This window comes from Tenebrio molitor, chromosome 6 (assembly GCF_963966145.1).
Source record: "Tenebrio molitor chromosome 6, icTenMoli1.1, whole genome shotgun sequence".
NCBI classification, from domain to species: domain Eukaryota; kingdom Metazoa; phylum Arthropoda; class Insecta; order Coleoptera; family Tenebrionidae; genus Tenebrio; species Tenebrio molitor.
This window is the reverse complement of record NC_091051.1, coordinates 9,261,271-9,333,359: the sequence shown is the minus strand read 5'-3', so window position 1 is coordinate 9,333,359 and position 72,089 is coordinate 9,261,271. Positions and strand designations below refer to the sequence as shown.

General features: G+C 45.7%; 3 protein-coding genes and 1 long non-coding RNA gene across 4 annotated transcripts; 1 reads left to right on the top strand and 3 right to left on the bottom strand.

The window, feature by feature from the left end:
- Positions 1–50,527: 50,527 nt before the first annotated feature.
- On the bottom strand, positions 50,528–51,706 carry LOC138133553 (uncharacterized). The gene is made up of 2 exons (XR_011160405.1): positions 51,041–51,706; positions 50,528–50,982 (listed from the first exon to the last, which is right to left on the bottom strand). It is a non-coding gene; the product is annotated as an uncharacterized lncRNA (long non-coding RNA).
- A 2,225-nt stretch (positions 51,707–53,931) lies between these two features.
- LOC138132512 (post-GPI attachment to proteins factor 2-like) lies at positions 53,932–66,956 on the top strand. The gene is made up of 3 exons (XM_069050026.1): positions 53,932–54,484; positions 56,246–56,446; positions 56,498–66,956. The coding sequence occupies exons 1-3, from the start codon at positions 54,058–54,060 to the stop codon at positions 56,629–56,631; spliced, it is 762 nt and encodes a 253-aa protein (XP_068906127.1). The 5' UTR covers positions 53,932–54,057; the 3' UTR covers positions 56,632–66,956.
- LOC138132511 (L-2-hydroxyglutarate dehydrogenase, mitochondrial-like) lies at positions 66,826–68,883 on the bottom strand. Its single transcript, XM_069050025.1, has 3 exons — positions 68,704–68,883; positions 67,801–68,658; positions 66,826–67,750 (listed from the first exon to the last, which is right to left on the bottom strand). Exons 1-3 carry the CDS (start codon positions 68,778–68,780, stop codon positions 67,375–67,377), a joined length of 1,311 nt encoding a protein of 436 aa, XP_068906126.1. The 5' UTR covers positions 68,781–68,883; the 3' UTR covers positions 66,826–67,374.
- An 87-nt stretch (positions 68,884–68,970) lies between these two features.
- On the bottom strand, positions 68,971–71,717 carry LOC138132510 (L-2-hydroxyglutarate dehydrogenase, mitochondrial-like). Its single transcript, XM_069050024.1, has 4 exons — positions 71,289–71,717; positions 69,900–70,419; positions 69,513–69,850; positions 68,971–69,463 (listed from the first exon to the last, which is right to left on the bottom strand). Exons 1-4 carry the CDS (start codon positions 71,405–71,407, stop codon positions 69,055–69,057), a joined length of 1,386 nt encoding a protein of 461 aa, XP_068906125.1. The 5' UTR covers positions 71,408–71,717; the 3' UTR covers positions 68,971–69,054.
- Between the last annotated feature and the right edge of the window lie 372 nt (positions 71,718–72,089).

The window sequence follows — 72,089 nt, the reverse complement described above, 5'->3', positions numbered from 1 at the left end:
TACCACTCCCACTGGCACAGTTACGAGCTCAACCACAACAACTACGCCTTTGAGTGAAAGCACGAGCGCCGAAACTTCGAGCTCCACTGAATCTACCACTACCACTGGCACAGTTACGAGCTCAACCACAACAACTACGCCTTTGAGTGAAAGCACGAGCGTCGAAACTTCGAGCTCCACTGAATCTGCCACTCCGACTGGCACAGTTACGAGCTCAAGCACAACCACCATGCCTTCCAGTGAAAGCACAAGCACCGAAACTTCGAGCACGACTGAAGCTACCACTCCCACTGGCACAGTTACGAGCTCAACCACAACAACTACGCCTTTGACTGAAAGCACGAGCGCCGAAACTTCGAGCTCCACTGAATCTACCACTCCGACTGGCACAGTTACGAGCTCAACCACAACAACTACGCCTTTGAGTGAAAGCACGAGCGCCGAAACTTCGAGCTCCACTGAATCTACCACTACCACTGGCACAGTTACGAGCTCAACCACAACAACTACGCCTTTGAGTGAAAGCACGAGCGTCGAAACTTCGAGCTCCACTGAATCTGCCACTCCGACTGGCACAGTTACGAGCTCAAGCACAACCACCATGCCTTCCAGTGAAAGCACAAGCACCGAAACTTCGAGCACGACTGAAGCTACCACTCCCACTGGCACAGTTACGAGCTCAACCACAACAACTACGCCTTTGACTGAAAGCACGAGCGCCGAAACTTCGAGCTCCACTGAATCTACCACTCCGACTGGCACAGTTACGAGCTCAACCACAACAACTACGCCTTTGAGTGAAAGCACGAGCGCCGAAACTTCGAGCTCCACTGAATCTACCACTACCACTGGCATAGTTACGAGCTCAACCACAACAACTACGCCTTTGAGTGAAAGCACGAGCGTCGAAACTTCGAGCTCCACTGAATCTACCACTCCGACTGGCACAGTTACGAGCTCAAGCACAACCACCATGCCTTCCAGTGAAAGCACAAGCACCGAAACTTCGAGCACGACTGAAGCTACCACTCCCACTGGCACAGTTACGAACTCAATCACAACAACTACGCCTTTAAGTGAAAGCACGAGCGCCGAAACTTCGAGCTCCACTGAATCTACCACTCCCACTGGCACAGTTACGAGCTCAACCACAACAACTACGCCTTTCAGTGAAAGCACGAGCACCGAAACTTCGAGCTCCACTGAATCTACCACTCCGACTGGAACAGTAACGAGCTCAACCACAACCACCATGCCTTCCAGTGAAAGCACAAGCACCGAAACTTCGAGCACGACTGAAGCTACCACTCCCACTGGCACAGTAACGAGCTCAACCACAACAACTACGCCTTTCAGTGAAAGCACGAGCGCCGAAACTTCGAGCTCCACTGAATCTACCACTCCCACTGGCACAGTTACGAGCTCAACCACAACAACTACGCCTTTCAGTGAAAGCACGAGCACCGAAACTTCGAGCTCCACTGAATCTACCACTCCGACTGGCACAGTTACGAGCTCAACCACAACAACTACGCCTTTGAGTGAAAGCACGAGCACCGAAACTTCGAGCTCCACTGAATCTACCACTCCGACTGGAACAGTAACGAGCTCAACCACAACCACCATGCCTTCCAGTGAAAGCACAAGCACCGAAACTTCGAGCACGACTGAAGCTACCACTCCCACTGGCACAGTAACGAGCTCAACCACAACAACTACGCCTTTCAGTGAAAGCACGAGCGCCGAAACTTCGAGCTCCACTGAATCTACCACTCCCACTGGCACAGTTACGAGCTCAACCACAACAACTACGCCTTTCAGTGAAAGCACGAGCACCGAAACTTCGAGCTCCACTGAATCTACCACTCCGACTGGCACAGTTACGAGCTCAACCACAACAACTACGCCTTTGAGTGAAAGCACGAGCACCGAAACTTCGAGCTCCACTGAATCTACCACTACCACTGGCACAGTTACGAGCTCAACCACAACAACTACGCCTTTCAGTGAAAGCACGAGCACCGAAACTTCGAGCTCAACTGAATCTACCACTCCGACTGGAACAGTTACGAGCTCAACCACAACAACTACGCCTTTCAGTGAAAGCACGAGCACCGAAACTTCGAGCTCAACTGAATCTACCACTCCGACTGGCACAGTTACCAGCTCAACCACAACCACCATGCCTTCCAGTGAAAGCACAAGTACCGAAACTTCGAGCACGACTGAAGCTACCACTCCCACTGGCACAGTTACGAGCTCAACCACAACAACTACGCCTTTCAGTGAAAGCACGAGCACCGAAACTTCGAGCTCCACTGAATCTACCACTCCGACTGGAACAGTTACGAGCTCAACCACAACCACCGTTCCTTCCAGTGAAAGCACAAGCACCGAAACTCCGAGCACGACTGAAGCTACCACTCCCACTGGCACAGTTACGAGCTCAACCACAACAACTACGCTTTTCAGTGAAAGCACGAGCACCGAAACTTCGAGTTCAAACGAATCTACCACTCCGACTGGAACAGTTACGAGCTCAACCACAACAACTACGCCTTTCAGTGAAAGCACGAGCAGCGAAACTTCGAGCTCCACTGAATCTACCACTCCGACTGGCACAGTTAGGAGCTCAACCACAACCACCATGCCTTCCAGTGAAAGCACAAGCACCGAAACTTCGAGCACGACTGAAGCTACCACTCCCACTGGCACAGTTACGAGCTCAACCACAACAACTACGCCTTTGACTGAAAGCACGAGCGCCGAAACTTCGAGCTCCACTGAATCTACCACTCCGACTGGAACAGTTACGGGCCCAACCACAACAACCACGCCTTTCAGTGAAAGCACGAGCACCGAAACTTCGAGCTCCACAGAATCTACCACTCCGACTGGCACAGTTACGAGCTCAACCACAACCACCATGCCTTCCAGTGAAAGCACAAGCACCGAAACTTCGAGCACGACTGAAGCTACCACTCCCACTGGCACAGTTACGAGCTCAACCACAACAACTACGCCTTTGAGAGAAAGCACGAGCGCCGAAACTTCGAGCTCCACTGAATCTACCACTACCACTGGCACAGTTACGAGCTCAACCACAACAACTACGCCTTTGAGTGAAAGCACGAGCGTCGAAACTTCGAGCTCCACTGAATCTACCACTCCGACTGGCACAGTTACGAGCTCAAGCACAACCACCATGCCTTCCAGTGAAAGCACAAGCACCGAAACTTCGAGCACGACTGAAGCTACCACTCCCACTGGCACAGTTACGAACTCAACCACAACAACTACGCCTTTGACTGAAAGTACGAGCGCCGAAACTTCGAGCTCCACTGAATCTACCACTCCGACTGGAACAGTTACGGGCTCAACCACAACAACCACGCCTTTCAGTGAAAGCACGAGCACCGAAACTTCGAGCTCCACAGAATCTACCACTCCGACTGGCACAGTTACGAGCTCAACCACAACCACCATGCCTTCCAATGAAAGCACAAGCACCGAAACTTCGAGCACGACTGAAGCTACCACTCCCACTGGCACAGTTACGAGCTCAACCACAACAACTACGCCTTTGACTGAAAGCACAAGCGCCGAAACTTCGAGCTCCACTGAATCTACCACTCCGACTGGAACAGTTACGGGATCAACCACAACAACCACGCCTTTCAGTGAAAGAACGAGCACCGAAACTTCGAGCTCCACTGAATCTACCACTCCGACTGGCACAGTTACGAGCTCAACCACAACAACTACGCCTTTGAGTGAAAGCACGAGCGTCGAAACTTCGAGCTCCACTGAATCTACCACTCCGACTGGAACAGTTACGAGCTCAACCACAACCACCATGCCTTCCAGTGAAAGCACAAGCACCGAAACTTCGAGCACGACTGAAGCTACCACTCCCACTGGCACAGTTACGAGCTCAACCACAACAACTACGCCTTTGAGAGAAAGCACGAGCGCCGAAACTTCGAGCTCCACTGAATCTACCACTACCACTGGCACAGTTACGAGCTCAACCACAACAACTACGCCTTTCAGTGAAAGCACGAGCAGCGAAACTTCGAGCTCCACTGAATCTACCACTCCCACTGGCACAGTTACGAGCTCAACCACAACTACGCCTTTGACTGAAAGCACGAGCGCCGAAACTTCGAGCTCCACTGAATCTACCACTCCGACTGGAACAGTTACGGGCTCAACCACAACAACCACGCCTTTCAGTGAAAGAACGAGCACCGAAACTTCGAGCTCCACAGAATCTACCACTCCGACTGGTACAGTTTCGAGCTCAACCACAACAACTACGCCTTTGAGTGAAAGCACGAGCGCTGAAACTTCGAGCTCCACTGAATCTACCACTCCGACTGGCACAGTTACGAGCTCAACCACAACCACCATGCCTTCCAGTGAAAGCACAAGCACCGAAACTTCGAGCACGACTGAAGCTACCACTCCCACTGGCACAGTTACGAGCTCAACCACAACAACTACGCCTTTGACTGAAAGCACGAGCGCCGAAACTTCGAGCTCCACTGAATCTACCACTCCGACTGGAACAGTTACGGGCTCAACCACAACAACCACGCCTTTCAGTGAAAGAACGAGCACCGAAACTTCGAGCTCCACAGAATCTACCACTCCGACTGGCACAGTTACGAGCTCAACCACAACAACTACGCCTTTGAGTGAAAGCACGAGCGCTGAAACTTCGAACTCCACTGAATCTACCACTCCCACTGGCACAGTTACGAGCTCAACCACAACAACTACGCCTTCCAGTGAAAGCACAAGCACCGAAACTTCGAGCACGACTGAAGCTACCACTCCCACTGGCACAGTTACGAGCTCAACCACAACAACTACGCCTTTGACTGAAAGCACGAGCGCCGAAACTTCGAGCTCCACTGAATCTACCACTCCGACTGGAACAGTTACGGGCTCAACCACAACAACCACGCCTTTCAGTGAAAGCACAAGCACCGAAACTTCGAGCTCCACTGAATCTACCACTCCGACTGGAACAGTTACGGGCTCAAACACAACAACCACGCCTTTCAGTGAAAGAACGAGCACCGAAACTTCGAGCTCCACTGAATCTACCACTCCCACTGGCACAGTTACGAGTTCAACCACAACAACCACGCCTTTCAGTGAAAGAACGAGCACCGAAACTTCGAGCTCCACTGAATCTACCACTCCGACTGGCACAGTTACGAGCTCAACCACAACAACTACGCCTTTGAGTGAAAGCACGAGCGCCGAAACTTCGAGCTCCACTGAATCTACCACTCCGACTGGCACAGTTACGAGCTCAACCACAACAACTGCGCCTTTGAGTGAAAGCACGAGCGCCGAAACTTCGAGCTCCACTGAATCTACCACTCCCACTGGCACAGTTACGAGCTCAACCACAACAACTACGCCTTTCACTGAAAGCACGAGCACCGAAACTTCGAGCTCCACAGAATCTACCACTCCGACTGGCACAGTTACGAGCTCAACCACAACCACCATGCCTTCCAGTGAAAGCACAAGTACCGAAACTTCGAGCACGACTGAAGCTACCACTCCCACTGGCACAGTTACGAGCTCAACCACAACAACTACGCCTTTGAGAGAAAGCACGAGCGCCGAAACTTCGAGCTCCACTGAATCTACCACTCCCACTGGCACAGTTACGAGCTCAACCACAACAACTACGCCTTTGAGTGAAAGCACGAGCACCGAAACTTCGAGCTCCACTGAATCTACCACTCCGACTGGAACAGTTACGAGCTCAACCACAACCACCATGCCTTCCAGTGAAAGCACAAGCACCGAAACTTCGAGCACGACTGAAGCTACCACTCCCACTGGCACAGTTACGAGCTCAACCACAACAACTACGCCTTTGAGTGAAAGCACGAGCGCCGAAACTTCGAGCTCCACTGAATCTACCACTACCACTGGCACAGTTACGAGCTCAACCACAACAACTACGCTTTTGAGTGAAAGCACGAGCGTCGAAACTTCGAGCTCCACTGAATCTACCACTCCGACTGGCACAGTTACGAGCTCAAGCACAACAACTACGCCTTTGAGTGAAAGCACGAGCACCGAAACTTCGAGCTCCACTGAATCTACCACTCCGACTGGAACAGTTACGAGCTCAACCACAACCACCATGCCTTCCAGTGAAAGCACAAGCACCGAAACTTCGAGCACGACTGAAGCTACCACTCCCACTGGCACAGTTACGAGCTCAACCACAACAACTACGCCTTTGAGTGAAAGCACGAGCGCCGAAACTTCGAGCTCCACTGAATCTACCACTACCACTGGCACAGTTACGAGCTCAACCACAACAACTACGCTTTTGAGTGAAAGCACGAGCGTCGAAACTTCGAGCTCCACTGAATCTACCACTCCGACTGGCACAGTTACGAGCTCAAGCACAACAACTACGCCTTTCAGTGAAAGCACGAGCAGCGAAACTTCGAGCTCCACAGAATCTACCACTCCGACTGGCACAGTTACGAGCTCAACCACAACAACTACGCCTTTGAGTGAAAGCACGAGCGCCGAAACTTCGAGCTCCACTGAATCTACCACTCCGACTGGAACAGTTACGGGCTCAGCCACAACAACCACGCCTTTCAGTGAAAGCACGAGCACCGAAACTTCGAGCTCCACAGAATCTACCACTCCGACTGGCACAGTTACGAGCTCAACCACAACCACCATGCCTTCCAGTGAAAGCACAAGCACCGAAGCTTCGAGCACGACTGAAGCTACCACTCCCACTGGCACAGTTACGAGCTCAACCACAACAACTACGCCTTTGAGTGAAAGCACGAGCGCCGAAACTTCGAGCTCCACTGAATCTACCACTACCACTGGCACAGTTACGAGCTCAACCACAACAACTACGCCTTTGAGTGAAAGCACGAGCGTCGAAACTTCGAGCTCCACAGAATCTACCACTCCCACTGGCACAGTTACGAGCTCAACCACAACAACTACGCCTTTCAGTGAAAGCACGAGCAGCGAAACTTCGAGCTCGACAGAATCTACCACTCCGACTGGCACAGTTACGAGCTCAACCACAACAACTACGCCTTTGAGTGAAAGCACGAGCGCCGAAACTTCGAGCTCCACTGAATCTACCACTCCGACTGGAACAGTTACGGGCTCAGCCACAACAACCACGCCTTTCAGTGAAAACACGAGCACCGAAACTTCGAGCTCCACAGAATCTACCACTCCGACTGGCACAGTTACGAGCTCAACCACAACCACCATGCCTTCCAGTGAAAGCACAAGCACCGAAGCTTCGAGCACGACTGAAGCTACCACTCCCACTGGCACAGTTACGAGCTCAACCACAACAACTACGCCTTTGACTGAAAGCACGAGCGCCGAAACTTCGAGCTCCACAGAATCTACCACTCCGACTGACACAGTTACGAGCTCAACCACAACCACCATGCCTTCCAGTGAAAGCACAAGCACCGAAACTTCGAGCACGACTGAAGCTACCACTCCCACTGGCACAGTTACGAGCTCAACCACAACAACTACGCCTTTGACTGAAAGCACGAGCGCCGAAACTTCGAGCTCCACTGAATCTACCACTCCGACTGGAACAGTTACGGGCTCACCCACAACAACCACGCCTTTCAGTGAAAGCACGAGCACCGAAACTTCGAGCTCCACAGAATCTACCACTCCGACTGGCACAGTTACGAGCTCAACCACAACCACCATGCCTTCCAGTGAAAGCACAAGCACCGAAACTTCGAGCACGACTGAAGCTACCACTCCCACTGGCACAGTTATGAGCTCAACCACAACAACTACGCCTTTGACTGAAAGCACGAGCGCCGAAACTTCGAGCTCCACAGAATCTACCACTCCGACTGGCACAGTTACGAGCTCAACCACAACCACCATGCCTTCCAGTGAAAGCACAAGCACCGAAACTTCGAGCACGACTGAAGCTACCACTCCCACTGGCACAGTTACGAGCTCAACCACAACAACTACGCCTTTGACTGAAAGCACGAGCGCCGAAACTTCGAGCTCCACAGAATCTACCACTCCGACTGGCACAGTTACGAGCTCAACCACAACCACCATGCCTTCCAGTGAAAGCACAAGCACCGAAACTTCGAGCACGACTGAAGCTACCACTCCCACTGGCACAGTTACGAGCTCAACCACAACAACTACGCCTTTGACTGAAAGCACGAGCGCCGAAACTTCGAGCTCCACTGAATCTACCACTCCGACTGGAACAGTTACGGGCTCAACCACAACAACCACGCCTTTCAGTGAAAGCACGAGCACCGAAACTTCGAGCTCCACAGAATCTACCACTCCGACTGGCACAGTTACGAGCTCAACCACAACCACCATGCCTTCCAGTGAAAGCACAAGCACCGAAACTTCGAGCACGACTGAAGCTACCACTCCCACTGGCACAGTTATGAGCTCAACCACAACAACTACGCCTTTGACTGAAAGCACGAGCGCCGAAACTTCGAGCTCCACTGAATCTACCACTCCGACTGGCACAGTTACGAGCTCAACCACAACAACTACGCCTTTGAGTGAAAGCACGAGCACCGAAACTTCGAGCTCCACTGAATCTACCACTCCGACTGGAACAGTTACGAGCTCAACCACAACCACCATGCCTTCCAGTGAAAGCACAAGCACCGAAACTTCGAGCACGACTGAAGCTACCACTCCCACTGGCACAGTTACGAGCTCAACCACAACAACTACGCCTTTGAGTGAAAGCACGAGCGCCGAAACTTCGAGCTCCACTGAATCTACCACTACCACTGGCACAGTTACGAGCTCAACCACAACAACTACGCCTTTGAGTGAAAGCACGAGCGTCGAAACTTCGAGCTCCACTGAATCTACCACTCCGACTGGCACAGTTACGAGCTCAAGCACAACCACCATGCCTTCCAGTGAAAGCACAAGCACCGAAACTTCGAGCACGACTGAAGCTACCACTCCCACTGGCACAGTTACGAACTCAACCACAACAACTACGCCTTTGAGTGAAAGCACGAGCGCCGAAACTTCGAGCTCCACTGAATCTACCACTACCACTGGCACAGTTACGAGCTCAACCACAACAACTACGCCTTTCAGTGAAAGCACGAGCACCGAAACTTCGAGCTCCACTGAATCTACCACTCCGACTGGAACAGTTACGAGCTCAACCACAACCACCATGCCTTCCAGTGAAAGCACAAGCACCGAAACTTCGAGCTCCACAGAATCTACCCCTCCGACTGGCACAGTTACGAGCTCAACCACAACAACTACGCCTTTGAGTGAAAGCACGAGCGTCGAAACTTCGAGCTCCATTGAATCTACCACTCCCACTGGCACAGTTACGAGCTCAACCACAACAACTACGCCTTTCAGTGAAAGCACGAGCAGCGAAACTTCGAGCTCCACTCAATCTACCACTCCGACTGGCACAGTTACGAGCTCAACCACAACAACCACGCCTTTCAGTGAAAGAACGAGCACCGAAACTTCGAGCTCCACAGAATCTACCACTCCGACTGGCACAGTTACGAGCTCAACCACAACAACTACGCCTTTGAGTGAAAGCACGAGCGCTGAAACTTCGAGCTCCACTGAATCTACCACTCCCACTGGCATCGTTACGAGCTCAACCACAACAACCACGCCTTTCAGTGAAAGAACGAGCACCGAAACTTCGAGCTCCACTGAATCTACCACTCCGACTGGAACAGTTACGAGCTCAACCACAACCACCATGCCTTCCAGTGAAAGCACGAGCAGCGAAACTTCGAGCTCCACTGAATCTACCACTCCGACTGGCACAGTTACGAGCTCAACCACAACCACCATGCCTTCCAGTGAAAGCACAAGCACCGAAACTTCGAGCACGACTGAAGCTACCACTCCCACTGGCACAGTTACGAGCTCAACCACAACAACTACGCCTTTGAGTGAAAGCACGAGCGCCGAAACTTCGAGCTCCACTGAATCTACCACTCCCACTGGCACAGTTACGAGCTCAACCACAACAACTACGCCTTTCACTGAAAGCACGAGCACCGAAACTTCGAGCTCCACAGAATCTACCACTCCGACTGGCACAGTTACGAGCTCAACCACAACCACCATGCCTTCCAATGAAAGCACAAGTACCGAAACTTCGAGCACGACTGAAGCTACCACTCCCACTGGCACAGTTACGAGCTCAACCACAACAACTACGCCTTTGAGTGAAAGCACGAGCGCCGAAACTTCGAGCTCCACTGAATCTACCACTCCCACTGGCACAGTTACGAGCTCAACCACAACAACTACGCCTTTGAGTGAAAGCACGAGCACCGAGACTTCGAGCTCCACTGAATCTACCACTCCGACTGGAACAGTTACGAGCTCAACCACAACCACCATGCCTTCCAGTGAAAGCACAAGCACCGAAACTTCGAGCACGACTGAAGCTACCACTCCCACTGGCACAGCTACGAGCTCAACCACAACAACTACGCCTTTGAGTGAAAGCACGAGCGCTGAAACTTCGAGCTCCACTGAATCTACCACTCCCACTGGCACAGTTACGAGCTCAACCACAACAACTACGCCTTTCAGTGAAAGCACGAGCAGCGAAACTTCGAGCTCCACTGAATCTACCACTCCGACTGGCACAGTTACGAGCTCAACCACAACCACCATGCCTTCCAGTGAAAGCACAAGCACCGAAACTTCGAGCACGACTGAAGCTACCACTCCCACTGGCCAAGTTACGAGCTCAACCACAACAACTACGCCTTTGACTGAAAGCACGAGCGCCGAAACTTCGAGCTCCACTGAATCTACCACTCCGACTGGCACAGTTACGAGCTCAACCACAACAACCACGCCTTTTAGTGAAAGAACGAGCACCGAAACTTCGAGCTCCACAGAATCTACCACTCCGACTGGCACAGTTACGAGCTCAACCACAACAACTACGCCTTTGAGTGAAAGCACGAGCGCTGAAACTTCGAGCTCCACTGAATCTACCACTACCACTGGCACAGTTACGAGCTCAACCACAACAACTACGCCTTTGAGTGAAAGCACGAGCGTCGAAACTTCGAGCTCCACTGAATCTACCACTCCCACTGGCACAGTTACGAGCTCAACCACAACAACTACGCCTTTCAGTGAAAGCACGAGCACCGAAACTTCGAGCTCCACTGAATCTACCACTCCGACTGGAACAGTTACGAGCTCAACCACAACCACCATGCCTTCCAGTGAAAGCACAAGCACCGAAACTTCGAGCTCCACAGAATCTACCCCTCCGACTGGCACAGTTACGAGCTCAACCACAACAACTACGCCTTTGAGTGAAAGCACGAGCGTCGAAACTTCGAGCTCCATTGAATCTACCACTCCCACTGGCACAGTTACGAGCTCAACCACAACAACTACGCCTTTCAGTGAAAGCACGAGCAGCGAAACTTCGAGCTCCACTGAATCTACCACTCCGACTGGCACAGTTACGAGCTCAACCACAACAACCACGCCTTTCAGTGAAAGAACGAGCACCGAAACTTCGAGCTCCACAGAATCTACCACTCCGACTGGCACAGTTACGAGCTCAACCACAACAACTACGCCTTTGAGTGAAAGCACGAGCGCTGAAACTTCGAGCTCCACTGAATCTACCACTCCCACTGGCACCGTTACGAGCTCAACCACAACAACCACGCCTTTCAGTGAAAGAACGAGCACCGAAACTTCGAGCTCCACTGAATCTACCACTCCGACTGGAACAGTTACGAGCTCAACCACAACCACCATGCCTTCCAGTGAAAGCACGAGCAGCGAAACTTCGAGCTCCACTGAATCTACCACTCCGACTGGCACAGTTACGAGCTCAACCACAACCACCATGCCTTCCAGTGAAAGCACAAGCACCGAAACTTCGAGCACGACTGAAGCTACCACTCCCACTGGCACAGTTACGAGCTCAACCACAACAACTACGCCTTTGAGTGAAAGCACGAGCGCTGAAACTTCGAGCTCCACTGAATCTACCACTCCCACTGGCACAGTTACGAGCTCAACCACAACAACTACGCCTTTCAGTGAAAGCACGAGCAGCGAAACTTCGAGCTCCACTGAATCTACCACTCCGACTGGCACAGTTACGAGCTCAACCACAACCACCATGCCTTCCAGTGAAAGCACAAGCACCGAAACTTCGAGCACGACTGAAGCTACCACTCCCACTGGCACAGTTACGAGCTCAACCACAACAACTACGCCTTTGACTGAAAGCACGAGCGCCGAAACTTCGAGCTCCACTGAATCTACCACTCCGACTGGAACAGTTACGGGCTCAACCACAACAACCACGCCTTTCAGTGAAAGCACGAGCACCGAAACTTCGAGCTCCACAGAATCTACCACTCCGACTGGCACAGTTACGAGCTCAACCACAACCACCATGCCTTTCAGTGAAAGCACAAGCACCGAAACTTCGAGCACGACTGAAGCTACCACTCCCACTGGCACAGTTACGAGCTCAACCACAACAACTACGCCTTTGAGTGAAAGCACGAGCGCTGAAACTTCGAGCTCCACTGAATCTACCACTCCCACTGGCACAGTTACGAGCTCAACCACAACAACTACGCCTTTCAGTGAAAGCACGAGCAGCGAATATTCGAGCTCCACTGAATCTACCACTCCGACTGGCACAGTTACGAGCTCAACCACAACCACCATGCCTTCCAGTGAAAGCACAAGCACCGAAACTTCGAGCACGACTGAAGCTACCACTCCCACTGGCACAGTTACGAGCTCAACCACAACAACTACGCCTTTGACTGAAAGCACGAGCGCCGAAACTTCGAGCTCCACTGAATCTACCACTCCGACTGGAACAGTTACGGGCTCAACCACAACAACCACGCCTTTCAGTGAAAGCACGAGCACCGAAACTTCGAGCTCCACAGAATCTACCACTCCGACTGGCACAGTTACGAGCTCAACCACAACCACCATGCCTTCCAATGAAAGCACAAGTACCGAAACTTCGAGCACGACTGAAGCTACCACTCCCACTGGCACAGTTACGAGCTCAACCACAACAACTACGCCTTTGAGTGAAAGCACGAGCGCCGAAACTTCGAGCTCCACTGAATCTACCACTCCCACTGGCACAGTTACGAGCTCAACCACAACAACTACGCCTTTGAGTGAAAGCACGAGCGCCGAAACTTCGAGCTCCACTGAATCTACCACTCCCACTGGCACAGTTACGAGCTCAACCACAACAACTACGCCTTTCACTGAAAGCACGAGCACCGAAACTTCGAGCTCCACAGAATCTACCACTCCGACTGGCACAGTTACGAGCTCAACCACAACCACCATGCCTTCCAATGAAAGCACAAGTACCGAAACTTCGAGCACGACTGAAGCTACCACTCCCACTGGCACAGTTACGAGCTCAACCACAACAACTACGCCTTTGAGTGAAAGCACGAGCGCCGAAACTTCGAGCTCCACTGAATCTACCACTCCGACTGGCACAGTTACGAGCTCAACCACAACCACCATGCCTTCCAGTGAAAGCACAAGCACCGAAACTTCGAGCACGACTGAAGCTACCACTCCCACTGGCCAAGTTACGAGCTCAACCACAACAACTACGCCTTTGACTGAAAGCACGAGCGCCGAAACTTCGAGCTCCACTGAATCTACCACTCCGACTGGCACAGTTACGAGCTCAACCACAACAACCACGCCTTTCAGTGAAAGAACGAGCACCGAAACTTCGAGCTCCACAGAATCTACCACTCCGACTGGCACAGTTACGAGCTCAACCACAACAACTACGCCTTTGAGTGAAAGCACGAGCGCTGAAACTTCGAGCTCCACTGAATCTACCACTCCGACTGGCACAGTTACGAGCTCAAGCACAACCACCATGCCTTCCAGTGAAAGCACAAGCACCGAAACTTCGAGCACGACTGAAGCTACCACTCCCACTGGCACAGTTACGAACTCAACCACAACAACTACGCCTTTGAGTGAAAGCACGAGCGCCGAAACTTCGAGCTCCACTGAATCTACCACTACCACTGGCACAGTTACGAGCTCAACCACAACAACTACGCCTTTGAGTGAAAGCACGAGCGTCGAAACTTCGAGCTCCACTGAATCTACCACTCCCACTGGCACAGTTACGAGCTCAACCACAACAACTACGCCTTTCAGTGAAAGCACGAGCACCGAAACTTCGAGCTCCACTGAATCTACCACTCCGACTGGAACAGTTACGAGCTCAACCACAACCACCATGCCTTCCAGTGAAAGCACAAGCACCGAAACTTCGAGCTCCACAGAATCTACCCCTCCCACTGGCACAGTTACGAGCTCAACCACAACAACTACGCCTTTGAGTGAAAGCACGAGCGTCGAAACTTCGAGCTCCACTGAATCCACCACTCCAACTGGCACAGTTACGAGCTCAACCACAACAACTACGCCTTTGAGTGAAAGCACGAGCGCCGAAACTTCGAGCTCCACTGAATCTACCACTCCCACTGACACAGTTACGAGCTCAACCACAACAACTACGCCTTTCAGTGAAAGCACGAGCACCGAAACTTCGAGCTCCACTGAATCTACCACTCCGACTGGCACAGTTACGAGCTCAACCACAACAACTACGCCTTTGAGTGAAAGCACGAGCACCGAAACTTCGAGCTCCACTGAATCTACCACTCCGACTGGAACAGTTACGAGCTCAACCACAACCACCATGCCTTCCAGTGAAAGCACAAGCACGGAAACTTCGAGCACGACTGAAGCTACCACTCCCACTGGCACAGTTACGAGCTCAACCACAACAACTACGCCTTTGAGTGAAAGCACGAGCGCTGAAACTTCGAGCTCCACTGAATCTACCACTCCCACTGGCACAGTTACGAGCTCAACCACAACAACTACGCCTTTCAGTGAAAGCACGAGCAGCGAAACTTCGAGCTCCACTGAATCTACCACTCCGACTGGCACAGTTACGAGCTCAACCACAACAACTACGCCTTTCAGTGAAAGCACGAGCAACGAAACTTCGAGCTCCACTGAATCTACCACTCCGACTGGCACAGTTACGAGCTCAACCACAACAACTACGCCTTTGAGTGAAAGCACGAGCGCCGAAACTTCGAGCTCCACTGAATCTACCACTCCGACTGGCAATGTTACGAGCTCAACCACAACAACTACGCCTTTGAGTGAAAGCACGAGCGCCGAAACTTCGAGCTCCACTGAATCTACCACTCCCACTGGCACAGTTACGAGCTCAACCACAACAACTACGCCTTTGAGTGAAAGCACGAGCGCCGAAACTTCGAGCTCCACTGAATCTACCACTCCCACTGGCACAGTTACGAGCTCAACCACAACAACTACGCCTTTCAGTGAAAGCACGAGCACCGAAACTTCGAGCTCCACTGAATCTACCACTCCGACTGGCACAGTTACGAGCTCAACCACAACCACCATGCCTTCCAGTGAAAGCACAAGCACCGAAACTTCGAGCACGACTGAAGCTACCACTCCCACTGGCACAGTTACGAGCTCAACCACAAGAACTACGCCTTTGAGTGAAAGCACGAGCGTCGAAACTTCGAGCTCCACTGAATCTACCACTCCGACTGGCACAGTTACGAGCTCAACCACAACAACTACGCCTTTGAGTGCAAGCACGAGCGCCGAAACTTCGAGCTCCACTGAATCTACCACTCCCACTGGCACAGTTACGAGCTCAACCACAACAACTACGCCTTTCAGTGAAAGCACGAGCACCGAAACTTCGAGCTCCACTGAATCTACCACTCCGACTGGCACAGTTACGAGCTCAACCACAACAACTACGCCTTTGAGTGAAAGCACGAGCGCCGAAACTTCGAGCTCCACTGAATCTACCACTCCCACTGGCACAGTTACGAGCTCAACCACAACAACTACGCCTTTCAGTGAAAGCACGAGCACCGAAACTTCGAGCTCCACTGAATCTACCACTCCGACTGGCACAGTTACGAGCTCAACCACAACAACTACGCCTTTGAGTGAAAGCACAAGCGTCGAAACTTCGAGCTCCACAGAATCTACCACTCCGACTGGCACAGTTACGAGCTCAACCACAACCACCATGCCTGCCAGTGAAAGCACAAGTACCGAAACTTCGAGCACGACTGAAGCTACCACTCCCACTGGCACAGTTACGAGCTCAACCACAACAACTACGCCTTTCAGTGAAAGCACGAGCACCGAAACTTCGAGCTCGACTGAATCTACCACTCCGACTGGCACAGTTACGAGCTCAACCACAACAACTACGCCTTTGAGTGAAAGCACGAGCGCCGAAACTTCGAGCTCCACTGAATCTACCACTCCCACTGGCACAGTTACGAGCTCAACCACAACAACTACGCCTTTGAGTGAAAGCACGAGCGCCGAAACTTCGAGCTCCACTGAATCTACCACTCCCACTGGCACAGTTACGAGCTCAACCACAACAACTACGCCTTTCAGTGAAAGCACGAGCACCGAAACTTCGAGCTCCACTGAATCTACCACTCCGACTGGCACAGTTACGAGCTCAACCACAACAACTACGCCTTTGAGTGAAAGCACGAGCGCCGAAACTTCGAGCTCCACTGAATCTACCACTCCCACTGGCACAGTTACGAGCTCAACCACAACAACTACGCCTTTCAGTGAAAGCACGAGCACCGAAACTTCGAGCTCCACTGAATCTACCACTCCGACTGGCACAGTTACGAGCTCAACCACAACAACTACGCCTTTGAGTGAAAGCACGAGCGTCGAAACTTCGAGCTCCACAGAATCTACCACTCCGACTGGCACAGTTACGAGCTCAACCACAACCACCATGCCTTCCAGTGAAAGCACAAGCACCGAAACTTCGAGCACGACTGAAGCTACCACTCCCACTGGCACAGTTACGAGCTCAACCACGATAACTACGCCTTTCAGTGAAAGCACGAGCGCCGAAACTTCGAGCTCCACTGAATCTACCACTCCCACTGGCACAGTTACGAGCTCAACCACAACCACCATGCCTTCCAGTGAAAGCACAAGCACCGAAACTTCGAGCACGACTGAAGCTACCACTCCCACTGGTACAGTTACGAGCTCAACCACAACAACTACGCCTTTGAGTGAAAGCACGAGCGCCGAATCTTCGAGCTCCACTGAATCTACCACTCCCACTGGCACAGTTACGATCTCAACCACAACAACTACGCCTTTCAGTGAAAGCACGAGCGCCGAAACTTCGAGCTCCACTGAATCTACCACTCCCACTGGCACAGTTACGAGCTCAACCACAACCACCATGCCTTCCAGTGAAAGCACAAGCACCGAAACTTCGAGCACGACTGAAGCTACCACTCCCACTGGCACAGTTACGAGCTCAACCACAACAACTACGCCTTTCAGTGAAAGCACGAGCACCGAAACTTCGAGCTCCACTGAATCTACCACTCCGACTGGAACAGTTACGAGCTCAACCACAACCACCATGCCTTCCAGTGAAAGCACAAGCACCGAAACTTCGAGCACGACTGAAGCTACCACTCCCACTGGCACAGTTACGAGCTCAACCACAACTACGCCTTTCAGTGAAAGCACGAGCACCGAAACTTCGAGCTCCACTGAATCTACCACTCCCACTGGCACAGTTACGAGCTCAACCACAACCACCATGCCTTCCAGTGAAAGCACAAGCACCGAAACTTCGAGCACGACTGAAGCTACCACTCCCACTGGCACAGTTACGAGCTCAACCACAACAACTACGCCTTTCAGTGAAAGCACGAGCACCGAAACTTCGAGCTCCACTGAATCTACCACTCCCACTGGCACAGTTACGATCTCAACCACAACAACTACGCCTTTCAGTGAAAGCACGAGCGCCGAAACTTCGAGCTCCACTGAATCTACCACTCCCACTGGCACAGTTACGAGCTCAACCACAACCACCATGCCTTCCAGTGAAAGCACAAGCACCGAAACTTCGAGCACGACTGAAGCTACCACTCCCACTGGCACAGTTACGAGCTCAACCACAACAACTACGCCTTTGAGTGAAAGCACGAGCGCCGAAACTTCGAGCTCCACTGATTCTACCACTTCCACTGGCACAGTTACGAGCTCAACCACAACAACTACGCCTTTAAGTGAAAGCACGAGCACCGAAACTTCGAGCTCCACTGAATCTACCACTCCGACTGGCACAGTTACGAGCTCAACCACAACAACTACGCCTTTGAGTGAAAGCACGAGCGTCGAAACTTCGAGCTCCACTGAATCTACCACTCCCACTGGCACAGTTACGAGCTCAACCACAACAACTACGCCTTTGAGTGAAAGCACGAGCGTCGAAACTTCGAGCACCACTGAATCTACCACTCCCACTGGCACAGTTACGAGCTCAACCACAACAACTACGCCTTTCAGTGAAAGCACGAGCACCGAAACTTCGAGCTCCACAGAATCTACCACTCCGACTGGCACAGTTACGAGCTCAACCACAACAACTACGCCTTTGAGTGAAAGCACGAGCGTCGAAACTTCGAGCTCCACTGAATCTACCACTCCGACTGGAACAGTTACGGGCTCAACCACAACAACTACGCCTTTCAGTGAAAGCACCAGCACCGAAGCTTCGAGCTCCACTGAATCTACCACACCGACTGGCACAGTTACGAGCTCAACCACAACAACTACGCCTTTGAGTGAAAGCACGAGCGCCGAAACTTCGAGCTCCACTGATTCTACCACTTCCACTGGCACAGTTACGAGCTCAACCACAACAACTACGCCTTTCAGTGAAAGCACGAGCACCGAAACTTCGAGCTCCACTGAATCTACCACTCCGACTGGCACAGTTACGAGCTCAACCACAACAACTACGCCTTTGAGTGAAAGCACGAGCGTCGAAACTTCGAGCTCCACTGAATCTACCACTCCGACTGGCACAGTTACGAGCTCAACCACAACAACTACGCCTTTGAGTGAAAGCACGAGCGCCGAAACTTCGAGCTCCACTGATTCTACCACTTCCACTGGCACAGTTACGAGCTCAACCACAACAACTACGCCTTTGAGTGAAAGCACGAGCGTCGAAACTTCGAGCTCCACTGAATCTACCACTCCCACTGGCACAGTTACGAGCTCAACCACAACAACTACGCCTTTCAGTGAAAGCACGAGCACCGAAACTTCGAGCTCCACTGAATCTACCACTCCGACTGGCACAGTTACGAGCTCAACCACAACCACCATGCCTTCCAGTGAAAGCACAAGCACCGAAACTTCGAGCACGACTGAAGCTACCACTCCCACTGGCACAGTTACGAGCTCAACCACAAGAACTACGCCTTTGAGTGAAAGCACGAGCGTCGAAACTTCGAGCTCCACTGAATCTACCACTCCGACTGGCACAGTTACGAGCTCAACCACAACAACTACGCCTTTGAGTGCAAGCACGAGCGCCGAAACTTCGAGCTCCACTGAATCTACCACTCCCACTGGCACAGTTACGAGCTCAACCACAACAACTACGCCTTTCAGTGAAAGCACGAGCACCGAAACTTCGAGCTCCACTGAATCTACCACTCCGACTGGCACAGTTACGAGCTCAACCACAACAACTACGCCTTTGAGTGAAAGCACGAGCGCCGAAACTTCGAGCTCCACTGAATCTACCACTCCCACTGGCACAGTTACGAGCTCAACCACAACAACTACGCCTTTCAGTGAAAGCACGAGCACCGAAACTTCGAGCTCCACTGAATCTACCACTCCGACTGGCACAGTTACGAGCTCAACCACAACAACTACGCCTTTGAGTGAAAGCACGAGCGTCGAAACTTCGAGCTCCACAGAATCTACCACTCCGACTGGCACAGTTACGAGCTCAACCACAACCACCATGCCTGCCAGTGAAAGCACAAGTACCGAAACTTCGAGCACGACTGAAGCTACCACTCCCACTGGCACAGTTACGAGCTCAACCACAACAACTACGCCTTTCAGTGAAAGCACGAGCACCGAAACTTCGAGCTCGACTGAATCTACCACTCCGACTGGCACAGTTACGAGCTCAACCACAACAACTACGCCTTTGAGTGAAAGCACGAGCGCCGAAACTTCGAGCTCCACTGAATCTACCACTCCCACTGGCACAGTTACGAGCTCAACCACAACAACTACGCCTTTGAGTGAAAGCACGAGCGCCGAAACTTCGAGCTCCACTGAATCTACCACTCCCACTGGCACAGTTACGAGCTCAACCACAACAACTACGCCTTTCAGTGAAAGCACGAGCACCGAAACTTCGAGCTCCACTGAATCTACCACTCCGACTGGCACAGTTACGAGCTCAACCACAACAACTACGCCTTTGAGTGAAAGCACGAGCGCCGAAACTTCGAGCTCCACTGAATCTACCACTCCCACTGGCACAGTTACGAGCTCAACCACAACAACTACGCCTTTCAGTGAAAGCACGAGCACCGAAACTTCGAGCTCCACTGAATCTACCACTCCGACTGGCACAGTTACGAGCTCAACCACAACCACCATGCCTTCCAGTGAAAGCACAAGCACCGAAACTTCGAGCACGACTGAAGCTACCACTCCTACTGGCACAGTTACGAGCTCAACCACAACAACTACGCCTTTGAGTGAAAGCACGAGCGCCGAAACTTCGAGCTCCACTGAATCTACCACTCCCACTGGCACAGTTACGAGCTCAACCACAACAACTACGCCTTTCAGTGAAAGCACGAGCACCGAAACTTCGAGCTCCACTGAATCTACCACTCCGACTGGCACAGTTACGAGCTCAACCACAACAACTACGCCTTTGAGTGAAAGCACGAGCGCCGAAACTTCGAGCTCCACTGAATCTACCACTCCCACTGGCACAGTTACGAGCTCAACCACAACAACTACGCCTTTCAGTGAAAGCACGAGCACCGAAACTTCGAGCTCCACTGAATCTACCACTCCGACTGGCACAGTTACGAGCTCAACCACAACAACTACGCCTTTGAGTGAAAGCACGAGCGTCGAAACTTCGAGCTCCACAGAATCTACCACTCCGACTGGCACAGTTACGAGCTCAACCACAACCACCATGCCTGCCAGTGAAAGCACAAGTACCGAAACTTCGAGCACGACTGAAGCTACCACTCCCACTGGCACAGTTACGAGCTCAACCACAACAACTACGCCTTTCAGTGAAAGCACGAGCACCGAAACTTCGAGCTCGACTGAATCTACCACTCCGACTGGCACAGTTACGAGCTCAACCACAACAACTACGCCTTTGAGTGAAAGCACGAGCGCCGAAACTTCGAGCTCCACTGAATCTACCACTCCCACTGGCACAGTTACGAGCTCAACCACAACAACTACGCCTTTGAGTGAAAGCACGAGCGCCGAAACTTCGAGCTCCACTGAATCTACCACTCCCACTGGCACAGTTACGAGCTCAACCACAACAACTACGCCTTTCAGTGAAAGCACGAGCACCGAAACTTCGAGCTCCACTGAATCTACCACTCCGACTGGCACAGTTACGAGCTCAATCACAACAACTACGCCTTTGAGTGAAAGCACGAGCGCCGAAACTTCGAGCTCCACTGAATCTACCACTCCCACTGGCACAGTTACGAGCTCAACCACAACAACTACGCCTTTCAGTGAAAGCACGAGCACCGAAACTTCGAGCTCCACTGAATCTACCACTCCGACTGGCACAGTTACGAGCTTAACCACAACCACCATGCCTTCCAGTGAAAGCACAAGCACCGAAACTTCGAGCACGACTGAAGCTACCACTCCCACTGGCACAGTTACTAGCTCAACCACAACAACTACGCCTTTGAGTGAAAGCACGAGCGCCGAAACTTCGAGCTCCACTGAATCTACCACTCCCACTGGCACAGTTACGAGCTCAACCACAACAACTACGCCTTTGAGTGAAAGCACGAGCGCCGAAACTTCGAGCTCCACTGAATCTACCACTCCCACTGGCACAGTTACGAGCTCAACCACAACAACTACGCCTTTCAGTGAAAGCACGAGCACCGAAACTTCGAGCTCCACTGAATCTACCACTCCGACTGGCACAGTTACGAGCTCAACCACAACCACCATGCCTTCCAGTGAAAGCACAAGCACCGAAACTTCGAGCACGACTGAAGCTACCACTCCCACTGGCACAGTTACGAGCTCAACCACAACAACTACGCCTTTGAGTGAAAGCACGAGCGCCGAAACTTCGAGCTCCACTGAATCTACCACTCCCACTGGCACAGTTACGAGCTCAACCACAACAACTACGCCTTTCAGTGAAAGCACGAGCACCGAAACTTCGAGCTCCACTGAATCTACCACTCCGACTGGCACAGTTACGAGCTCAACCACAACAACTACGCCTTTGAGTGAAAGCACGAGCGCCGAAACTTCGAGCTCCACTGAATCTACCACTCCCACTGGCACAGTTACGAGCTCAACCACAACAACTACGCCTTTCAGTGAAAGCACGAGCACCGAAACTTCGAGCTCCACTGAATCTACCACTCCGACTGGCACAGTTACGAGCTCAACCACAACCACCATGCCTTCCAGTGAAAGCACAAGCACCGAAACTTCGAGCACGACTGAAGCTACCACTCCCACTGGCACAGTTACGAGCTCAACCACAACAACTACGCCTTTGAGTGAAAGCACGAGCGCCGAAACTTCGAGCTCCACTGAATCTACCACTCCCACTGGCACAGTTACGAGCTCAACCACAACAACTACGCCTTTCAGTGAAAGCACGAGCACCGAAACTTCGAGCTCCACTGAATCTACCACTCCGACTGGCACAGTTACGAGCTCAACCACAACAACCACGCCTTTGAGTGAAAGCACGAGCGCCGAAACTTCGAGCTCCACTGAATCTACCACTCCCACTGGCACAGTTACGAGCTCAACCACAACAACCACGCCTTTGAGTGAAAGCACGAGCACCGAAACTTCGAGCTCCACAGAATCTACCACTCCGACTGGCACAGTTACGAGCTCAACCACAACCACCATGCCTTCCAGTGAAAGCACAAGCACCGAAACTTCGAGCACGACTGAAGCTACCACTCCCACTGGCACAGTTACGAGCTCAACCACAACAACTACGCCTTTGAGTGAAAGCACGAGCGCCGAAACTTCGAGCTCCACTGAATCTACCACTCCCACTGGCACAGTTACGAGCTCAACCACAACAACTACGCCTTTCAGTGAAAGCACGAGCACCGAAACTTCGAGCTCCACAGAATCTACCACTCCGACTGGCACAGTTACGAGCTCAACCACAACCACCATGCCTTCCAGTGAAAGCACAAGTACCGAAACTTCGAGCACGACTGAAGCTACCACTCCCACTGGCACAGTTACGAGCTCAACCACAACAACTACGCCTTTGAGTGAAAGCACGAGCGCCGAAACTTCGAGCTCCACTGAATCTACCACTCCCACTGGCACAGTTACGAGCTCAACCACAACTACGCCTTTCAGTGAAAGCACGAGCACCGAAACTTCGAGCTCCACTGAATCTACCACTCCGACTGGCACAGTTACGAGCTCAACCACAACAACTACGCCTTTCAGTGAAAGCACGAGCGTCGAAACTTCGAGCTCCACTGAATCTACCACTCCGACTGGCATAGTTACGAGCTCAACCACAACAACTACGCCTTTGAGTGAAAGCACGAGCGCCGAAACTTCGAGCTCCACTGAATCTACCACTCCCACTGGCACAGTTACGAGCTCAACCACAACAACTACGCCTTTCAGTGAAAGCACGAGCACCGAAACTTCGAGCTCCACTGAATCTACCACTCCGACTGGCACAGTTACGAGCTCAACCACAACCACCATGCCTTCCAGTGAAAGCACAAGCACCGAAACTTCGAGCACGACTGAAGCTACCACTCCCACTGGCACAGTTACGAGCTCAACCACAACAACTACGCCTTTGAGTGAAAGCACGAGCGTCGAAACTTCGAGCTCCACTGAATCTACCACTCCGACTGGCACAGTTACGAGCTCAACCACAACAACTACGCCTTTGAGTGAAAGCACGAGCGCCGAAACTTCGAGCTCCACTGAATCTACCACTCCGACTGGCACAGTTACGAGCTCAACCACAACAACTACGCCTTTCAGTGAAAGCACGAGCGTCGAAACTTCGAGCTCCACTGAATCTACCACTCCCACTGGCACAGTTACGAGCTCAACCACAACAACTACGCCTTTCAGTGAAAGCACGAGCACCGAAACTTCGAGCTCCACTGAATCTACCACTCCGACTGGCACAGTTACGAGCTCAACCACAACCACCATGCCTTCCAGTGAAAGCACAAGCACCGAAACTTCGAGCACGACTGAAGCTACCACCCCCACTGGCACAGTTACGAGCTCAACCACAACAACTACGCCTTTCAGTGAAAGCACGAGCACCGAAACTTCGAGCTCCACTGAATCTACCACTCCGACTGGAACAGTTACGAGCTCAACCACAACCACCATGCCTTCCAGTGAAAGCACAAGCACCGAAACTTCGAGCACGACTGAAGCTACCACTCCCACTGGCACAGTTACGAGCTCAACCACGATAACTACGCCTTTCAGTGAAAGCACGAGCGCCGAAACTTCGAGCTCCACTGAATCTACCACTCCCACTGGCACAGTTACGAGCTCAACCACAACCACCATGCCTTCCAGTGAAAGCACAAGCACCGAAACTTCGAGCACGACTGAAGCTACCACTCCCACTGGTACAGTTACGAGCTCAACCACAACAACTACGCCTTTGAGTGAAAGCACGAGCGCCGAATCTTCGAGCTCCACTGAATCTACCACTCCCACTGGCACAGTTACGATCTCAACCACAACAACTACGCCTTTCAGTGAAAGCACGAGCGCCGAAACTTCGAGCTCCACTGAATCTACCACTCCCACTGGCACAGTTACGAGCTCAACCACAACCACCATGCCTTCCAGTGAAAGCACAAGCACCGAAACTTCGAGCACGACTGAAGCTACCACTCCCACTGGCACAGTTACGAGCTCAACCACAACAACTACGCCTTTCAGTGAAAGCACGAGCACCGAAACTTCGAGCTCCACTGAATCTACCACTCCGACTGGAACAGTTACGAGCTCAACCACAACCACCATGCCTTCCAGTGAAAGCACAAGCACCGAAACTTCGAGCACGACTGAAGCTACCACTCCCACTGGCACAGTTACGAGCTCAACCACAACTACGCCTTTCAGTGAAAGCACGAGCACCGAAACTTCGAGCTCCACTGAATCTACCACTCCCACTGGCACAGTTACGAGCTCAACCACAACCACCATGCCTTCCAGTGAAAGCACAAGCACCGAAACTTCGAGCACGACTGAAGCTACCACTCCCACTGGCACAGTTACGAGCTCAACCACAACAACTACGCCTTTCAGTGAAAGCACGAGCACCGAAACTTCGAGCTCCACTGAATCTACCACTCCCACTGGCACAGTTACGATCTCAACCACAACAACTACGCCTTTCAGTGAAAGCACGAGCGCCGAAACTTCGAGCTCCACTGAATCTACCACTCCCACTGGCACAGTTACGAGCTCAACCACAACCACCATGCCTTCCAGTGAAAGCACAAGCACCGAAACTTCGAGCACGACTGAAGCTACCACTCCCACTGGCACAGTTACGAGCTCAACCACAACAACTACGCCTTTCAGTGAAAGCACGAGCACCGAAACTTCGAGCTCCACAGAATCTACCACTCCGACTGGCACAGTTACGAGCTCAACCACAACAACTACGCCTTTGAGTGAAAGCACGAGCGTCGAAACTTCGAGCTCCACTGAATCTACCACTCCGACTGGAACAGTTACGGGCTCAACCACAACAACTACGCCTTTCAGTGAAAGCACCAGCACCGAAGCTTCGAGCTCCACTGAATCTACCACACCGACTGGCACAGTTACGAGCTCAACCACAACAACTACGCCTTTGAGTGAAAGCACGAGCGCCGAAACTTCGAGCTCCACTGATTCTACCACTCCGACTGGCACAGTTACGAGCTCAACCACAACAACTACGCCTTTGAGTGAAAGCACGAGCGCCGAAACTTCGAGCTCCACGGAATCTACCACTCCGACTGGCACAGTTACGAGCTCAACCACAACCACCATGCCTTCCAGTGAAAGCGCAAGTACCGAAACTTCGAGCACGACTGAAGCTACCACTCCCACTGGCACAGTTACGAGCTCAACCACAACAACTACGCCTTTGAGTGAAAGCACGAGCGCCGAAACTTCGAGCTCCACTGAATCTACCACTCCCACTGGCACAGTTACGAGCTCCATCACAACTACGCCTTTCAGTGAAAGCACGAGCATCGAAACTTCGAGCTCCACTGAATCTACCACTCCGACTGGCACAGTTACGAGCTCAACCACAACAACTACGCCTTTGAGTGAAAGCACGAGCGCCGAAACTTCGAGCTCCACTGATTCTACCACTTCCACTGGCACAGTTACGAGCTCAACCACAACGACTACGCCTTTCAGTGAAAGCACGAGCACCGAAACTTCGAGCTCCACTGAATCTACCACTCCGACTGGCACAGTTACGAGCTCAACCACAACAACTACGCCTTTGAGTGAAAGCACGAGCGTCGAAACTTCGAGCTCCACTGAATCTACCACTCCGACTGGAACAGTTACGGGCTCAACCACAACAACCACGCCTTTCAGTGAAAGCACGAGCACCGAAACTTCGAGCTCCACAGAATCTACCACTCCGACTGGCACAGTTACGAGCTCAACCACAACCACCATGCCTTCCAGTGAAAGCACAAGTACCGAAACTTCGAGCACGACTGAAGCTACCACTCCCACAGGCACAGTTACGAGCTCAACCACAACAACTACGCCTTTGAGTGAAAGCACGAGCGCCGAAACTTCGAGCTCCACTGAATCTACCACTCCCACTGGCACAGTTACGAGCTCAACCACAACTACGCCTTTCAGTGAAAGCACGAGCACCGAAACTTCGAGCTCCACTGAATCTACCACTCCGACTGGCACAGTTACGAGCTCAACCACAACAACTACGCCTTTGAGTGAAAGCACGAGCGTCGAAACTTCGAGCTCCACTGAATCTACCACTCCGACTGGCACAGTTACGAGCTCAACCACAACAACTACGCTTTTCAGTGAAAGCACGAGCACCGAAACTTCGAGCTCCACTGAATCTACCACTCCGACTGGCACAGTTACGAGCTCAACCACAACCACCATGCCTTCCAGTGAAAGCACAAGCACTGAAACTTCGAGCACGACTGAAGCTACCACTCCCACTGGCACAGTTACGAGCTCAACCACAACAACTACGCCTTTGAGTGAAAGCACGAGCGTCGAAACTTCGAGCTCCACTGAATCTACCACTCCGACTGGCACAGTTACGAGCTCAACCACAACAACTACGCCTTTCAGTGAAAGCACGAGCACCGAAACTTCGAGCTCCACTGAATCTACCACTCCGACTGGCACAGTTACGAGCTCAACCACAACAACTACGCCTTTCAATGAAAGCACGAGCACCGAAACTTCGAGCTCCACTGAATCTACCACTCCGACTGGCACAGTTACGAGCTCAACCACAACCACCATGCCTTCCAGTGAAAGCACAAGCACCGAAACTTCGAGCACGACTGAAGCTACCACTCCCACTGGCACAGTTACGAGCTCAACCACAACAACTACGCCTTTGAATGAAAGCACGAGCGCCGAAACTTCGAGCTCCACTGAATCTACCACTCCCACTGGCACAGTTACGAGCTCAACCACAACAACTACGCCTTTCAGTGAAAGCACGAGCACCGAAGCTTCGAGCTCCACTGAATCTACCACTCCGACTGGCACAGTTACGAACTCAACCACAACAACTACGCCTTTGAGTGAAAGCACGAGCGCCGAAACTTCGAGCTCCACTGATTCGACCACTTCCACTGGCACAGTTACGAGCTCAACCACAACAACTACGCCTTTCAGTGAAAGCACGAGCACCGAAACTTCGAGCATCACTGAATCTACCACTCCGACTGGCACAGTTACGAGCTCAACCACAACAACTACGCCTTTGAGTGAAAGCACGAGCGTCGAAACTTCGAGCTCCACTGAATCTACCACTCCCACTGGCACAGTTACGAGCTCAACCACAACAACTACGCCTTTGAGTGAAAGCACGAGCGTCGAAACTTCGAGCTCCACTGAATCTACCACTCCCACTGGCACAGTTACGAGCTCAACCACAACAACTACGCCTTTGAATGAAAGCACGAGCGCCGAAACTTCGAGCTCCACTGAATCTACCACCCCGACTGGAACAGTTACGGGCTCAACCACAACAACCACGCCTTTCAGTGAAAGCACGAGCACCGAAACTTCGAGCTCCACAGAATCTACCACTCCGACTGGCACAGTTACGAGCTCAACCACAACCACCATGCCATCCAGTGAAAGCAAAAGCACCGAAACTTCGAGCTCCACAGAATCTACCACTCCGACTGGCACAGTTACGAGCTCAACCACAACCACCATGCCTTCCAGTGAAAGCACAAGTACCGAAACTTCGAGCACGACTGAAGCTACCACTCCCACTGGCACAGTTACGAGCTCAACCACAACAACTACGCCTTTCAGTGAAAGCACGAGCACCGAAACTTCGAGCTCCACTGAATCTACCACTCCCACTGGCACAGTTACGAGCTCAACCACAACAACTACGCCTTTGAGTGAAAGCACGAGCGTCGAAACTTCGAGCTCCACTGAATCTACCACTCCCACTGGCACAGTTACGAGCTCAACCACAACAACTACGCCTTTCAGTGAAAGCACGAGCACCGAAACTTCGAGCTCCACAGAATCTACTACTCCGACTGGCACAGTTACGAGCTCAACCACAACAACTACGCCTTTGAGTGAAAGCACGAGCGTCGAAACTTCGAGCTCCACTGAATCTACCACTCCCACTGGCACAGTTACGATCTCAACGACAACAACTACGCCTTTCAGTGAAAGCACGAGCGCCGAAACTTCGAGCTCCACTGAATCTACCACGCCCACTGGCACAGTTACGAGCTCAACCACAAACACCATGCCTTCCAGTGAAAGCACAAGCACCGAAACTTCGAGCACGACTGAAGCTACCACCCCCACTGGCACAGTTACGAGCTCAACCACAACAACTACGCCTTTCAGTGAAAGCACGAGCACCGAAACTTCGAGCTCCACTGAATCTACCACTCCGACTGGAACAGTTACGAGCTCAACCACAACCACCATGCCTTCCAGTGAAAGCACAAGCACCGAAACTTCGAGCACGACTGAAGCTACCACTCCCACTGGCACAGTTACGAGCTCAACCACGATAACTACGCCTTTCAGTGAAAGCACGAGCGCCGAAACTTCGAGCTCCACTGAATCTACCACTCCCACTGGCACAGTTACGAGCTCAACCACAACCACCATGCCTTCCAGTGAAAGCACAAGCACCGAAACTTCGAGCACGACTGAAGCTACCACTCCCACTGGTACAGTTACGAGCTCAACCACAACAACTACGCCTTTGAGTGAAAGCACGAGCGCCGAATCTTCGAGCTCCACTGAATCTACCACTCCCACTGGCACAGTTACGATCTCAACCACAACAACTACGCCTTTCAGTGAAAGCACGAGCGCCGAAACTTCGAGCTCCACTGAATCTACCACTCCCACTGGCACAGTTACGAGCTCAACCACAACCACCATGCCTTCCAGTGAAAGCACAAGCACCGAAACTTCGAGCACGACTGAAGCTACCACTCCCACTGGCACAGTTACGAGCTCAACCACAACAACTACGCCTTTCAGTGAAAGCACGAGCACCGAAACTTCGAGCTCCACTGAATCTACCACTCCGACTGGAACAGTTACGAGCTCAACCACAACCACCATGCCTTCCAGTGAAAGCACAAGCACCGAAACTTCGAGCACGACTGAAGCTACCACTCCCACTGGCACAGTTACGAGCTCAACCACAACTACGCCTTTCAGGGAAAGCACGAGCACCGAAACTTCGAGCTCCACTGAATCTACCACTCCCACTGGCACAGTTACGAGCTCAACCACAACCACCATGCCTTCCAGTGAAAGCACAAGCACCGAAACTTCGAGCACGACTGAAGCTACCACTCCCACTGGCACAGTTACGAGCTCAACCACAACAACTACGCCTTTCAGTGAAAGCACGAGCACCGAAACTTCGAGCTCCACTGAATCTACCACTCCCACTGGCACAGTTACGATCTCAACCACAACAACTACGCCTTTCAGTGAAAGCACGAGCGCCGAAACTTCGAGCTCCACTGAATCTACCACTCCCACTGGCACAGTTACGAGCTCAACCACAACCACCATGCCTTCCAGTGAAAGCACAAGCACCGAAACTTCGAGCACGACTGAAGCTACCACTCCCACTGGCACAGTTACGAGCTCAACCACAACAACTACGCCTTTCAGTGAAAGCACGAGCACCGAAACTTCGAGCTCCACAGAATCTACCACTCCGACTGGCACAGTTACGAGCTCAACCACAACAACTACGCCTTTGAGTGAAAGCACGAGCGTCGAAACTTCGAGCTCCACTGAATCTACCACTCCGACTGGAACAGTTACGGGCTCAACCACAACAACTACGCCTTTCAGTGAAAGCACCAGCACCGAAGCTTCGAGCTCCACTGAATCTACCACACCGACTGGCACAGTTACGAGCTCAACCACAACAACTACGCCTTTGAGTGAAAGCACGAGCGCCGAAACTTCGAGCTCCACTGATTCTACCACTTCCACTGGCACAGTTACGAGCTCAACCACAACAACTACGCCTTTCAGTGAAAGCACGAGCACCGAAACTTCGAGCTCCACTGAATCTACCACTCCGACTGGCACAGTTACGAGCTCAACCACAACAACTACGCCTTTGAGTGAAAGCACGAGCGTCGAAACTTCGAGCTCCACTGAATCTACCACTCCGACTGCCACAGTTACGAGCTCAACCACAACAACTACGCCTTTGAGTGAAAGCACGAGCGCCGAAACTTCGAGCTCCACTGATTCTACCACTTCCACTGGCACAGTTACGAGCTCAACCACAACAACTACGCCTTTGAGTGAAAGCACGAGCGTCGAAACTTCGAGCTCCACTGAATCTACCACTCCGACTGGCACAGTTACGAGCTCAACCACAACAACTACGCCTTTCAGTGAAAGCACGAGCACCGAAACTTCGAGCTCCACTGAATCTACCACTCCGACTGGCACAGTTACGAGCTCAACCACAACAACTACGCCTTTCAGTGAAAGCACGAGCACCGAAACTTCGAGCTCCACAGAATCTACCACTCCGACTGGCACAGTTACGAGCTCAACCACAACAACTACGCCTTTGAGTGAAAGCACGAGCGTCGAAACTTCGAGCTCCACTGAATCTACCACTCCGACTGGAACAGTTACGGGCTCAACCACAACAACCACGCCTTTCAGTGAAAGCACGAGCACCAAAACTTCGAGCTCCACAGAATCTACCACTCCGACTGGCACAGTTACGAGCTCAACCACAACCACCATGCCTTCCAGTGAAAGCACAGGTACCGAAACTTCGAGCACGACTGAAGCTACCACTCCCACTGGCACAGTTACGAGCTCAACCACAACAACTACGCCTTCGAGTGAAAGCACGAGCGCCGAAACTTCGAGCTCCACTGAATCTACCACTCCGACTGGCACAGTTACGAGCTCAACCACAACAACTACGCCTTTGAGTGAAAGCACGAGCGCCGAAACTTCGAGCTCCACTGATTCTACCACTTCCACTGGCACAGTTACGAGCTCAACCACAACAACTACGCCTTTCAGTGAAAGCACGAGCACCGAAACTTCGAGCTCCACTGAATCTACCACTCCGACTGCCACAGTTACGAGCTCAACCACAACAACTACGCCTTTGAGTGAAAGCACGAGCGCCGAAACTTCGAGCTCCACTGATTCTACCACTTCCACTGGCACAGTTACGAGCTCAACCACAACAACTACGCCTTTCAGTGAAAGCACGAGCACCGAAACTTCGAGCTCCACTGAATCTACCACTCCGACTGGCACAGTTACGAGCTCAACCACAACAACTACGCCTTTGAGTGAAAGCACGAGCGTCGAAACTTCGAGCTCCACTGAATCTACCACTCCGACTGGCACAGTTACGAGCTCAACCACAACAACTACGCCTTTGAGTGAAAGCACGAGCGCCGAAACTTCGAGCTCCACTGATTCTACCACTTCCACTGGCACAGTTACGAGCTCAACCACAACAACTACGCCTTTGAGTGAAAGCACGAGCGTCGAAACTTCGAGCTCCACTGAATCTACCACTCCGACTGGCACAGTTACGAGCTCAACCACAACAACTACGCCTTTGAGTGAAAGCACGAGCGTCGAAACTTCGAGCTCCACTGAATCTACCACTCCGACTGGCACAGTTACGAGCTCAACCACAACAACTACGCCTTTGAGTGAAAGCACGAGCGCCGAAACTTCGAGCTCCACTGATTCTACCACTTCCACTGGCACAGTTACGAGCTCAACCACAACAACTACGCCTTTGAGTGAAAGCACGAGCGTCGAAACTTCGAGCTCCACTGAATCTACCACTCCGACTGGCACAGTTACGAGCTCAACCACAACAACTACGCCTTTGAGTGAAAGCACGAGCGTCGAAACTTCGAGCTCCACTGAATCTACCACTCCGACTGGCACAGTTACGAGCTCAACCACAACAACTACGCCTTTGAGTGAAAGCACGAGCGCCGAAACTTCGAGCTCCACTGATTCTACCACTTCCACTGGCACAGTTACGAGCTCAACCACAACAACTACGCCTTTGAGTGAAAGCACGAGCGTCGAAACTTCGAGCTCCACTGAATCTACCACTCCGACTGGCACAGTTACGAGCTCAACCACAACAACTACGCCTTTGAGTGAAAGCACGAGCGTCGAAACTTCGAGCTCCACTGAATCTACCACTCCGACTGGCACAGTTACGAGCTCAACCACAACAACTACGCCTTTGAGTGAAAGCACGAGCGCCGAAACTTCGAGCTCCACTGATTCTACCACTTCCACTGGCACAGTTACGAGCTCAACCACAACAACTACGCCTTTCAGTGAAAGCACGAGCACCGAAACTTCGAGCTCCACTGAATCTACCACTCCCACTGGCACAGTTACGAGCTCAACCACAACCACCATGCCTTCCAGTGAAAGCACAAGCACCGAAACTTCGAGCACGACTGAAGCTACCACTCCCACTGGCACAGTTACGAGCTCAACCACAACAACTACGCCTTTCAGTGAAAGCACGAGCACCGAAACTTCGAGCTCCACTGAATCTACCACTCCCACTGGCACAGTTACGATCTCAACCACAACAACTACGCCTTTCAGTGAAAGCACGAGCGCCGAAACTTCGAGCTCCACTGAATCTACCACTCCCACTGGCACAGTTACGAGCTCAACCACAACCACCATGCCTTCCAGTGAAAGCACAAGCACCGAAACTTCGAGCACGACTGAAGCTACCACTCCCACTGGCACAGTTACGAGCTCAACCACAACAACTACGCCTTTCAGTGAAAGCACGAGCACCGAAACTTCGAGCTCCACAGAATCTACCACTCCGACTGGCACAGTTACGAGCTCAACCACAACAACTACGCCTTTGAGTGAAAGCACGAGCGTCGAAACTTCGAGCTCCACTGAATCTACCACTCCGACTGGAACAGTTACGGGCTCAACCACAACAACTACGCCTTTCAGTGAAAGCACCAGCACCGAAGCTTCGAGCTCCACTGAATCTACCACACCGACTGGCACAGTTACGAGCTCAACCACAACAACTACGCCTTTGAGTGAAAGCACGAGCGCCGAAACTTCGAGCTCCACTGATTCTACCACTTCCACTGGCACAGTTACGAGCTCAACCACAACAACTACGCCTTTCAGTGAAAGCACGAGCACCGAAACTTCGAGCTCCACTGAATCTACCACTCCGACTGGCACAGTTACGAGCTCAACCACAACAACTACGCCTTTGAGTGAAAGCACGAGCGTCGAAACTTCGAGCTCCACTGAATCTACCACTCCGACTGGCACAGTTACGAGCTCAACCACAACAACTACGCCTTTGAGTGAAAGCACGAGCGCCGAAACTTCGAGCTCCACTGATTCTACCACTTCCACTGGCACAGTTACGAGCTCAACCACAACAACTACGCCTTTGAGTGAAAGCACGAGCGTCGAAACTTCGAGCTCCACTGAATCTACCACTCCGACTGGCACAGTTACGAGCTCAACCACAACAACTACGCCTTTGAGTGAAAGCACGAGCGTCGAAACTTCGAGCTCCACTGAATCTACCACTCCGACTGGCACAGTTACGAGCTCAACCACAACAACTACGCCTTTGAGTGAAAGCACGAGCGCCGAAACTTCGAGCTCCACTGATTCTACCACTTCCACTGGCACAGTTACGAGCTCAACCACAACAACTACGCCTTTCAGTGAAAGCACGAGCACCGAAACTTCGAGCTCCACTGAATCTACCACTCCGACTGGCACAGTTACGAGCTCAACCACAACAACTACGCCTTTCAGTGAAAGCACGAGCACCGAAACTTCGAGCTCCACAGAATCTACCACTCCGACTGGCACAGTTACGAGCTCAACCACAACAACTACGCCTTTGAGTGAAAGCACGAGCGTCGAAACTTCGAGCTCCACTGAATCTACCACTCCGACTGGAACAGTTACGGGCTCAACCACAACAACCACGCCTTTCAGTGAAAGCACGAGCACCAAAACTTCGAGCTCCACAGAATCTACCACTCCGACTGGCACAGTTACGAGCTCAACCACAACCACCATGCCTTCCAGTGAAAGCACAGGTACCGAAACTTCGAGCACGACTGAAGCTACCACTCCCACTGGCACAGTTACGAGCTCAACCACAACAACTACGCCTTCGAGTGAAAGCACGAGCGCCGAAACTTCGAGCTCCACTGAATCTACCACTCCGACTGGCACAGTTACGAGCTCAACCACAACAACTACGCCTTTGAGTGAAAGCACGAGCGCCGAAACTTCGAGCTCCACTGATTCTACCACTTCCACTGGCACAGTTACGAGCTCAACCACAACAACTACGCCTTTCAGTGAAAGCACGAGCACCGAAACTTCGAGCTCCACTGAATCTACCACTCCGACTGCCACAGTTACGAGCTCAACCACAACAACTACGCCTTTGAGTGAAAGCACGAGCGCCGAAACTTCGAGCTCCACTGATTCTACCACTTCCACTGGCACAGTTACGAGCTCAACCACAACAACTACGCCTTTCAGTGAAAGCACGAGCACCGAAACTTCGAGCTCCACTGAATCTACCACTCCGACTGGCACAGTTACGAGCTCAACCACAACAACTACGCCTTTGAGTGAAAGCACGAGCGTCGAAACTTCGAGCTCCACTGAATCTACCACTCCGACTGGCACAGTTACGAGCTCAACCACAACAACTACGCCTTTGAGTGAAAGCACGAGCGCCGAAACTTCGAGCTCCACTGATTCTACCACTTCCACTGGCACAGTTACGAGCTCAACCACAACAACTACGCCTTTGAGTGAAAGCACGAGCGTCGAAACTTCGAGCTCCACTGAATCTACCACTCCGACTGGCACAGTTACGAGCTCAACCACAACAACTACGCCTTTGAGTGAAAGCACGAGCGTCGAAACTTCGAGCTCCACTGAATCTACCACTCCGACTGGCACAGTTACGAGCTCAACCACAACAACTACGCCTTTGAGTGAAAGCACGAGCGCCGAAACTTCGAGCTCCACTGATTCTACCACTTCCACTGGCACAGTTACGAGCTCAACCACAACAACTACGCCTTTGAGTGAAAGCACGAGCGTCGAAACTTCGAGCTCCACTGAATCTACCACTCCGACTGGCACAGTTACGAGCTCAACCACAACAACTACGCCTTTGAGTGAAAGCACGAGCGTCGAAACTTCGAGCTCCACTGAATCTACCACTCCGACTGGCACAGTTACGAGCTCAACCACAACAACTACGCCTTTGAGTGAAAGCACGAGCGCCGAAACTTCGAGCTCCACTGATTCTACCACTTCCACTGGCACAGTTACGAGCTCAACCACAACAACTACGCCTTTCAGTGAAAGCACCAGCACCGAAGCTTCGAGCTCCACTGAATCTACCACACCGACTGGCACAGTTACGAGCTCAACCACAACAACTACGCCTTTGAGTGAAAGCACGAGCGCCGAAACTTCGAGCTCCACTGATTCTACCACTTCCACTGGCACAGTTACGAGCTCAACCACAACAACTACGCCTTTCAGTGAAAGCACGAGCACCGAAACTTCGAGCTCCACTGAATCTACCACTCCGACTGGCACAGTTACGAGCTCAACCACAACAACTACGCCTTTGAGTGAAAGCACGAGCGTCGAAACTTCGAGCTCCACTGAATCTACCACTCCGACTGGCACAGTTACGAGCTCAACCACAACAACTACGCCTTTGAGTGAAAGCACGAGCGCCGAAACTTCGAGCTCCACTGATTCTACCACTTCCACTGGCACAGTTACGAGCTCAACCACAACAACTACGCCTTTGAGTGAAAGCACGAGCGTCGAAACTTCGAGCTCCACTGAATCTACCACTCCGACTGGCACAGTTACGAGCTCAACCACAACAACTACGCCTTTGAGTGAAAGCACGAGCGTCGAAACTTCGAGCTCCACTGAATCTACCACTCCGACTGGCACAGTTACGAGCTCAACCACAACAACTACGCCTTTGAGTGAAAGCACGAGCGCCGAAACTTCGAGCTCCACTGATTCTACCACTTCCACTGGCACAGTTACGAGCTCAACCACAACAACTACGCCTTTCAGTGAAAGCACGAGCACCGAAACTTCGAGCTCCACTGAATCTACCACTCCGACTGGCACAGTTACGAGCTCAACCACAACAACTACGCCTTTCAGTGAAAGCACGAGCACCGAAACTTCGAGCTCCACAGAATCTACCACTCCGACTGGCACAGTTACGAGCTCAACCACAACAACTACGCCTTTGAGTGAAAGCACGAGCGTCGAAACTTCGAGCTCCACTGAATCTACCACTCCGACTGGAACAGTTACGGGCTCAACCACAACAACCACGCCTTTCAGTGAAAGCACGAGCACCAAAACTTCGAGCTCCACAGAATCTACCACTCCGACTGGCACAGTTACGAGCTCAACCACAACCACCATGCCTTCCAGTGAAAGCACAGGTACCGAAACTTCGAGCACGACTGAAGCTACCACTCCCACTGGCACAGTTACGAGCTCAACCACAACAACTACGCCTTCGAGTGAAAGCACGAGCGCCGAAACTTCGAGCTCCACTGAATCTACCACTCCGACTGGCACAGTTACGAGCTCAACCACAACAACTACGCCTTTGAGTGAAAGCACGAGCGCCGAAACTTCGAGCTCCACTGATTCTACCACTTCCACTGGCACAGTTACGAGCTCAACCACAACAACTACGCCTTTCAGTGAAAGCACGAGCACCGAAACTTCGAGCTCCACTGAATCTACCACTCCGACTGCCACAGTTACGAGCTCAACCACAACAACTACGCCTTTGAGTGAAAGCACGAGCGTCGAAACTTCGAGCTCCACTGAATCTACCACTCCCACTGGCACAGTTACGAGCTCAACCACAACAACTACGCCTTTCAGTGAAAGCACGAGCACCGAAACTTCGAGCTCCACAGGATCTACCACTCCCACTGGCACAGTTACGAGCTCAACCACAACCACCATGCCTTCCAGTGAAAGCACAAGCACCGAAACTTCGAGCACGACTGAAGCTACCACTCCCACTGGCACAGTTACGAGCTCAACCACAACAACTACGCCTTTCAGTGAAAGCACGAGCACCGAAACTTCGAGCTCCACTGAATCTACCACTCCGACTGGAACAGTTACGAGCTCAACCACAACCACCATGCCTTCCAGTGAAAGCACAAGCACCGAAACTTCGAGCACGACTGAAGCTACCACTCCCACTGGCACAGTTACGAGCTCAACCACAACTACGCCTTTCAGTGAAAGCACGAGCACCGAAACTTCGAGCTCCACTGAATCTACCACTCCCACTGGCACAGTTACGAGCTCAACCACAACCACCATGCCTTCCAGTGAAAGCACAAGCACCGAAACTTCGAGCACGACTGAAGCTACCACTCCCACTGGCACAGTTACGAGCTCAACCACAACAACTACGCCTTTCAGTGAAAGCACGAGCACCGAAACTTCGAGCTCCACTGAATCTACCACTCCCACTGGCACAGTTACGATCTCAACCACAACAACTACGCCTTTCAGTGAAAGCACGAGCGCCGAAACTTCGAGCTCCACTGAATCTACCACTCCCACTGGCACAGTTACGAGCTCAACCACAACCACCATGCCTTCCAGTGAAAGCACAAGCACCGAAACTTCGAGCACGACTGAAGCTACCACTCCCACTGGCACAGTTACGAGCTCAACCACAACAACTACGCCTTTCAGTGAAAGCACGAGCACCGAAACTTCGAGCTCCACAGAATCTACCACTCCGACTGGCACAGTTACGAGCTCAACCACAACAACTACGCCTTTGAGTGAAAGCACGAGCGTCGAAACTTCGAGCTCCACTGAATCTACCACTCCGACTGGAACAGTTACGGGCTCAACCACAACAACTACGCCTTTCAGTGAAAGCACCAGCACCGAAGCTTCGAGCTCCACTGAATCTACCACACCGACTGGCACAGTTACGAGCTCAACCACAACAACTACGCCTTTGAGTGAAAGCACGAGCGCCGAAACTTCGAGCTCCACTGATTCTACCACTTCCACTGGCACAGTTACGAGCTCAACCACAACAACTACGCCTTTCAGTGAAAGCACGAGCACCGAAACTTCGAGCTCCACTGAATCTACCACTCCGACTGGCACAGTTACGAGCTCAACCACAACAACTACGCCTTTGAGTGAAAGCACGAGCGTCGAAACTTCGAGCTCCACTGAATCTACCACTCCGACTGGCACAGTTACGAGCTCAACCACAACAACTACGCCTTTGAGTGAAAGCACGAGCGCCGAAACTTCGAGCTCCACTGATTCTACCACTTCCACTGGCACAGTTACGAGCTCAACCACAACAACTACGCCTTTGAGTGAAAGCACGAGCGTCGAAACTTCGAGCTCCACTGAATCTACCACTCCGACTGGCACAGTTACGAGCTCAACCACAACAACTACGCCTTTGAGTGAAAGCACGAGCGTCGAAACTTCGAGCTCCACTGAATCTACCACTCCGACTGGCACAGTTACGAGCTCAACCACAACAACTACGCCTTTGAGTGAAAGCACGAGCGCCGAAACTTCGAGCTCCACTGATTCTACCACTTCCACTGGCACAGTTACGAGCTCAACCACAACAACTACGCCTTTCAGTGAAAGCACGAGCACCGAAACTTCGAGCTCCACTGAATCTACCACTCCGACTGGCACAGTTACGAGCTCAACCACAACAACTACGCCTTTCAGTGAAAGCACGAGCACCGAAACTTCGAGCTCCACAGAATCTACCACTCCGACTGGCACAGTTACGAGCTCAACCACAACAACTACGCCTTTGAGTGAAAGCACGAGCGTCGAAACTTCGAGCTCCACTGAATCTACCACTCCGACTGGAACAGTTACGGGCTCAACCACAACAACCACGCCTTTCAGTGAAAGCACGAGCACCAAAACTTCGAGCTCCACAGAATCTACCACTCCGACTGGCACAGTTACGAGCTCAACCACAACCACCATGCCTTCCAGTGAAAGCACAGGTACCGAAACTTCGAGCACGACTGAAGCTACCACTCCCACTGGCACAGTTACGAGCTCAACCACAACAACTACGCCTTCGAGTGAAAGCACGAGCGCCGAAACTTCGAGCTCCACTGAATCTACCACTCCGACTGGCACAGTTACGAGCTCAACCACAACAACTACGCCTTTGAGTGAAAGCACGAGCGCCGAAACTTCGAGCTCCACTGATTCTACCACTTCCACTGGCACAGTTACGAGCTCAACCACAACAACTACGCCTTTCAGTGAAAGCACGAGCACCGAAACTTCGAGCTCCACTGAATCTACCACTCCGACTGCCACAGTTACGAGCTCAACCACAACAACTACGCCTTTGAGTGAAAGCACGAGCGTCGAAACTTCGAGCTCCACTGAATCTACCACTCCCACTGGCACAGTTACGAGCTCAACCACAACAACTACGCCTTTCAGTGAAAGCACGAGCACCGAAACTTCGAGCTCCACAGGATCTACCACTCCGACTGGCACAGTTACGAGCTCAACCACAACCACCATGCCTTCCAGTGAAAGCACAAGCACCGAAACTTCGAGCACCACTGATTCTACCACTCCCACTGGCACAGTTACGAGCTCAACCACAACAACCACGCCTTTCAGTGAAAGCACGAGCACCGAAACTTCGAGCTCCACAGAATCTACCACTCCGACTGGCACAGTTACGATCTCAACCACAACAACTACGCCTTTGAGTGAAAGCACGAGCGTCGAAACTTCGAGCTCCACTGAATCTACCACTCCCACTGGCACAGTTACGAGCTCAACCACAACAACTACGCCTTTCAGTGAAAGCACGAGCACCGAAACTTCGAGCTCCACAGAATCTACCACTCCGACTGGCACAGTTACGAGCTCAACCACAACAACTACGCCTTTGAGTGAAAGCACGAGCGTCGAAACTTCGAGCTCCACTGAATCTACCACTCCGACTGGAACAGTTACGGGCTCAACCACAACAACCACGCCTTTCAGTGAAAGCACGTGCACCGAAACTTCGAGCTCCACAGAATCTACCACTCCGACTGGCACAGTTACGAGCTCAACCACAACCACCATGCCTTCCAGTGAAAGCACAAGCACCGAAACTTCGAGCTCCACAGAATCTACCACTCCGACTGGCACAGTTACGAGCTCAACCACAACAACTACGCCTTTGAGTGAAGGCACGAGCGTCGAAACTTCGAGCTCCACTGAATCTACCACTCCGACTGGAACAGTTACGGGCTCAACCACAACAACCAAGCCTTTCAGTGAAAGCACGAGCACCGAAACTTCGAGCTCCACAGAATCTACCACTCCGACTGGCACAGTTACGAGCTCAACCACAACCACCATGCCTTCCAGTGAAAGCACAAACACCGAAACTTCGAGCACGACTGAAGCTACCACTCCCACTGGCACAGTTACGAGCTCAACCACAACAACTACGCTTTTGAGTGAAAGCACGAGCGTCGAAACTTCGAGCTCCACTGAATCTACCACTCCGACTGGCACAGTTACGAGCTCAACCACAACAACTACGCCTTTGAGTGAAAGCACGAGCGCCGAAACTTCGAGCTCCACTGAATCTACCACTCCCACTGGCACAGTTACGAGCTCAACCACAACAACTACGCCTTTCAGTGAAAGCACGAGCACCGAAACTTCGAGCTCCACTGAATCTACCACTCCGACTGGCACAGTTACGAGCTCAACCACAACAACTACGCCTTTGAGTGAAAGCACGAGCGCCGAAACTTCGAGCTCCACTGAATCTACCACTCCCACTGGCACAGTTACGAGCTCAACCACAACAACTACGCCTTTCAGTGAAAGCACGAGCACCGAAACTTCGAGCTCCACTGAATCTACCACTCCCACTGGCACAGTTACGAGCTCAACCACAACCACCATGCCTTCCAGTGAAAGCACGAGCGTCGAAACTTCGAGCTCCCCTGAATCTACCACTCCGACTGGCACAGTTACGAGCTCAACCACAACAACTACGCCTTTGAGTGAAAGCACGAGCGCCGAAACTTCGAGCCCCACTGAATCTACCACTCCGACTGGCACAGTTACGAGCTCAACCACAACCACCATGCCTTCCAGTGAAAGCACAAGCACCGAAACTTCGAGCACGACTGAAGCTACCACTCCCACTGGCACAGTTACGAGCTCAACCACAACAACTACGCCTTTCAGTGAAAGCACGAGCACCGAAGCTTCGAGCTCCACTGAATCTACCACTCCGACTGGCACAGTTACGCGCTCAACCACAACAACTACGCCTTTGAGTGAAAGCACGAGCGCCGAAACTTCGAGCTCCACTGATTCTACCACTTCCACTGGCACAGTTACGAGCTCAACCACAACGACTACGCCTTTCAGTGAAAGCACGAGCACCGAAACTTCGAGCTCCACTGAATCTACCACTCCGACTGGCACAGTTACGAGCTCAACCACAACAACTACGCCTTTGAGTGAAAGCACGAGCGTCGAAACTTCGAGCTCCACTGAATCTACCACTCCCACTGGCACAGTTACGAGCTCAACCACAACAACTACGCCTTTGAGTGAAAGCACGAGCGTCGAAACTTCGAGCTCCACTGAATCTACCACTCCCACTGGCACAGTTACGAGCTCAACCACAACAACTACGCCTTTGAGTGAAAGCACGAGCGTCGAAACTTCGAGCTCCACTGAATCTACCACTCCGACTGGCACAGTTACGAGCTCAACCACAACCACCATGCCTTCCAGTGAAAGCACAAGCACCGAAACTTCGAGCTCCACAGAATCTACCACTCCGACTGGCACAGTTACGAGCTCAACCACAACCACCATGCCTTCCAGTGAAAGCACAAGTACCGAAACTTCGAGCACGACTGAAGCTACCACTCCCACTGGCACAGTTACGAGCTCAACCACAACAACTACGCCTTTGAGTGAAAGCACGAGCGTCGAAACTTCGAGCTCCACTGAATCTACCACTCCGACTGGCACAGTTACGAGCTCAACCACAACAACTACGCCTTTGAGTGAAAGCACGAGCGCCGCAACTTCGAGCTCCACTGAATCTTCCACTCCCACTGGCACAGTTACGAGCTCAACCACAACAACTACGCCTTTCAGTGAAAGCACGAGCACCGAAACTTCGAGCTCCACTGAATCTACCACTCCCACTGGCACAGTTACGAGCTCAACCACAACAACTACGCCTTTCAGTGAAAGCACGAGCACCGAAACTTCGAGCTCCACTGAATCTACCACTCCGACTGGCACAGTTACGAGCTCAACCACAACAACTACGCCTTTGAGTGAAAGCACGAGCGCCGAAACTTCGAGCTCCACTGAATCTACCACTCCGACTGGCACAGTTACGAGCTCAACCACAACAACTACGCCTTTGAGTGAAAGCACGAGCGCCGAAACTTCGAGCTCCACTGAATCTACCACTCCCACTGGCACAGTTACGAGCTCAACCACAACAACTACGCCTTTCAGTGAAAGCACGAGCACCGAAACTTCGAGCTCCACTGAATCTACCACTCCGACTGGCACAGTTACGAGCTCAACCACAACAACTACGCCTTTGAGTGAAAGCACGAGCGCCGAAACTTCGAGCTCCACTGAATCTACCACTCCCACTGGCACAGTTACGAGCTCAACCACAACAACTACGCCTTTCAGTGAAAGCACGAGCACCGAAACTTCGAGCTCCACTGAATCTACCACTCCGACTGGCACAGTTACGAGCTCAACCACAACAACTACGCCTTTGAGTGAAAGCACGAGCGCCGAAACTTCGAGCTCCACTGAATCTACCACTCCGACTGGCACAGTTACGAGCTCAACCACAACGACTACGCCTTTCAGTGAAAGCACGAGCACCGAAACTTCGAGCTCCACTGAATCTACCACTCCGACTGGCACAGTTACGAGCTCAACCACAACAACTACGCCTTTGAGTGAAAGCACGAGCGTCGAAACTTCGAGCTCCACTGAATCTACCACTCCCACTAGCACAGTTACGAGCTCAACCACAACAACTACGCTTTTGAGTGAAAGCACGAGCGTCGAAACTTCGAGCTCCACTGAATCTACCACTCCCACTGGCACAGTTACGAGCTCAACCACAACAACTACGCCTTTGAGTGAAAGCACGAGCGTCGAAACTTCGAGCTCCACTGAATCTACCACTCCGACTGGAACAGTTACGGGCTCAACCACAACAACCACGCCTTTCAGTGAAAGCACGAGCACCGAAACTTCGAGCTCCACAGAATCTACCACTCCGACTGGCACAGTTACGAGCTCAACCACAACCACCATGCCTTCCAGTGAAAGCACAAGTACCGAAACTTCGAGCACGACTGAAGCTACCACTCCCACTGGCACAGTTACGAGCTCAACCACAACAACTACGCCTTTCAGTGAAAGCACGAGCACCGAAACTTCGAGCTCCACAGAATCTACCACTCCGACTGGCACAGTTACGAGCTCAACCACAACAACTACGCCTTTGAGTGAAAGCACGAGCGTCGAAACTTCGAGCTCCACTGAATCTACCACTCCGACTGGAACAGTTACGGACTCAACCACAACAACCACGCCTTTCAGTGAAAGCACGAGCACCGAAACTTCGAGCTCCACAGAATCTACCACTCCGACTGGCACAGTTACGAGCTCAACCACAACCACCATGCCTTCCAGTGAAAGCACAAGCACCGAAACTTCGAGTTCCACAGAATCTACCACTCCGACTGGCACAGTTACGAGCTCAACCACAACCACCATGCCTTCCAGTGAAAGCACAAGTACCGAAACTTCGAGCACGACTGAAGCTACCACTCCCACTGGCACAGTTACGAGCTCAACCACAACAACTACGCCTTTGAGTGAAAGCACGAGCGCCGAAACTTCGAGCTCCACTGAATCTACCACTCCCACTGGCACAGTTACGAGCTCAACCACAACAACTACGCTTTTCAGTGAAGGCACGAGCACCGAAACTTCGAGCTCCACTGAATCTACCACTCCGACTGGCACAGTTACGAGCTCAACCACAACAACTACGCCTTTCAGTGAAAGCACGAGCACCGAAACTTCGAGCTCCACTGAATCTACCACTCCGACTGGCACAGTTACGAGCTCAACCACAACCACCATGCCTTCCAGTGAAAGCACAAGTACCGAAACTTCGAGCACGACTGAAGCTACCACTCCCACTGGCACAGTTACGAGCTCAACCACAACAACTACGCCTTTCAGTGAAAGCACGAGCACCGAAACTTCGAGCTCCACTGAATCTACCACTCCGACTGGAACAGTTACGGGCTCAACCACAACAACCACGCCTTTCAGTGAAAGCACGAGCACCGAAACTTCGAGCTCCACAGAATCTACCACTCCGACTGGCACAGTTACGAGCTCAACCACAACCACCATGCCTTCCAGTGAAAGCACAAGCACCGAAACTTCGAGCACGACTGAAGCTACCACTCCCACTGGCACAGTTACGAGCTCAACCACAACAACTACGCCTTTGAGTGAAAGCACGAGCGTCGAAACTTCGAGCTCCACTGAATCTACCACTCCGACTGGCACAGTTACGAGCTCAACCACAACCACCATGCCTTCCAGTGAAAGCACAAGTACCGAAACTTCGAGCACGACTGAAGCTACCACTCCCACTGGCACAGTTACGAGCTCAACCACAACAACTACGCCTTTCAGTGAAAGCACGAGCACCGAAACTTCGAGCTCCACAGAATCTACCACTCCGACTGGCACAGTTACGAGCTCAACCACAACCACCATGCCTTCCAGTGAAAGCACAAGCACCGAAACTTCGAGCACGACTGAAGCTACCACTCCCACTGGCACAGTTACGAGCTCAACCACAACAACTACGCCTTTGAGTGAAAGCACGAGCGTCGAAACTTCGAGCTCCACTGAATCTACCACTCCGACTGGCACAGTTACGAGCTCAACCACAACAACTACGCCTTTGAGTGAAAGCACGAGCGCCGAAACTTCGAGCTCCACTGAATCTACCACTCCCACTGGCACAGTTACGAGCTCAACCACAACAACTACGCCTTTCAGTGAAAGCACGAGCACCGAAACTTCGAGCTCCACTGAATCTACCACTCCGACTGGCACAGTTACGAGCTCAACCACAACAACTACGCCTTTCAGTGAAAGCACGAGCACCGAAACTTCGAGCTCCACTGAATCTACCACTCCGACTGGCAATGTTACGAGCTCAACCACAACAACTACGCCTTTGAGTGAAAGCACGAGCGCCGAAACTTCGAGCTCCACTGAATCTACCACTCCCACTGGCACAGTTACGAGCTCAACCACAACAACTACGCCTTTGAGTGAAAGCACGAGCGCCGAAACTTCGAGCTCCACTGAATCTACCACTCCCACTGGCACAGTTACGAGCTCAACCACAACAACTACGCCTTTCAGTGAAAGCACGAGCACCGAAACTTCGAGCTCCACTGAATCTACCACTCCGACTGGCACAGTTACGAGCTCAACCACAACCACCATGCCTTCCAGTGAAAGCACAAGCACCGAAACTTCGAGCACGACTGAAGCTACCACTCCCACTGGCACAGTTACGAGCTCAACCACAAGAACTACGCCTTTGAGTGAAAGCACGAGCGTCGAAACTTCGAGCTCCACTGAATCTACCACTCCGACTGGCACAGTTACGAGCTCAACCACAACAACTACGCCTTTGAGTGCAAGCACGAGCGCCGAAACTTCGAGCTCCACTGAATCTACCACTCCCACTGGCACAGTTACGAGCTCAACCACAACAACTACGCCTTTCAGTGAAAGCACGAGCACCGAAACTTCGAGCTCCACTGAATCTACCACTCCGACTGGCACAGTTACGAGCTCAACCACAACAACTACGCCTTTCAGTGAAAGCACGAGCACCGAAACTTCGAGCTCCACTGAATCTACCACTCCGACTGGCACAGTTACGAGCTCAACCACAACAACTACGCCTTTGAGTGAAAGCACGAGCGTCGAAACTTCGAGCTCCACTGAATCTACCACTCCCACTGGCACAGTTACGAGCTCAACCACAACAACTACGCCTTTGAGTGAAAGCACGAGTGTCGAAACTTCGAGCTCCACAGAATCTACCACTCCCACTGGCACAGTTACAAGCTCAACCACAACAACCACGCCTTGCAGTGAAAGCACGAGCTCCACTGAATCTACCACTCCGACTGGCACAGTTACGGGCTCGACAACCACTACGACGCGCTTCAGTGAGAGCACAAGCGCAGAAACTTCGAGTTCTACTGAATCTATCACTCCGACTGGCACAGTTACGAGCTCAGCCCCAACGACTACGCCTTTCAGTGAAAGCATGAGCACTGAAACTTCGAGCGCCACTGAATCTACCACCCCCACTGGCACAGCTACGAGCTCGACAAGCACAACGACGCCGAGGGATGAAAGCACAACTGTGGTAACCACGAGTACTGCTAAAGCACCACCGATATTTATATGCCCTGGAATTGGGAAATATCCTGATCCAGTTGATTGCAGTAAATTTCATTTGTGTATTAATGCAGTTTTTGAAATCATCGACGTGGTAATGTCATGTCCTGGAGGCACTTTATATGACGCATTTAATCAGAGATGTACAATTAATCCAGTACAATGTCCTGGAGAAGAACAAATAGTGTGTGATAGGCCAGGATTATTCCCTCATCCAACAGATTGTAACAGATATTACAAGTGCATTTGGAAATATATACACAATCACTTTGAACTAAGACAATATCGTTGTCCTCCTAAATTCGAGTTTAGCGCAGTAATGAAGTTTTGTATACCGTCAAGAACCTGCCAGTCCCATAATGATTCCTTTGAATGTTCTGAACCTGGCCGGTTTCCAGTTGAGACAAATTGTAAAGAATACTACGAGTGTAAGGAAATTAATGGTATCTTAACAAAGGAATTAAAATCTTGTAATTTATTTAAACTCTTTGATAGGGAATTGAGAAGATGTAGAAATGAATGTTTGGTTAATAATTGTCCATTCGACTAACTTTTGTTTTTACAATAAATTAATTTTAAATATATGTTTTGTTTTTCTTATTTAGTGCACACATAATTTAAGCAACATTAGAACATTTTGACAGCCGTTTTTTTGTAGAAATCAATTGCAATAACTTAGTTAAACATAAAGGCTCCTGAAATGCGCGAGTCTCTTTATCAGAGAGCAAAAATAAAAATTTACACAAGCACTCACTATAGATTTTTTTAAATATGTATTTCAAATAAAATACTGACTTACACATAACTTTGCGACCCTGACGAAATTTGAATGCAGCCAGTAATACGTTTTTCATTCATAACTTGATCCAATAGCATGAATAATTTTAAACTTTTATATGGTTTGGACATCTCTCACAAAAGTCCCAAATATAAAATTTTTTAAATGGCAGTACATACCTAATTGACTTTTTTTTTATTTAAGAAACTGACACTCACTATACATCAAAATCATATCGACCCTTTCGTCATTGGAACACATTTTAATTAAATCCTGTTCACGTTGGATTGAACATCAGTGGTGCAAATCGCACACATTCGGCATTAACTTTCATATGAGTTGTCATAGTAACAGGTCAGGTCATTTGCACCACTGATGTTCATTCCAACGTGAACAGATATTAACAAAAAATATTTCAGAATTGTCAAGTGATTGTCAATAATGCCAGATTTCATAATGAATAAAGGTATCATTTAACTGCATTTAAAATTCGTTAGGGTCGAAAAGTTATATGAATTAGTGTGTATAATAAAAAAATATATCCTCTCCACTTCAGATAAAATACTGTAGGTACCAAAATTCGTTTACAAACTTTCCACACACAAGCAGCAGATGCGTAACGCACACCACCTACAAAAAATGAGACGCACCTCCTGATTCACTAGTTTGAATCCTAAAACCAGTCACCAGGAGCAAGGAATTATACGAAGGATATAAAACACTACAAAACCACTTAACCCTAAAATGGAAGACCATCATTGACGCAGGAATCAAGATTTCAACCTGGCGAACACCAATTTCAATACCCAAACATTGTTTTTTACATCAGGTATTGTCAATCGTAGTTAAACTTAAAAATGTCTAAAAAAATTGTGTGGGTCTTTTTGAGACAAACGTATAATTAGGTACTGCCGTAGTAGGTAATTGTTAGCATACTTATTAACATATTAATATACTTACCGTAAATTTCAAACAGGAATTCTGACAACACCTCACAATAGAAACTTAAAAACAGTTTTTTACAAAAGACATTTTCACGTGATGTCACAGGCATAGACCATGTGCTGGTAGAAGGTAGGTAGATCCCGGATAACCTTCATTATCATTAGCGTTCTTACAATATGGTAATGAATGAATTGGGTTATATTTTTCTCCGTTTATAAAAAATTGAGACAATGGAAAGTGTTTTTGTGGATATTTTTGTACGAGAATTAAAGTCCATTTAGGTTAGTAAAATCTAAAAAAACCCTAAGTAGTTATTTTTTCTTGGAATGTTTGTAACTGTAAATTATGACATTTGATTCAAAATAAAATTCAATTGCATGGAATTTCGTTCAAATTGTTTTATTATTGCTCAGTACGATTCAGTTATTTGTTAATTTTTATTATTTTTGCTTAAACATGCCCAGAAAAACAAAACACTTAATAAATACTTAACCTCAAAATTACAATTCTCACCAAATTTTACACTAGACAGCGTTGCCGATAGTAATTATCGAGAAAATGCGACGTTGTTGGTTTTTTGATTTTTGAATGGACTATAGTCATAATTTAAATGATTATTTTTTCATGTTTATAACTTCCAATAGTTCATCAGCATTTTTGATCACATGTTCAAATCTGTCCAACTGTATCATTATTATAGTGACTATTTCCTTCGAAAAATGTAAGTCAATCAAAAAGCTCGAATATTTGAATTTTAGCCAATGGCGATCGAATTACAGCGATAATACTGCACTAATGTCTATTTTTTCCTGGTAGGCGCGTGCGTGCGCATCTCCGAAAGGTAGAATCACATAGCTAAGATTTTTAGCAGGATGCAGGAATTCTTAGTATTTTTGGTTGCATATTATCTAGGGGGATCAGTATTTGTGGTTGCACATTAAAACTCATGTTTATGATTTAATTTTTGTATAATTTGTAAAATGTAAACAAAAAAGTTTATGAATAATCTCGTGGAAAAAGTGATAACAAATATTATATGTACATTTTTTATTTTTATTTTATACATACACGAGTTAAATTGGGTACAAAACAACTCGATACTTGGATTCAATCGTTAATTTAAACAAAAATAAAATAAAATAATCATCACCGCACTTTCCACCTAAAAAAAAATTACAGTGACATTGACAAAAACTGACAGTTCACATGAAAGCGGCAAAAATTTCATAACATGAACATGGCCTACTTCGACTACAATCATTTATAATAACCATGTATCTTGCCAGAGAAAAGGAAAAGGCTTAATTTTATACATATAGGCAGTGATTCTAGATTCCAGAAAAATGAGTGCACTGTTTTTCGAATGAGATATTTTTTATGTTCATCCAATTGAATAATACATTTCCTATCAGGTTTCTTCGGTGCCTTTAATTGGGCACACTTCTTTTCTTCCGCCAAGTATCGTTGAATGTTTCTAAATCCACAACCTTCAACACAAAATAATTAAGCTGTGATACAACAAAAAAAAAATTCAGAAATCAATACCAGTATAATCTGCAGTTTTTTCCATTTGAGCCGTCTTGGTTAACTCGGCAAAATCCTTGAAGATCCCACGAAATACTTTAACGATCATTTCTTTCTCGGCTTGTGAGAAATTTGCTATAAATATGCATTAATAAAAAACTGTTACTTGCTGTTAGCATAAATCCAACTTACGCCGTGGTGATCGAAATTGAGACATCTTGTTGACATATTAAAATCTTCTTAACCTCTAAGAACTAAGAACTGTTTTTTTTAATAAATAAACGGACACAACACAAAACAAACACAATACAGACACAAAACACGAAAGAAAAACTAAGACACGATGAAACAAAAATGGCAGCTTGGACCTGATTGACAGTACAGAACACTGTAATATTGCACATTTCTCCAGTGTAAGTAGAAAAATAAAGTAACCAATAGGAAAGTCGCATTTCGTTGCAGGATTTTGTAAATGCGCACGCACGCGCCTACCAGGAACAAACAGACTTTTTTTTTTAGTGCAATTATCGATAATTTGCACTAGTGCCAAATTTTCGCGTAGTCCTAATTAAAAAATCATTTGGTATTAATTTTATATTTTAAAAAGAATTACGTTTATTTGTACTTACTTATCATGTAAATTTTTCTTAGGAAATAGTCTGCCAAAATATCCTCTCGTGCATGTCAAATTGTCGATAATTTGCGGAGCGCACTCGAGCAAATTATCGACAATTTGACATGCACTCGGGATATTACTAGTGAGAATAATCTAAGTACATTATCCATGTGAGAATAATTATAGTTCGTATTTTGTTTTAATTTTTCTTTAGTGACAACGTATTTTTCAATTTGACAGTGTCATCAATTGTTGAAAATGAACGAAAAAGGATTCAGTGCGAGAATATAAATTTTTTTTGTATTTTTGATTTTGTACTCATGAAAAAATAATCCTACAAATACCCCTCGAGAGTGAGAATAAATTGAAAACAATTCTCCAGATTCTTTCTCAAACTTGTTGCCAGACATCGACGTGCGTTCATGTCTTTAGTTTATTTCTAATATTTGCAGTGTAAACGTAAACATTTTAAATATGTAACATCCTGTTGGATAAATGGATATTTCAAATACAAAATGATAATACTGAAGTGTGGAGGTCGGCAACCAACTATACCCTGGTGCATGCGAATTCCATACATTTGTTAGACTGATAAACAAAAATTCTCATTCTTTCTTCGTTTAATTTGTTCTTTGTCAAAACTGCACAATTGCATTATGTATTTTTGAAACATGAAACAGCAAATTTGTTTCAGAATAAGATAAGACAAAGGAAGTTTTTTATTATTATGTAACCTGGAAAAGTGAGAAATTCTATTGTCCACTGAAATTTATTTCCTCGTAATTTATCATTTTTTGGGTAAACAAACCAAAAACATCTTTCAGTCGGTGTTACAGTTTTAACTTGATATTAAGTATGTAAATCCGAAGTTATTCCTGAAATAAAAACAGATACTCCACAAAACATATCATTTATATTTTTTAAATATTACAAGCTAAAACTAAAGATTCAGTAGGTACGAGTACCTATATGACAATAAACATTAGATTTTTTCAAAATACTCTTTGTATTTCATAATTTATAAACAATGTTCTTAATTTGTCCGCCTCATACTAATGTGTATAAGATAATTATCAAAAAGGGATTTCGATAATGTTTTTTTCTGCGAGATTTTATCTTCATTAGCAAAAATGTGCCAAAGTTTTTTTCCAAATGTAGGTTAATATAAATAAACCATCTCAGTCCAAAGGCACATTAAATTTTCCCTGCAAAAATTCTTAAAATAAGAGGCTAGCCTACACGAAACTAAGAAACTTCAGCTTTAGGGCTTATCACCTTAATCAAACACTCACTGTGTTATTGTTTTAAGTACTGTTTTATATATCGGATGTTTTTTTAAATGTCACCGCATAGTAGGCGTTGAAGGTCGATTGTGAACACACCACTCGTGTAAAACGTAAGATTTAAACAGCTGATCCGGGATTCCGTAAGTTAACTTTTTTACGTGGCAAATGTGATGAAAAGTTGTACAGATTGAATCTGGCTTTGATTCTGATTGGTCAATTTTAGTGGGCGGAGCAGATAAAAAGTTATAACGCAATACTATAGATACCTAAATGTGACAAGTGTAAAAGTATAGTTTTCCCATTTATAATTTGGTTTTACTACCAGCCCTGTTGTCAGGGAGTTAAATACCCCGACAATAGGCAACTACCGCCGTAAATCCTAGGACTGTAAAAGAAGGTCCGTTGTCTGTTGTCTGACTAGGCTACAAGCTACAATATCTTCACGTCTATTGCCATATTGCCAAAATCGCAACCCCAGCCCCTAATAATTACAATTGCACTGCCATAAAACCAAATTATAAATGGGAAAACTGTACCTACCAAATTCATAATATGTATTACAAAATTCCGTAAGTCATTTATAAAAAACTTAGGTAATTATACACTTTAGGTCGACAAATCTGACGCATGCGCAAATGATTGAATCTCACGCGGATTTTGCTAGCGATGTTACCATATTGTTTAATAACAATTTATTTTAAATATTTAAAGTACCTAAAAACAGACAATGCTTCATGCTGGACCCGTATATATTGAGACCAGTTTAAATTCACTAAGTTTTGGAATTTCGGAGTTCCATTTGCGCATGCGTCAGATTTGTCGACCTAAACTGTATAATTACCAAAACTTAGTGAAAATAGTCTTGTAGGAAACCAAAAACTAATTTTTAAGTAGACATTTTTTATAGGAATTATATAATTTTGATTCCACACGAGTCGCCTATGTTTCCGTCAATTCAATATCCAATCAAATCTCGCCCATGACGACGCTTGTTCGTCGACTTTCGAACTGATTCGTTAGTTTCCGCCCCTACAGTGAATAATCAACAATCAACAAACCAAACAGCTGTTCTAACCTAAAATGAATTAAGTCGAACGATATTGTAAAGTAAAATTGAGTTAAGTGTGTGACGAATAATGCCTAATGAAGCACGATATGCATTATTATACAGTGACTATGAAACATCAACCGTTTTACGTTTACCGTTCGAAAAATTTTCAATTATAACCGTGGGTTTGCCGTTATTTGCATTTTTGTTTTGTATCGTTTATTCGGTAGTTTTTCATTTCGAAACTGCCACATATACACATTGTCAAGTGTTTAATATTTTACCGTCCATTTCTGCGGCAATTGGAAATTTCTCACCGCAACGACAAGTCTGGCAAGTAGCCATAGTTTTACATGCAGTGCCAAGATTCTCCATTGCCTTTGTTTACCTTCAACACCATCAAAATGTTTTATACCAAAATGACCAATGGATGGGGGCCGTAGCATGTGTTCTCAATGTTGTTGAAAATATTTCACTTATTATATTGTCCTTTTGGACCTCATCACAACATTATCGTAAGTATTTCGATGAAGTTTCACCTATTTTTTACAAAACTGGGCTTTGAGACATTTTCAATTACAAGTCTTAAGAAAAACACTCATCCCCAACGATTATTTTGGCAGACGGTTCATGGAAAATCAAAATTTATACATATTATAGAAAGTAAACATTTTCAATGGCATGTCATATAAAAAAAAATCCACATAAAAAACGAATACAAACTCTTTCAATATTTTTTAGTATTGACGTACAGTGAATATTTATAACTCAGTTTATATACTAAAGTTACACAAATTCTTAAAGTTCTGTGAAAGGAAAACAAGAGAAGAAGGAAAAAAATTGACTTGTTTTTTCATTATTCAATTTGTGACTGTATTAATGAAAGAATTACCGAAATACTATCTGTTTTAAAATTTATTCACTATAAAATTTTAATATGTAGTTCCTTCTCAATTTTCTTTTAACTTTAAAAACTTCTTAGTTGAGTAACACGACTTTTTTAGAGACCTAGACCGCATTAGCACCGTTTTTTTCTTTCTATTGTAGTTGCAACTAAGAAATCAGTATATGAAGACAAGAATAAGATATTAATTTAAAAATGTGAGACTAGTGCCACAAATTTTTAATCTAATTTATATTTTAAAAAAATTGTAAATGCTGTTAAGATGTTAAGAAAATAAAGTTTAAAAAAAATTAAGAAAACTCAGAAATTGTAACAGAAATCTTCACGAATACTCATGTTTCATTTCTGTGACAAAAATTATAAACGTCTTTACCTACTAGTTGCTCTATTTTGATTTTCTCAGTCTTCGATCCTGTTTGTTTCGTAAAGCATAATTATCCTTAAAAGACGAATTGTCATATTCGAAATGAGCTTTTCTGCAAGCTTCAGTCATTCTCAAGCTAATAACAAGAACGCTCTTTGAACGCTCCAAGCTTGCTGGGTGCTATAAATATAGAGATATTTTAAAGGAAAATATTATTAAAAATTGTAGAGAAGCTTCAAAATCACAAATACGCTCTTTTGTTTTTTCCAAACAAAAGAATTCTGACAATACTTGCTAAAAATGGTGAAGTTAAAAGAAAAAACGTAATGAAAAGTTAACGACAACTCAACTGTTGAAAAGTACATAATTTTCTTTACGTACAATGAAATTCTATAATAATTTGTTTTCTAAAACGAAAACATTCAGTAAGTATGTCCGAACGAATCTACATCTTACTATGATTCTAGTTAAGTAAAATTTGATTTGGTTTATTCATCTGAAAACCTTTTATGTAAACTGAAATGATTTCATTATTGATAAGTTTCACCTCGGCTCGCCGAAATGAAAAGTTTCTTTTAACGTTTATAATAATAGATTAATTGTTTCTGCGTTTGATTGGTCCACGTACACATATCGGATACCGTTTTGGTCGGCCATATTAATTAGCTGAGTTTAGTTGTAGTTCAACTTATACATAATTAATTTTCCCATAAGGATGTGATACGCATATTCAACAACGATATCACTAAATAATAATCAATACATTGTATTTAGGTGGATATCAGTCGAGTTAAAATTCAAAGCGATCGGGTAGGCGTCGAATCTCGCTCGCTACATTCAAGAGTTTAATTTATATTTCGATCGAGCGAAGAAAAACGTTTACGAATAACGGAATAAAAAGCAAATTTGTTTTTATTTTCGCACAAGTTGGAAATTAAAGATCTCTCAAAGCCCGGGATCCCCGAGTGGACTTATTTCAGTTGAGAACTTATTTAAATGTTATTTCAGCTGTTCATGAAAAAGCCTTTGTTACATTTATATTGATGTCGGAATTTTACATGATATTAATTTATATTCTCCAGAGGCGTTGTAAGAAACGACACAAAGAAAGTCTGAAATGGAAAAAAAGACTTCTTATTACAAACATATCATCTATTTTAATAGCGACATACTGCTTTTTAAGGCACAATTCGTATTGTGAGCCTTATGGTAAGTAACTCTTTGTATTAATAAAGAAATATTTTTAAAGTTTTGTTTCAGTATATTCAGGTTTTGCCTTGGCGGAATATACAGTAGTGTTAACCAATATGGCATTCCACATGACTGCTTATTTAGATTTTAAAAACAAAGATTTGGTGGTTTATAGGTACGGCGTCGCTGTAACAGAGAGATAATATTTAGTTGTATAGCTAGTTATACAATAAATATTATCTTGGCAGTGTCATGTAAAATTACTAAAAGAACATTTAAAATTTTTATATTTATAACAGTCATGATCGTAACGCGGCAAGTGTATTTTTCACTACAGGTAGGACGAAGGGTTTCACCCAATTATTTCGAATTTACTTTAAACCATAAATATAAATAATGATGTGATTAACCTTGTTAGGATTTTAATCTTCATTTTAAGTCGGTGGCTATGAAACCTTGAATTTTACGTTGTACTAAATTGCAAATGATTTAAAACTGTCATGCATATATTCGTTTTATTCTTAAGCTGTAGCAACCAAGAAAAGCATTTAAAAAAACTTGTGCCAAGATATTTATGTTGCATTAGATGAAAACTTATAATTGTTTAACATCTAACAACAGTACATCTTGTAAGATATTTTTTCCGGTGAATCTTATTTTTTCTTTTTTTTTGACAAACAAGCTAACTGAGAATTTCAATTTCGAAAATGAGGTCGTCATAAAATTGCTGAATTTGATTATATAATTAGAGGGAATAGTATTTCATTTAACAAGTGCGTGTGTAAATTGGGCTTTTTTTACACGAAAAATCGTGGTGAAAGTAGTACTTTTTTACATCATTTTATTCCATCTCCTTGGAGATGATTGTCAAAGGATACCTATTTTTTTTTGTAATTTTTCATAAATCCTTATAGACCAAATTTCTCAACTTGCATCGATATGCAAAAAAATAGTGAGTAGTACAACACGTTATGAAAGTCTCTTTTTTTTACTTATTTGCTTGGATCATTCTGAAAATTCGTGAAAAAAAATATGACTTTCATAACTTTCATAGTAGTTTATTTAATGAGTTCGTGCGTAAATTGGGCCTTTTTTGGCACGAGTGGGCCATTTTAAAACGCGAGTGAAACGAGGCCAAAAAAGTCCCAATTTACACAAGAACGAGTTGAATACAACGTTTTTTTGTTCGACGAACCCCCTAAAGACTTCAAATCGCTAAAAATCTTTGTGACATTTATCAAAATCCGCTCACACAGGAGAAATTTCTCAAATTCGTGTGTCGAAGAAAAAAATATTTAAAAAATTCTTGGTTTTCATTTCTTTGCACAATGGGAGTTTTGTGTAAGGATCTTTAAACGTTGTTATGTAGTTGTAATTATTATGTATTACTAAATAACACCCAAAATGCAACTAAACTATGCAGAATAGTAGGTTGATTAATAATTTTTAACGCAATCTGTGTGTCTTTAATATTAAATGCGATTTACCTCTTTCAATTATCGAAAATTATGCAAAAATCGATGAAACTAAATATTTCAATTTTTTAAAGGTAGGTACTGGTAAGTGCACGCAGTTGCCAAATTTACCATAAAAGAAACCTTCGTCCACGCGCAAATTTAACACTAAGAATTTTTAAAATATTTTTCCCTCACTTACCAAATGCTTCTGAACACTGTACTATAGTTTTAGTGCGGCATTTTTTAAACAGCCTGTATTTTTAAACGATCCTTCCTGACAGGAATTTTACGGTAATAATTCCAAATACATTCCCAATTCATTGTGTTACATTAATTATTCACATTTCATCAGCGTAATTTCTGAATTCTACTCTTTTGGCAACTTTTTTTTGTTTAAATTGATTATAAAATCTTCCGTATTGGAAATAACATGTTTTTTACACTAATTATAAAAACACTATTCACATTAGTTATGAATCGTGGTGTAATTATTTTGCTTACAAAAATAGTCCAAATTTCGTGAACGTATAAGAAATTGTTTGGTAATTAGAAATTATACCGTTGTCTTACAAAATCATTGAGCTGATGAATCTGTTTCATGCCCGATTTCGTCATGTCACGGGTACATACTTCAGTAGCTTCGATTTTTGCAAACTTTAATAATGTTACACTATCAAACATCTTTTAACAAAGATGCAAAAGTAAATCTCATTTAGGTACATTAATGTAATCCTTACAAGAAGTGTCGTGTTATTATCATGGCGACCACATTCCCAAATCTGTTAAAATATCTGTTGAGCGAAATATGAAGGTGTCCATGAACTTCGGTGTCATACATATTTACATTTATAATCAGCTTCAAAAAAAAAAACTTACCTTTAAAACAAATAGAAAAATGTTTCTTTTTATAACCAATATGAAATTATAACTACATATAATGTAAAGAACGTATTCAATAACTTGCTCAAAAGAAAATTTTATGAATTTTAAATACCTACATCAAAGTAACAAATTTATAATAATGTAGAAATGTGCTATTAAATTTTAATCTAAATCCTATTATCCTACTTGCCAATGATGAATTATTACTCTAAATCTGAATCTCGAATTATTTGAAATACAGCCTGTAATCAAATTACACGGAAATATTTAAACACGTAAGTACTAACAATGGAAAAATATGCGTTTTTTGAAAAAAGTAAGAATACGTGAACAAATGACATGGCAATTTAGAAATAAGTTGTGAACATGCACTCTCTTGGTTTCATAGTAAGTACAGTGGCGAGCACGGAATTTGGCACACATTGGACATTTCACTGGCATAATTTTATTAAAATGAGGTTCTGGCGGCAGTTTCGTGACAGTTTAGGTGAAACATCAGTCATGATCACATATATCATGATTGATTATAATGACAATTTAATTCATGTATAAAAAATCTCATAAGGCACTGTGATTTTGTCACTTTGACAGCGGATAAAAGTTTGCCCTAACTTTTATCCGGCAAAAACACTCAGGTAACTTATACCTTTAGTTGCTAGGCATCTAATACCTTTAATACCAAATAAAAAAATTAAATTTGTATTGTTCATTCATTAAATTGTCTCGCCGAATTACACTCGAGGTTTCATTTAGTCGGATAAATATTTATTTGCAACTCAAACTAATTGCTTGACAATTAGACTCGAAAAATTGCTAAGCAATACGTTTTCGTTGCAAAAAATATTTATCCGACTAAATGAAACCTCTTGTGTAATCACAGTCGACAATTCAACTCGCATTCTCTCGACCAATCAGATTTACGAAATTGATCAGTACGGACCAATCACGTTTGTTTTAAAAAAATTGCCGCGGAAATTTGCACTAGTGAAAATTGCCACCAAAAATTTCCAACAAAATGTTTCCACTAGGATATTTTATTTTCTATTTCATTGAATTTTTCAATCTTCGCTCGGTGAATTGTCATGCCGAATACAAACTCGTGGGTACGAAATTGCCGGAAATTTTCTCCTCAGACCACTCGTATTTGTTTCTTAAGACAATTTTCACTTGTTCGCTTCGCTCACTCGTGAAAATTGTCGCCGAAACAAATACTCGTATCTGAGATCGAAAATTTCCGGCAATTTCGTACCCACTCGTTGTATTACTATTGAGAATCGCCCTCAAATGTCACATGATTTATATTAACAAATCACAACTCCGAATTGTTTGAATAGCAACCAATCGCAATTTAATTAAGCGGAAATTTTCCCTAGGGAAAATTTCCGATATAATTTACCTAGGGAAAAGTTTTTTCGGGCGATTCTCTTCCGAATATACCTCGGGACAGATATATATCGCCAAAAAATTTTTCTTGCAGTCCAACACTCGTGTTTGTCACTCAAAATTACCCTCAGGCTGGCGCCCTCGTGTAATTTTCTTGCTACAAACACTCGTGTATCGGGACTGCTCGAAAAAATTTCCGGCAATATATCTGTCCCTTGGTATATTATATATGACAATAAAGCTTAGACTAGATAGTTTTTTTTAATGACATACAAATTGGTGTGCGAAATTCCGTGCTCCCCACTGTACATAATAATAGACTTTATTTCTTAAGAAAAAAAAAAACAAAACAAAACAAAGATAATAAATAACAAAATAAAAAGTATCCTATTAAATAGTAAGAATTAGGAGGCGGAGTCTAGCTATAGCTACTCCACCCAACCTCCATAATAAAAAGAAAAGGAAAAATAGAGTACATATATACATATGTAATTATACTTATCTACTAAGATATTTGAAAGACATAATATTAAGGAAGAAAAAGAAAGTGCAAGTTAAATTCAGATAACAATTAAAGGCCACGGCATATGGATAATAAAATTAAACAGATGAATGTACATTACTGATTAAGAGTTGATAAATAATCTAGTAAATGGGCCTTATATTTTATCTTGAATTTCTTTTGATCCAGAGATCTCAGATTTCTGGGAACATCGTTGTATAACAACATACATAGAAATAAAAAAAAAACGATAGTAAAGAAAAAGCGAACTCTCGCTTTTTACACGCTTCAAACACTCGTGTATGACAAAAAAGGTTCTTCTTATCTGAGGTTGGGTTGGCGTGGGTCAGTTATTTATTAGTCAGTTAAGTAAAAGTGTTTTGTCCGTTTTTCTGACTCAATTCAGTGTCAATGTCAAATTTCTTGCCTAGTAATCGTTTTCGTTGAGGCTTTTTTACCATTTCAGTTTCATTAGCGTGGATCACGGGCCGGAATGAGCAGAATTTTTAAATTTGCAATTTCAGCCAGTGCAAATCGTCTTCAAATGTCTTGGTGGTTTACGGCTTAAAATATTTCCGCCTATTTTGATTGCACCCTGTATATTGTGAAAATCACACTTTATATTTCTATGTTTTCAGTATTTATTGGTACACTGCGCCGCAAAATTAACGCATAATTTCAAAACTCGTGTTTTTGAGCCAAATTTATTTCCAGTTACAACATTTCGAACTGTAAAGTATTAAAGAAGTAGATTTATAAAAGTAAACACTACAATAATCAGAACACAACAAAGAAATCAAGAAAACAAAAAAATAAAAAAATTCAAATTCGGAGAAAACAAAGGAATTTAACATTTAATAGTGCGTGTTGGCACACCGTGCCTTTATTACAGCTGCACAACATTGTCTCATGCTTAAAGTGAGGTTTTGCTTAATTTCTTCTCAAACTTGAGTTAGACCCAAAGACAGCTGATGAAGAGTTGTTGGTGGATTTGGTAACCTTCTAACTCTTTTATCTGTAGGATCCCACAATTACTCGATGAGGTTTAGATCTGAACTCCTTGCTGGCCATTGCATTTGCCCAATTTCGACCTCACGGAAATAATGCTGCACTATTCCCGCAACGTGCGGTCGACCATTATCATGCATAAAAATAAAGTCATCCCAATAAATGGTCGGAATGGGACAATATGAGGTTCCAGAATATTGGTAATGTACGTCGCCGCATTTTGGTTTCCTCTTTCTAGCACCACCAACTCTGTGCGAGCGTCGAAAGTGACACCTGCTCAAACCATTACGGAACCTCTTCCAAAATTGACTTTCGGGATAATGTTACATTGAGCACATCGCTCTCCTGAGCATCGGTTCACCCGGACACGTCTGTCACTTTGATCCAGGCAAAATCTGGACTCGTCAGAGAACATTACTAACCTCCATTGATCCAATTTCCAATCAACGTGATTTTGGGTAAACAGCAATCGTACTCTTCGGTGAGCCGCTGTTAACTGTGGGCCCCTTACTGGTATCCTAGGCCTTAAATCGTATTCAGCAAGTCTTCTTCTAACAGTATTTGCACTAATTTTGAATTGATATCTTTCTAAAGTCATAACTTGCGAAGCTGGAGCAGTCAGAGTCCTGTGTCTCAACGACTGTAAAAGCAGAAAACGATCCCGTTGAGCTGTTGTTGTTCGTCTGCGTCCTTGTCCAGGTCTTCTAGAGTATTCTCTTGTCTCTCGTGGAAACGACGCAAAACTCTAGATACCGTTGACTGGTGCAGATCAAGACCATTTGCAATATCTTGTTGATTAATACGGTCTTCGGCTAGTACAACAATTTGTGCACATTGTTCGGCTGTTGTATGTCAACTTAAACGTTCGTAGGGATTCATTTTCGAAATTTATGACTTATGACTGAAGGAACCAAAACTTCTTACTAACCGTCTCTCACATCCACAATCAAAATGCTTTACGAAATTGACCAATAACACTAATACAAACTTTTTATAATAAACAACTTTAGAAGTTATCAACATGGCGATTTTTGCTACTAAACAAAAGAAGTACGATAAAATAAGAGATTCAGCATAAGGAAATCGCAGAAGAAGTAAAATACAAAAAACTACGGTTCATTTTTACTTTATGCGATAATTTTTGCGGCGCAGTGTATAAACGCATCAAGTTAATTTGTTTTCCTTCTAGTTTGGTTACCGATAATAGTAGTTTATTTAACGAGTTCGTGTGTAAATTGGGCTTTTTTGGCATGAAAAAGGCCCAATTTACACACGAACGAGTTGAATACAACGTTTGTTTGTTCGACGAGCCCCTTAAAGGCTCCAAATCGCTTAAAACCTTTAAAATTAGCTTGACGCACCGTTTTGACAAGTTGTGACATTTACCAAAATCCGTTCACATAGGAGAAAATTCTCAAATTCTAACAGTGTCGAACAAAAACATATTTTCATAACATATTTTTTGTACTTAAAAATCCTGTATTAATATGGTAGGTAATCTTTGATTTCCCGTGTTTTAACCTAAACACACTTTTCAAGAAGTATTGTTAATACGGGGTGATCAATAAGGTTTAAGTTGGTGACACTGAATCGTATTTTAAATCGTATAACACGAGTAACTTCCGGTTGTTGGTGGCTTGTCGTTATTAATGCTATACCTATATCAGATATTTGTCAAATAAACCAACAAAACATATCCAGTTACAGTGTTATAAATAAAAATTTTCTCAATTGTATTGCCAACTTAAACAGTCCTTCTTGATCACCCCGTACATACATAGGTATTTTTGGACATGAGAAATACTACAGTCGATGCTAATTTCCTCGTCTTGCAGTGGCTCCAGAGAACTGGAATTAGCTTTGGAGCTTGTATATAGATTTTTTCTTTTTATTTTGTACCTACTAAATTATTTAGGGTACATGTTCTACTTTTATATTGATTAAATTTTTTGCACAGCTTAGTATACAGAATTTGGTTAGAAGTGGAATATTTTTTAGTAAGATTATCTATATTGAACAGACACAATCCTAAAAGGTGTCTTCTTTAAAAACTTAAATTTCAATACCACTACCTCTAAACTAGTAACTATTACAATGCTGTGTTCAAAAAACCCAATGAAGACAACATGGCAATTATTACACATATTTTTTCAAAGAAAACTGCTTATAAAAATGCTTTTACGTAATAATACAAAAACAATTATAATTTTATGGTTTCATGGTCACCATCTTGCTTTTTTAACCGAATAAGAAATGTTGTACATTTTGTTCAAATCGTAGTCCTCGACATAATTTCCGAAAGTGTTCTAAAATCAAACAATTTTGATATTAAAGTCTGCTTTCATTTGTGCATAAATTACCAGAAATCTGGATATTGTCGCACTGTTTCCAGGGACGCAATGCGACTGTTGTTTTACCTTTCGCTATTTAACAACATGCCTGCAGTTAAATTCCATAGAATTAAATGTTTCCCAATATTGAATTCATAAAAGCTCAATACAATTCAATATCGAGAATATATTTTATGGAATTTGTGGCAAAAGCTCATAACAATTAGTAAATATTAAGCACTACTTATACCATAATGTTGGCAACATTTAAAATTACAAATTTTTCGAATTTAAGTAGTTCTGTAAAACGTTACAAAACCCATTATCTCAGACGAACTGAACAGTCAAAAAAGTAATGCACTATAAAGTAGTCCACCTAACTTGATAATTTGACTACTTTATTACATTTTTATTTTTGATCGAGAGTTGATTTCTCAGTTATTTTTATTGTACATACAGTAACTTTGCAAGTTGTAGAGTTGGAATTTATCAATTACAAATAATTTAATTTGAGCGTCTCAAATAAAAAAAATGTGTAAGAAGAATGAAGAAAAATGTATATAAATTTTTTCCTTTGGCTTCCGTTTTGTTTTTCCTAAAAATGTTATGTTATATATTTGTTAATATTATTTGAAAATAATAAGCAGCAGCCCTACAACTTGTCTCGTTTTTGAGAAAACATCCTTTACAAACGAATTTGTATCAATTTTTTGTGAGAGGATGTTCCAATTTTATGTAAATTAAGTTACTCAACACGTATTGTTTCCACAATAAACGAACAAAACGAAATAATACAATTTATGTACTAGAATGCCTCTTCTATGTACTGTATGTACACTGCCCAAAAGTCAAGTGCACAGGAACGTAGACTATTGGTCGCTTTAAAAACGTAATGAAAGTGTCTCAAGCTACGTCACGCACACGCTCAAATTTACCCAATGATTTGCTTCCATGTAACCTACCCAGCATTTATACGTCTGCGTGACATCGCGATTCTACGGGCAGTAAAAACGAAAATGTGCACTTGACTAAAATTGTACCATAGGCACAAAAAGATGTACCAATATGTGGATACATTTATACAATGTTAAATGATTATTATATTTCACATATCGGCAATATCTTTGAAATGTTCCAAAAATGTAGTATTTCTGCATTTGAAAAATATGAATGTGATTTAAATGTTAATCTCTTCTTCATTATATTGACATTTTAGTGTTGAAAATAAAGGCACATTTTATATTTCAAGCACAGTAGCAAGTTACTAAAATTATTTAAAGTAAGTATTAATACAGTGGGTTCTAAATCTGCGAATAACAATGTGGAGTGCAGCTACAAAGTGAATCTCTTGAACAATTTAACTTTATCATCTGACGCACTAGTTGAGAACTGGAGTAGATTGAATAACTAACTAGTTCTGCAATAAAATACAGTTTTTAACTCTTCAGATACACACGTAATGTAGATTTAGGTTTTAAATAAGTCAGCCAACATTCCACATTGTTGGTATTTTTAACCATTTGGTATAAGACTGCATGGACAGTAATTATGTAAATAAGACGTGAGGAAGAGTCCACTGTATGAATTTTTGCCGAACTTAAATTAACATTTACGTTCAGGCACGAGGTGTTGTACTTATTCTGATTGATGGCTTAGAAAGTCATTGAAAGGGTTGAAATATATAAATGACACATACATTTTTGAAAGTATTCGTTCAGATATATATTTTATCCCGAAAGTAGATATCTTGGTGAACACCGTCGAGGACGAGGTAACGTTGTATTGTTAGATGTAGGCCAGTGAATGTAACCGATTTCAGGACTTGAAACATATCTTGTCAAAATACCTAGTTTGTAACTCACATAATAAAATTTATACTTGTATGATAACTAACAACCGAAACTAATTCCACTGCATTTTTGTACAAAGCGTCTATAAAAGAACGTAATGTCAAGAGTCGTGTGGAATTGTGAGGCTCCATAATTGTATTGTGTCGAACTATGTCGGGCCATTAAAGCCGGGAAATCACATGTAAAATTATGAAATCTTAGGTCAGTTGTGAGTTCGACGTCTTAGTTGTTTTGTTTGTCATTTTCTTCAGTTTTTCTATATTCTAATTATATTCATCTTACAACAGTCTATATTAAAAACCTGTCATTAATGGATTCACGTAACCTCTGTTTTTCTATTTGATACCACAATATGCTACAAAGTGGCAAAAATCAAATACATACAGTGAAAGTCCATAATGTGACGTGCAATCTGTTTAAATAACGTCATCGGTTTTTGCGCAATGACATCATCAATCATTTTTTAAATGACAACCCCCACTTTTTTCTTCTCTTTCTCATAGACCTTCCTATTAGCTAAACGATAAATGAAAAAAAAATTAATTGAGCTCAAACGAGAACAAATAAACATCTAAGGTTAACAATAAAATTTAAGACTAGTGTTGAAATTGCCCCCCGCCAACCATTTGGCACTCAACGACACGAGTGTAAACATTGTACACTGCGCTCAATTATGTCAGGGCTGATTTGTTCCATTTCAGCGCGAATTCTCCTGTCCGAGCGTTTTGCTTGAAAACAATAACGGAATTATAAATTTTGTTCCTTACTGTATATTCGAATTCCACACGACTCTTGATATACCTACGTTCTTTTATAGCCACTTTACATAAGTTAGCATCGTTAAGTTGTAATGCTTCCTTATACATTATAATTTGGAACAACATGAAATGGTTTTAGTTGTTGCGCGGTTTAGGTTTATAGATCTTTATTTTACTCTACGTCTAAGAATGATTGTGATATATCTATACAAAGAAAATACCGTATATATTTCTTAGCACCTCATTTATTATCTACTTTTTGTGATAATTGTTTCATAAACGAGAATCCTGAAGTTGATTAGTGAGTAGGATTTAAAGATTATTGAGATTTCGAAAATAATAAATTCCGTAAAAACTTGCTGCTTTCAGTTTTTCTTGTGTTTGTTTCAGTATTATTCTGAGTTTTTCCTGTGTTAAGTTGAAACATAATTTGTTTTTGGTATAACGCCGATGTTGTTTGTTGTGTTGCACTTGAAAATTTCTAAGTGTACCGTTCTTGTATGTAGAACCTTTTATTAAAGAAGTTATTCTTGTCAGATTTTTCATTGCCTCATCTAAGATGTTTGAAAAGTGAAAACTCTAAAGAAATCCATTTTGTTGAGAAGAATTGATCATAAACATACTTATCCAATATATTTTCACATCTTGACGAATAGATGAAGTGATAAAAAATGTATTCTGAAAAAAGGTAATGTGAATAATTATTACTTCTACTTATGACACTTCATTAAACACAAAAAGTTTCAAAAGAAAAATACACAAATTCTTGTAGCGTTTCAGATGCCAAGTTTTGCGATTTCTTTGTTTATCATTTGAGCTATAGCTAAAGAACTGGTAGCTCCAGGACTTGGAATAAACCTACAGTTAACAATTCTCTTTTGAATGCCACTCCCTTCAAACACTTCGATCAGAAAATCATCTATAAATTCTCCATCATTTGTGACCACCTGTCCTTGTACAGCGCTTGGACCTGGCAGGATGTCACTTTCGGCGATCATCGGAAAATATTTCTTCAGTGCGGAAGTTCGAACGTCACCAAAAACAGTTTCTGTGAACTGACTCAGACACGATTGAAAATTCTTCAGAAACAAGAGCGCAAAACCTTTCGAAAATACGTTGTTTTGCACGTAATGCATGTCGATTGCATTGTTCCTAAAAATAAATCATTTAATTGCCACTTAATCGTAAATAATCTGAGTCACTCGTATCCGTCAAGTTTCAATGCAGGAACTGCACTCGGGCCAAGCAAAACATTTCCGTCGGGAGTAGGGCTGATATGAATCCCCAAAAAAGGCATATCCAGGTGTGGCATTCCGTAAATGTTTGTTTTGATAAAGCGATTTAGTTTTGGATTAAGCAAATGATAGTTGACTTTCAATGATATGTTTTTATAACAATCATCTTTATCAGAATCAAACAAACTTCCTGAGTGCAAGCCGAGACAGATGATCACACATTTCGCACAAAAAATGTTATTCTTTGTGTCTTCAATTAGTAAAGGATGTGAGGGTTGAGTGAATTCTCGAACGCATTTTACTTCACAATTGAAAAATACTTCGCCTCCTTCATTCTTAAAATCATTGCCAAAACTCTTGGTTACTACTTCCCAGTCAATGTTACCACTATTTGGTGACCACAGTGCCTGTATACCTCGACAGTTCGGTTGAATTAAGTCAACATCATTCCACTTTTCCAAAAGTTCTAATCCGGCTACTTTATTTTGCAAACCGCGTTTGTACAATTCTTTGAGTCGATAGATATCTAAAGGATCTGTACCAATAATTACTTTCCCGTACTTCTTGTAAGGAATGTTTTTTGCATCGCAATAGTCGTAAATAAGATTAGCACCTTCAACACATAACTTGGCCTTCAAGGAATCTGGTCTGTAGTAAAATCCAGCATGTACCACTTTACTGTTGTGGCTACTCTGATGATAACCTAAATCTTGTTCTTTTTCTAACAGGGCCACTGACGCGTGTTTAATATTTTCCTTGACAGTTTTTGCAATCGCAGTACCAGTTATTCCTCCCCCAATTACAATGACATCGTACTCGTAGCAGCTAAACGCCTTGTTAAGAGTTTTTGCAAATTATTAAGTTACCTACCGGAAAGATTTGTAGAGTATTCCTCCCTTCTTCAAAAAATTTGAAGTTCGTAATGTCTTCGTCAGTAAAATATTCATTGCAACCAAATTTCATGGCAATGTAATTCAGTCAGTTAGTATTTAATTCTTAATGCACAATGTGAATTTGTTTTCTGTTCACTCATTTCTGACATCTGTTAGAGAAAAGGCTTGCTTTGATCAACTTTTTATTGGGATCTTCACATTCAAGTCCTAAGGAACAGGAAAGGTGGAAAAGAAAACACCCGAATTACAAAATGTAGGTCTTTATTGTATTTTCGTAATAACAACAATTGTATATATAATATATTAATAACAACTAATTCTGCGACATTTATTTACTCTCTGTCGTGGAAGTGTTAAATTGAGTTAGTTGGAACTCTTCTTGCAACTTATCAGTTACCATCTTTGCTATAGATAAAGAACTAGTCGCTGCAGGACTTGGTGCGTTCCTGCAGTGTAGTACTCTGCGCCCGATAGGTCCCTTTCCAGAATCAAAATAAAAATCGTCGACCAAATTTCCGTCGTTATCTAAAGCTTGGGCTCGTACGCCAGCTGGGCCACGACTGATATCAGCAGCAGTGATCTCCGGGATATATTTCTGGAGATCTTTCAGTTGCAAGCGACTAAAAAACGATTTCATGACTTCCTGGATGCCGTAAGTGACATTTCTGAAAGCTAATTTTTGATAACCGCGATACGACAACGCGTCGATTAGCTCCTTGGGGTTGATATCGAACCAACTGAAACAACTCAATTAGACAAGATGTCAACCAGAAAGTTCAGTCTTACGTGTAGCCTTCCCTTCTGAATGCTGGGACAGCGTTTGGTCCAAGCCAAACGCTTCCGTCCATTCTTGGTGTGAAGTGGACACCAAGAAAGGGAAATTTGGGGTCGGGAACTGGATAAATGTTACCTTTGACCAGGTAGCATTTTTTTGGATTGAGAAGAAGGTATTCGCCTCTGATTGGAACTATTCTAGGTTCTCGCGAGCAACCTGACAATTCGGATAATATGTCGGAATGGAGTCCTCCACAAGTTAAAACGTACTTGGTCTTAACAAAATTTCCATTTTTGGCAGTTATCGTTACGGGATAGGAACTATCTCCAGATTCTTTAAAACCATTGACCTACAAGATACAAAAATTCGGCAAGTGTTGACTAATTGATAATTCCAACCTCAAAATTGAAATGAATGTCTCCTCCGCGTTCCGTGAAGTCTTTGCCGTAGTGTTGTGTGACGAGGCCCCAGTCAACAATGCCAGTGTGCGGTGACCACAAAGCTTCAACTCCTTGACAGTACGGTTCTATCTTTTTGATCGCCTCAACACCTTTCAACAGTTGCAAGTCAGGTACTTGATTTTCAATTCCGCGTTGGTGCAGATCTGCTAATCGTTGTTGTTCTAATGAATTCGTCGCAACGATAAGTTTGCCAACCTTCTTGTACGGGATTTTTTTGGCATCACAGTATTCATAAGATAAGTGTAATCCTTGTACGCACAGTTTGGCTTTGAGGGATCCCGGTTTGTAATAGATGCCGGCGTGAATGACTCCGCTATTGTGACCACTCTGATGCATGGCCAGTTTGTTTTCTTTTTCTAATATGGCCATCCGAATGTTGCCATGTTTCAATGTGAGTTCTCGAGCGGTTGCACAACCAACGATGCCACCACCTACGACTACAAGATCGTACTCGTTGCTGGAAGTTAAGAAAATTAGGTAGGTAGGTACATACTCTATTGGTATCAAAATTATATTTTACGTTGACACAGAATGAGACAACAACAAAATTCAAAACTAATCGCTCAGCATGGAATTTTAAAGGCAAATAAAATTCAAAAAGCTATTGTTTGTTAAAGGATTGTATTGATAAAAATACTTTTATTGTTGCTTTTGTTAAATTTTTTATTTAGGTACCATTTGGTTTGTACAGGAAATAAAAAATATTAGGTTAGACACACATTTACAACTGATTATTTTTTTTGTTATAATAAGATTAGTATCCACATTGTAGATAACAATAAACACTAGAATTAGGGCTTATCCTTTTATGCAATGGCAAACGTTTTTGAAAATACGCACAACGAATTTTTCAAGTTGCTAATTAAACGATTCTTACTAATTAAATAACATGCGATCAATAAAAAAAAAATCGAGTTACCTGGATTGTGCTATTCTGATGTTTTGATTGGTTCAAACCACCATTTTCGCCTACTCTGATTTTTTTTTATTTGATCGCACGGTAAATTTAAGTAAGTATTTTTTTCATTTTAATTGCATCTAGAACTCCTGACACAATTCCATAGGTACATTTTTTTTGAAAAATGTATCAAAATCTCACAACCACAACAGAAAAGTTGCCCTCATCTAAAGGCGGCCTTACACCAAGGCAACAATTGGCAACATTTTTTAGTAATGTTACTAAAAAAGTAAAAAATGTTGCGCGCTACATGTTGCCTATTGTTGCCTTGGTGTAAGGCCGCCTTAAGATATTAATGACGGGTATTGCTTGAACATTTCATACACTACTTTTTACTGACTTTAAAAAAATCACTATTTTAGACTCACCTTTTATTTTGTGCATCGGACATACAACGCACACCAAAAAAAGTTGGGCCATCACCGATTCTGTGCGCCAAAATCCATCTTCTACTCACATCAACACCCTTCCTGCCTATTCCAGACATTATTGACAAATTAATTAGATCATCTGACGTGTAAGAAAAATATGTTTTGCATTTATTGTATATAAAGACTTAATATAATTATGTGTACATTCCCATCGTAAATCGCACTATTAATTGCACACATCCACTGCAAACAACTCTATAATTGTGTGGTATATGGACTTATTATCAGCTCCATATTTTTAGATACTGTCATATGTGCAGATGTCGTCCATAATCGTAATTAAATAAATCGTTGATATAGATTGTGATGTAATATTTGCACTTGAAACAATTCTGTAATAGGTTAAATGGTACAGTGATATGATTGATAAGAATCCCCTCTTCCATTGACATTGAGAAAAAAATGAATTTTATGACATAACAAACATCAGTTACCTATAAGGCAGAGCTCAAATTTTATCTATTCGTTCATAGATGGCAGACAAGTAGACTTTTGTACTCTATGATTTTGTATCACTAAATCATGAATCCTTTCAAATCAATCAAATCTACCACCATTCTTCTCCCTGATTTATACATTTGCAAAAACGTTTTATAGACAGGAATATGTGGATCATAACTTCTGTCATTAATGACAATATCAACTGTCACACCAGCAAGATGTATTATAGTCTAATAAAGCTGATAAGTAGTGTTATGGAAGTCCACGTAATAAACTTAACCACTCGTTAAAATAAAC

Bases quoted from the DNA above. Each gene is read 5' to 3' on its own strand.
- LOC138132510 (XM_069050024.1), bottom strand. From the start codon at position 71,407: ATGTCTGGAATAGGCAGGAAGGGTGTTGATGTGAGTAGAAGATGGATT. The intron at 69,851-69,899 runs GTTGGAATTATC...TGTATCTTGTAG, and splicing joins ACATTCATTTCAATTTTGAG to GTCAATGGTTTTAAAGAATC. The intron at 69,464-69,512 runs GTAAGACTGAAC...GAGTTGTTTCAG, and splicing joins TTCAGAAGGGAAGGCTACAC to TTGGTTCGATATCAACCCCA.
- LOC138132512 (XM_069050026.1), top strand. From the start codon at position 54,058: ATGCCTAATGAAGCACGATATGCATTATTATACAGTGACTATGAAACA. The intron at 54,485-56,245 runs GTAAGTATTTCG...ATGTTATTTCAG, and splicing joins GACCTCATCACAACATTATC to CTGTTCATGAAAAAGCCTTT. The intron at 56,447-56,497 runs GTAAGTAACTCT...GTTTTGTTTCAG, and splicing joins TTCGTATTGTGAGCCTTATG to TATATTCAGGTTTTGCCTTG.
- LOC138132511 (XM_069050025.1), bottom strand. From the start codon at position 68,780: ATGAATATTTTACTGACGAAGACATTACGAACTTCAAATTTTTTGAAG. The intron at 68,659-68,703 runs GTAGGTAACTTA...CAAGGCGTTTAG, and splicing joins ATACTCTACAAATCTTTCCG to CTGCTACGAGTACGATGTCA. The intron at 67,751-67,800 runs GTGACTCAGATT...ATTTATTTTTAG, and splicing joins TTGAAACTTGACGGATACGA to GAACAATGCAATCGACATGC.